We start from the raw sequence: 60,948 nt of genomic DNA, 5'->3' as shown, positions 1-60,948 counted from the left end.
AAATCTCTAAAAAAAAGTTTAAAAAAATAAAAAAAAGAAAAAGAATGTCTGGTACACAATAGGTCCTCATTAAATATTTATTAGTAGGTCCTCAATATATATTTTTTGAATGAATGGTGAAATTTGCCTTTGGCATTTATTTTTTTTTTTTTTAAGATTGTTTTATTCATTTGAGAGCAAGAGCACGAGCAGGGGCAAGGTCAGAGGGAGAGGAAGAAGCAGACTCCCCACTGTGCAGGGTACCCAGCATGGAGCTCGATCCCAGGACTCTGGGACCTGAGCCAAAGGCAGACGCTTGACCAACTGAGCTTCTCAGGTGCCCCTGCCTTTGACCTTTCTATCAATCAGGTTTTCACTGGAGAAACAGACCACCAGGAGATACATATTAAGAGATTTATTGCAGGGAATTGGTTTATACAGTTGTGGACACTGGCTAAGAAAGTCCAAAATCTGAAGGCCAGACCATCAGTAAGGACAGGTTGGAATTCTCCAGCACAGGATGAAGTTGCTGTCCACAGGTAGAATTTCTTCTGCATCAGCGAAGCCTAAATTCTGCCGTTAAGGCTTTTCAACTGATTGAATTACATCTACCCAGCTTATCTAGGACAATCTCCTTTACTTAAACTCAAGCATCGTGTACTTAAAGCACATCTACAAACACCTAGGTTGGTATTTGTTTGAATAACTAGGGACTGTAGCTTAGCCAAGTTGACACATTAGAAAACATCACACCGGGCGCCTGGGTGGCTCAGTGGGTTAAGCCTCTGCCTTCGGCTCAGGTCATGATCTCAGGGTCCTGGGATCGAGTCCCGCATCGGGCTCTCTGCTCAGCAGGGAGCCTGCTTCCCCCTCTCACTCTGCCTGCCTCTCTGCCTACTTGTGATCTCTCTCGGTCAAATAAATAAATAAAATCTTTAAAAAAAAAAAAAAAAAAAGAAAACATCACACCATTCCAGGCACCAAATGCTTCTTTCTGGGCCACAATCCCTAGCAGACTTTGAATCTAGATACTTCACCATTATGAATCAGAGAGAGTTCTCAGTTGACTTTTAACTGGAAAAAGAAGCTAGTTAATGAATTCACACTGAGATGTTAATATACTGCTGTTCTGTTCTAGTTAGGCCTAAAATAGCTGGAACAAAGAGACATCTCCCCAAGTCAGTTCAAGAAAAGCAGTACTATTTTTTTTTAAAGATTTTATTTATTTGAAAAAAAAAAGATTTTATTTATTTGAGAGAGAAAAGACAGGAGCAGGAGGGGAGGGTAGAGGGAGAAGCTGACTCCCCACTGAGCAAGGAACCCAATGCAGGACTTGATCCCAAGACCCTGGGATCATGACCTGAGCCAAAGGCAGATGCTTAACCCACCCCTTGAGCCACCCAGACAGAGGAAAAGCAGTACTATTTAAAGAATGGGCCATTAGATGGTTGGGGCTGGCAATGGTTCTGGATTTAGGGTCGCTGTGGGGACTTGAACAGCAGGAATTTGCGATCCCTCAGTCTTGTCATTAAAATGATATTTTCTTTTGATTCTTTCTGTTTCAATAGCAACTGATAAGTCCTTTTCATACTTCCAGTTCAAATTTCCAAGAGAAAGAATCTTAACTTAGCCAATAACTTTTATTTCTATGGGTAGAAATGTCCTGTATTCCAAACCAGGTTCTAGGTAGCTGGCCAGGTGCCTTTCTCTTCGAAGAGAACATCCCAGTGCTGTTTTCCTGAGCGGAGACTTTGGTCAGATAGCTGAAGCTAGAAGGAAAAGTCAGGCATGACAGGCACACTGACTGACATATTTAGAACATCACCTCAAGGTTATCTCTTATTTAACTGAGTAATGAATTAAATTTTCAGAAATAAGATTCTGTAGTTTTGGAACTTTAGGCGTAACTGAAAGGGAGATAGAAAGTTTTGGATTTTCAGCCTTGGGTAGGGAGAGTCTGATTCCTTTGATATGAGGCATCTAGGAAACATTACACCTCAAGATTGTGGGCCACTTATCCATAACAGTCCTTATTTTACCTGAGAAAAGATGGGCTTGGGGGCACCTGGGTGGCTCAGTCAGTTAAGCCGCTGCCTTTGGCTCCAGTCATGATCCCGGCATCTTGAGATGGAGCCCTGCATTGGGCTCCTTGCTCAGTAGGGAGTCTGATTCTTCCTCCCCCTGCTCTTGTGCTCTTGCTTTCTCTCTCCCTCCCTCTCAAAGAAACAAACAAACAAATAAATAAAACCTAAAAAAAAAAAAAAGATGGGTTTGATTAACTGTCAGTGGTTTTCCTATAGCACAGAACTTTAAGGCCTATTTTATAGTTTTATCCCCAAAGTTGCTTTGAGCAAGTTACAACTAGCATTTAACATTCTGCAAAATTATTGTAACTTGTTTTTTGTTCAGAAAAATTATGTATGCTTGCTACTTTGCAATATTTTTTTGAGACTCAGAAAAGCCAGCCTCCAAGTACCCATGATTAAGAAAGGAATGGGGGTGGTTGGCTGGCTCAGTCGGTAGAGCATGTGACGCTTGATCTTAGGGTCCTGAGTTCAAGCCCCATGATGGGTGTAGAACTTATTTGAAAAGAAGAAGAATGGGTTTACCTTTTAATTGGATTATATCACTGTCAATTGTCTGGGTTTTAAAAAGATCAGATCACCTTTTCTAACCTGTGAAACAGAAAACTTCACCAGAAAAGAGCAGGAAATGTATTTTAATTGATATCTGAATATAGTTAATTAATATTGAAAATGGAAAGTAAAAGGTACTTATTGAAAAACCCTTGTTAACTTACTGTCAGAATGTCCAAGTCATTATTTTATTAAAGACAAATTAGTCTTTAGAAGAAGACTAAAAGAAGGGAATCTCTCTTGATCTTTGTCAAATTTTTTCATATCTCACTATCCCATATATGCCTTTGTCCTACAAAAGTTAACTTAATACCTAGTTACCTAGAGAAATATGCATATAATACATTGTGGCCAGCAGGTCCAGCTTCTATTTTGGAAAGACAAAGGACATGTGAGGGCGCCTGGGTGGCTCAGTGGGTTAAGCCGCTGCCTTCGGCTCAGGTCATGATCTCAGGGTCCTGGGATCGAGTCCCGCATCGGGTTCTCTGCTCAGCAGGGAGCCTGCTTCCTCCTCTCTCTCTGCCTGCCTCTCTGCCTACTTGTGATCTCTGTCTGTCAAATAAATAAATAAAATCTTTAAAAAAAAAAAAAAAAAAAAAAACAAAGGACATGTGATACCTACTTTGCACATGCTTTTTATTTCATCTCCTTTTTCCTTTTTTTTTAAATAGTTTATTTTTAGAAATCTCTACACCCAACATGGGGCTCAAACTCAGCACCCTGAGATCAAGAGTCACATGCTCTTCCAACTGAGCTGACCAGGCACCCCACCTTTAATACATTCTTTGTGTGTGTATTTCTAAAAATATGTGCTCATAGCAAAGTATCAGGAAAATGCTAAAAATTATTTTATAAGTTCATAATTTCATCATTCATAAATATCTACTATTAACACTTTGGTAAATTTCCTTTGCATATATATATATTTTTTTTTTTTTAAGCTAGGGTTTTTTTTTTTTTTTTTAAGATTTTATTTATTTATTTGAGAGTGAGAGAGAGAATGAGAGGGAAGAAGGTCAGAGGGAGAAGCGGACTCCCCATGGAGCTGGGAGCCCGATGTGGGACTCAAGGATCATGACCTGAGTTGAAGGCCGCAGCTGAACCAACTGAGTCACCCAGGTGCCCTCCTTTGCATATATTTTTACAGGACAGTAATTGCCTTGTAGATACAAATTTATTTTTTTTTTCTAAATAGAGCTAACAAATGCAATGACCTTGTGATTTTTTTTGTCGACATGGATTTTTTTATATTGTTGATTATTGATGGATATTAACACTCTTCTGTAATTCCTTATTTCCCAGGCATCCCTTTTTCCTTTTATTATTTTAAAATATGCTATTTTGTACATATAAAAGAACATACATAATCTATGGTGTAGGTTATAAACCATGTAAGGAATATCTGTGGGCCCTCTGCTAATCCAAGAACTAGAGTTTACCAATAATTTGTATAATAACCTACGTTCTTCTCTTTCATCGCGTTCCTCCAACTATTGTTTAACCCAAATTGAAACAACTAAATTAAAAATTGAAAATTTTATCCCATCAAATTGATTTTTTTCATTGATGCTAATAAAAATCCCAGTTTGTTACCAAGGTTTCTACTGTTTGTGTTGTGACTATCACACAGCCAGGTGAACTGGTTCCTTTGTGACAGCTTTAACCTTAACCCTCCCTGGTTTTCCTAGGCTGCTTCCTCTACCAACTTCCCTTCTAAGTTATGTTCTTTTTCATTTCTAAAGTCCAAGGCCGGTGTGACAGTTAAGAACTATGCTTGTGTAACTGATGCATAGGAAAAAAAAAAAAAAAAAAGACAGCCATATTCCCATCTTTAAAATTCCTCATTTAAGAATGACATCTAGGATGAAGAGAGGCATTTCATCAATGTTACTGCTGACCATCCGTGGTTTTCTAAGAACCTATAAAGTTTTTTAACTCTCTAACTTTATAGGTTCTTTTGGCTTTAAAAGTGTGGCCAAGTTCCTTCTGTGTGACTTAATGACCGTGTGACCTTGCATGTGGTCCAGGTACCCCCGCCCTAGTTTTTCTCTCATTTCTTAAGCGGGATTAGCAACACCTTGTCCACGTTGCTGGGTTATTTGTGAGGTACAAGACCGTCTGTAACAGAACTCTTACCCAAACCGTAATTATTTAAAAGGAAAGAAAAATGACCTTGAATTTCAGCGCGGAGGAGGTGACTGTTACGGACTGTTTCCACAAACTACCCACCGCAACAGCTGAGGCGGACGCTAAGGAAGGCTTTTGTGTGGCGCCAGCGCACCTTCCGGTCGGTTTGGGAAAAGGGAACGGACGATCTGAGGGTTTCTTCCAGCGCGGAAACCCGTAGCGTTTCTTACAGTGACTGTTAACTGTCCCCGCGCCATCCGCTCTCCTCCAGAGCAAAGCTACTCAGTTCAAGGCATCAAGATTGCCTAGTCCTTTTCTCACATCACCAGGAAAACTGCCTCCCGGCCCAGTCCTGGCTCCTCCCCGCCCAGTCCTGGCTCCTCCCCCTCCCCCACAATGCATCCCTCCGTTCCATCTAGGTGGCGGCTCTGTCACGTGTCACCCGACGGAGCGCGCTCCCGCTTGGCGCATGCGCAGAGAGCACTCCCCAGCTATTTTTCTCCGTGGCAGCGGCGGCGAGCGGAAGTCCTTGGGAGCGCCAGTTCCGTCTGTGTGTTCGAGTGGACAAAATGGCGAAGATCGCCAAGACTCACGAAGGTAAGCCCTCTTCCCGTGGTTCGGTGTCTTCTCTGCTGCCCGGCCTGACGACACTCTATTCTCCTAGGTTTTTGCCTCGGTTTGTGGTTTCTTTGGTGGGGTGCGGCGCCCGCGCTCGGGGGTCCTGGTGGTTTCCTCGGCGCTAGCGGCGCAGGCCACTGCCCCGCGTAATGGCGTCCTACTCATACAGCGGCGGCAGGCGCTTTGTTCCGTGTTTGGGTCCTCTTCCTTCAGAGTTGCTTCTCTTTTCTGGCCGGAAGGCCTCGTTCAAACGGCTCGCCAACAAGGAGTCCAGGGAAGGGGATCGGGGAAACGGGCCTGGAAGCCAGAAGTCTCGCTCGCCTTTCGGAACTGTTGTCCGCACGGATTTTGCATAGGAGAGTCAGGAAGCACCGAACTACGGCAGCCGCTTTTCAGGCAGCCCCAGATGGAGTTTAGCCTAACCGAGACCCACGCCTCTTAATCTTGTCTAATTTGTGTGTCTTCAGGCCTCTAAAATATTTCGTTTGGGGTTTTTTTGTATGAAGGGATTTGGGAATAAAATCTAGTGGTTTTTCTTCCCTTGATCACTTGAATATTGGTCTTGTTCTTTGGAGACTGATTATTGGCGGAAGAAGGAAAAGCATGATTTTTATTCATGGCCAAAGGTTTCGAGGTAGTTGATCGTTTTATGGAATACGGAAAACACAAAATTAGGAAAATGTTGAGAATAGGCGGCGTCCTTTAGGGAGTACCAGTACCCCGCAATGGCAGGAAATAGGGTCACTTCGGAAAAGATGAGGCACGGGAATTTGGAGGTGCATTTCGTGATTTCTGAGGTGGAATCTGAAGTGTTCATCCAACACGAGGTCTCCAAGAGTCACTTCTATTTCACTCGTCGTTTCCAAGTGCCTGGTTTAGTATGAGTGTGAAGTAACGAAATAAGGCCGTCAGAAGTTTTACAGGCTAATGGGGAAACGTGTGTATACGTCTTCATTCTTTTACGAGGCAGATTAATGCTTAAATGGAAATACAACATGTTGGGATGCTGGGTAACGGAGTGATTAATGTACGTTTAGGACTGCTTCATAGAGGAGATGACGTGTCCCTGGTCGAAAAGGATCAATCCGTTTTAAATTAGGGTGGCACATTTGAGCTTGAGAGAACATCTTGTAACGAGGCAGGGAGTCGTGGAAAGTGTGTTTGAGTAGTGTGGACTGTGGCAGTGCAAGGAAGGAAAATGTAGACGAATCTGGAAAGGTTGTTTGGGACCAGAACGTGAATGACATCGAATAATTGTGTTACCCACTAGAACTGAAGTCCAGCTTTCTGCAACTTCTGAAACATGCTAATTAATTGGCAATGATTTTAATATTCTTTTTAGATTTCAGCACTGTTTTAACCCTGAAGGGTTTTTAAGCACTTTCTTCTGTCGTTAGACTAATTTAGACAAATCTTGCAGAGTTCTTAAAAGATGTAAAGATGTTGCTATTGTTTGTTCATTTGGGGTATTTTGTGGCTTTACTTGTTTATTGGTACTTTCAAGATCCTTTTGGACAGGAAAATCAAAGTTTGGATCAGTTTCCCTGCTTTTCTGAAACCCAGTTGAAAACTGGTCTATAGAAGATTGAAATTCATTGGCCAAATTTGCTATTTTACTTGGAATCCTGTCCGTGTGAATTAACTGATGCTGTAAAGAAGTGTAGGAGTATTCAGTTAACATTAGGGCACTGTGTACAAGACACTGTCCATCACTGAGTATAAGACAGGAGATGATAAATGTTTAGTGGAATTGCACTGTAATATTTACATAGTTTCTTAACTCCCTTCCTCGTGATATTTTTCTAAAGAACTGTAGTCCTTTATGGTGCTTATCTGTTTCTGCGAATAAGTCATCTCTGATAATTTGGAGAATTCTTGGTGGGTTTTTATTTTTTTTCTTTGTGGTGCTACTATAGCACTTTATTATATTAGAATAGCCTGTTGTGTTAAGGTATTCATCCACTTTGAGATTATTGTGTACAGGAACTATATCTTGCTCCCCGGTACCTAGTGCCTAATGAGTACTGCATATTAACATTTATTAAGAGATTATATTGGAAATACTAAAAGTTTCACAGGAAGAGATCATTTTAAGCTAACTTTTGAATGATTGGATAGGTTTGGATACATTGTTTGGCTGAGATAAGTGAAAGTAGGACTTGTGAATATATATTGGGAACCTCCTGAACTGAGAGGAAGAAGTGTTAGGTTAGCATCACATTAAAGGTTCTGAATACTGGACTAGATTTGGCTTGGCTTTCCAGTGACTGCAGAATAAAGTGCCTTACTCCTTCTCCCAGGCGACCAGTCACTTCTGTGTTTTAGGAAAGTCATTGTTTGCAGTGTGAAGAATGACAGACCAACAATTCTTTTAAGTTAGTGGAGTAGTTGACATAGGAGGACTGGAGTTAATTTTTAAAATGTATAGTACTTGTTTTATTTTTTAGAGTTAGCCATCATAGTCCTTTTTTTTTTTTTAAGGCTATGGTTTTTTGTTTTGTTTTCTTTTAGATTTTATTTATTTATTTGAGAGAGCAAGAGATAGAGGGAGCAGAAGCAGGGGAGGGGCAGAGAGAGAGGGAGAAGCAGACTCCCTGCTGAGCAAGGAGCATGATGAGGGGCTTGATCCCAGGATCCTGAAGTCATGACCTGAGCAGAGGGCTCAACTGACTGAACCACCCAGGCGCCCCCCCATCATGTTCCTCTTTTAAGTAAAGAAGATTATGTAATCTTTTTATCCTAAGTAATGTTACTGATAAAGACTTTTCTTTGTTGTGTTTTGTGATTTAATTTTTTAATTTTTTAAAAAGATTTTATTTATTTGTCAGAGAGAGTGAGCACAGGCAGGCAGAGTGGCAGGCAGAGGTAGAGGGAGAAGCAGTCTCCCTGCTGAGCAAGGAGCCCGATGTAGGACTCCATCCCAGAACGTTGGGATCATGACCTGAGCCGAAGGTAGCTGCCCAACCAACTGAGCCACCCAGGTGTCCCGTGATTTTATTTTTATTTTTAAAGTAATGGCTGCATCAATAATTTTTATTTCAGTTTTGTGAATAAAATAATACTGTGTTCAGACTGAACTAGGTTATTGCTGTACTATCCTATATGTTTTTTCAGATTATTAGTTCCCATTGTTGAGCCAAACTGGTAACTGTTTATTTTTCTAATGCTGACATATTCCTTTTGAATATTTCTGCTAGGATCAGCCCTTAACATCCTCTTTAAGCAGCCTGATTGTTTATTACTGTGGTGGCTTACATTGTCCAGTATTGAAATCTGAAAAAGGAGCTGGACTGGTTCACATCAATAAAATCTTTTGGACCTTTCTGCATATTAAGTTGTGTCAAGTGTATACAGTTGTTAAAATACATAATCTTGCTCTCCAGCAAGATTGTTGACTTTGACAAACGAGGAAACACACTCTCTCTCTTCTTGGAATGGGGAAAATGGATTATCCTAAAATCTCATATATTGGCTTGTTTTGCCACTGTCTCTTGAATGGATTTTGGGGGGAATCACAAAGCTGAAAAAGCTTTCCCTAAATTTTTGCTTTTAGAATGTCTGGAATAGTCGTTGTAAACTTCATTTTCTGAGATTTTTATTTTTCTGTGTTCAGAATACTTACTATTTTGGTTTTGTAGTCTTCTAGTGTGAAAGTTGCTAGTAAAAAGAAAAGCAAATTGCTTAGATTTTTCTTTACTGTGTAATTAAAAATTGATTTAAGTAGTGCTAATAAGGGATTAATAAATAAGGAATTGATACTATAGTGATCAGTTAAAAAATTTACCACCATAGTTTTCTTGTTGAGCTTTGTGTAAGGAAAAGTGTGAGAGTTGGGATATAGAATATACTTTCTATTTTCTGGATGTCATTTAAAGGTGTCATATATGAGAAATCCTTGCTCACTTGCTTTTGCCTGTTGGGAGAATAGGTAACACACACGGACCAGACTAAGGTGTCAGTAACATCTAAGGGCTGTGCCTCTGTGACATGTAATGAACAGTGATTATAACATTTTTCAATTGTTTTCACAATCAATTAAAAATGAGGAATAAAAAGATACATCAAGGAGGAGAAAATGCTGCAAGCTGGATGAACATCTGGAGCGTGGAAGAAAGAAAAGGCACAAAGTGGAAACCAGGAGAGAAACAGAATTGGTGGGGAGCAGTTAAACAGTTTTATCAGATGTGACTAGTGAGGTTTTGTCTCAAAGTTTGATATAAACTTGATATATAAAGTTTGATATAGGTTGTAGGTTAAATTATAAACAGAAGGTCAGATATTGCCCATCTTTTAAAAGACCCCCCCCCCCAGTTCCACACTGTTCTTTTAAAGTCAAACTCAACTCCCACTTAAAACACATGATGTATTTGTATCAGAAATGTTTGTAATTTTAATATTTATCACCTTTTTTTCTGATTATAAAAGTAATGTAATTTTAAAGGAAATGGAAAGTGGAAGTCATTTTTAAAAAAATATTTTTTGATTTGTCAGAGAGAGCGTGCTGTGCACAAGCAGGGGGAGTGGCAAGCAAAGGGAGAAAGAAGCAGGCTCCTTGCTGAGTAAGGAGCCTGATACAAGGGACTCATGACTTGAGCCAAAGGCATACACTTAACTAACTGAGCAACCCAGGCGTCCCGGAAATGATTTTTGAATGAGTTGAGATACCAAGCGGACTGCTCACAAATTTCAATAATTCACACTGTTAATTAATGTCTATCTTCTAGGGAAGGGTTTGTTTTCTGATACTTGGAAGCATTCCTGGGATCAGAAATCTCCTCCAAAAAGAGGGGAATTTCAATCGAATAATGACATCTATCTTCTGTAGGTAGTTGGAGCAAATTTAGTTTGGAAATGTATGTTTATATCTTAACATTTATTAAGATTTTACCTTACCAGTTAGCAAAATAAATAAAACTAGAAAAGGAAAAGAAATGAACATTGAGAAGAATTGGGACTTTTAAGATGGAAGGTATTTCATAAAAGAGCTAAAAAAAAAATCTGTTTTCATCCAGCAGAGGACTCCCATTTCAAAGAAGAGAGAGCTTTTCTTTTTCTGTTGTGTGGGGTCAGAGGCCTTGGTTTCAAGGGGCTAGAAGAAGAACAAAGAATGAGGAAAAAAAGGGCAAAACTTAAGAGAACTGTGCTTACATTCTTTAAACTTTTTTTTTTTTCAAGATTTTATTTATTTGACAGAGTGAAAGAGGGAGAGAGAGCACAAGCAGGGGGAGCAGCAGGCAGAGAGAGTGAGAAGCAGCATCTCCGCCTAGCAGAGAGTCTGATGCAGAGCTCTGAACCCAGACACTGGGAACATGACCTGAACTGAAGGCAGACGCTTAACCGACAGCCACCCAGGCTCCTGTTTTTTTGTTTTTTAACTTTCTATTGAAAACTGCAAACATACAAAAATAGAGAAGTGAAATGAACCCCCATGTTGCATCGTAGCTTCAACAGTTACAAACATGGGCCTGCTTTTGTTTATCTGTATTCTGGTCCCTTCTTCCTTCCCATTATTTTGAGGCAAATACCAGGCATCTTTTATCCATATTTTTCAGCGTGTGTCTCTAAAATGTAAAAACTTAAAAAAAAATTATTGCATCTAAAATTAATGCAACACAATATCCAGTGTTCAGTTTTATTGATTGCCATATAAAAAAATACGTTTTCCAGTTCATTTGAATCAAGTTCCAAATAAAGTCTATACATAGATTAGTCTTAAATCTTTTATGTTCCTCCTCCATCTTCTTTTTTCCTTGCAATTTATTTGTTTCAGCACCTTTGTCTTGTAGAATTTCCCATACTATGCAGGAACAGGGAAGAGAGCAGAGCAGATACCCACTGCTCTCTCCTAGACTCTCCTACCACTACTGCTGCTAAGATGTCTGAAGGCCCACAAACAAGGGAGGTGGCAAAAAAATTACTGGCTTTAGGGATGAACATGGTTCTGAAATCATACTTCAGGCATAGGTTGGACCAGTCATGGCAAGGAAATCTGATGAAGGATTTGCAAAATCAGGCGCCCCTCCCACTATAATTTTATTGGCAATGAATCTACTCTCACAGTTCTTACATAGGTGGTTATTTCTGTCTGAGATAGTTTTGCTTGAGTGCCTGTAATACTCGTACCTTAAAATAGGAATACCAACTTGAGAAAAACCTCATTCTCGGATAGTTTACCTTTAGGGCTCCTCCTTTACTGAGGCTCTTGCAGACTTTGGTAAATAAAAGGTGAATACTTTTTTAGCGCACGTATACATACGTGTGCGCATATACAAGCAGCCGGGAGAGGGAGGGAGAGAATCTTAAGCAGACTCTGTGCTGAGCATACCCCCCAAGGGGCTTGATGCCATGACCAGCTTGAGGCCACAACTCTGATGCGACCTGGGCAGAAACCAAGTCAGGGGCTTAACCTGCTGAGCCACCCAGGTGCCCCTAAAACAAGTTGAACACCTAACTAGTACTTTGATTTCTTATCTAAGGCTCTTTTTTTTTTTTTTTCTGTTAAAGTTAAACAAGTACTAGACTGCCAACTCTGGGGATTTGAAGGACAACCCATAACTTCAATTTTAAGATTTGAAATCTGCCATCACGATTCTTATTTTGTTTTCAGTGTCAGTAACTGAGAGTCTTTCTATATATGCTCCCGCTCCATAGATTGTGCTCAAGTTGTGGGGAGAGTTGGGTGGGGAACAGAAATGAAGCTTTCGATAATTTAGAAATCCACATTAGATATATCTGTCTCTTGATTACCACCCTCCCCCCGCCTTTTTAACACCATATAGCTGGTATTTTACTAATCTCACTTATCCCAGCTCGTCTTCATTTTACTTGTTTTCATTTCTTCCATTTCATCTCTCAAAATGTTTCTTTCTCTGTTACACGGAATAATTCAGCTCTTTTCTGTTCTCAGACTCATGTAATCAAGCCCACCAAAAGGACTTGTAAGTTTTTCATAAAATTAAACGTATACTGCTTTAAGACCCAGCAGACTAGATATCTATCTGTAAGACTAGATATTTACCCAAGTACTATTAAATGCCATATTTACTTAGAAACCTGTGCGTAAGTGTTCTGTAGCAACCTTATATGTAATCTTTACGAAGTGCAAGCAACCTGGATGCTGTCGTGCATTGGAATACTACTTGATGAGAAGTACTGATAGATGTGTCATGAAGACTGGAGTATTTGTGGGTCCACGTGGATTAGAGTGCCAGCTTTTATGTGTGGCCATGAGGAGATGGCCGCCGTCTCTTCTTGTCCAGTCGCTAGCAGACAGTATCCATTTTTCTTTATCTTCACATCTGAATGTCTCAACTACAGGGGGTCTGAGTTGGAAAGGGATGAGTCAGGAACAGAGGATTTATTCATGCTGGTTATAACTGAAGTAGGAAGAGAGTAGCATAAACATTTCCTCCTTTCTCTGTCTCCTCAAGTCTTTTATTTAACATTTTGGGCCTCTGGTTATTCTAGTTGGTGTGTTCCTTCTTTTTTTTCCCTATTTTTGCTAACAAATCTTACACATTTGTTGTCAGAAATGATCTTGCTCATCTTTGGTTTGTATTTCAGAAAGTACAGGAATGCCTGCATACTGGTAGCTACCATTTTGTGTGGGATAGCTTTGAAAATAAGAGATTAGAGGCAAACTTTTCCTTTCTGAGAGATGCAGAATGTTTACAAAATTTGGAAAAGTTACTTTTAATGACTCCTATAGATTGAAAGTTACTTTTAGTTACGAAATAGTGTAAGGTACAGAAAAGTACAGGAGAAAATACAATTTAATGAACCCAGTGTGATCAATTGCTCAGATTTACCGGTTCTTAGTATTTTGCCATATTTGTGCCACAGATTTAGTTTATTTTTGTAAACAAAATATCCCAGTTATTTTTTTGTATAAATATTTGAGTTTATTGAGTTTATCATATTTCATATTTTGATGCATAGTTTTTTAAATACTGAGTTTTCTAGTTTTTTTAATTCTGTCATTTGCATAACTGAGTTGTGGAAACTGTTGTCTTGGTTTGTGGATAATGTGATGTTGGTGTAAATGTGCTGCAGTTTACAGTGGATGAACAAAACCCAGGAGCTTCTTAGGCTTTTTTATCCATAGTTTGAAGCAGATACACAGCACCTGGTTTGCACGTAAAATTGAACTATACAACTTGTAGAAATTTGGTAATGAATTCCCTTCAGAATTAATTAACTATCATAAGCTGCCTAGCCCCTAGGTATTTTGTTGCTGAATTTTATTTAATAAGAATCCAGTCATGATACATAACAAATGAATTCAGTTTTTTGAGTCGTTTTGCAATTAGAAAACTCTGTTGCTAATCCTTACATAAAATCAGTAGGTAAGATTCAGTAGATGAAGGTAGTTCCTGAATAAATGTTACCCAGATGAAAGACTAGCTGCTGAAAACTTGGGATTGGGAAAACTAAAGGAAAATAAAACTATGATATGTGTGTGTGTGGGGGGGAAGAGAGTATAGTATGATGCAGTTTTTTGGAAACAAAACCCCTTTCCTATTTTTGGTGGTGGTGGTGGTGGTGGTTCTGTATGAGCTAGAAAAAAGTATAACCTGCCCTAAATGGGAAATTTTGTTAAGGACCAGCTGGGGTTGGAAGTGGAGAGTTTCCTGGGTGTTTGTTGCTAAAGTAGAAACCTGGGCTCTTCAGTTCGAGGTTCCAGCTTAATGTATCTGAAGCCTGGAGTCGGTTCTTTCAACATGGGCCCCAGGTGATTTCAGTGTAGGTTGTTAGTAGTTATACTGATGCTGTAGAGGTGGAGACCGTGAGTATTCTGCTGGCTTGATTTACCCATTGGTATGTCCTGTTTGGATCCTAATGGCAGTAGTATTTGTGGTCTGCTAGAAGAACCTATTTACTTAAGAGTGGTCCCTGCATCTAGTGTTTGTTTTTAAGCCTCAAATATTTCAGAAATGCAAATGTTCAGAAAGAAAAAAATAAAGACTTAATCTCCACGCACCCCTTAGACCGAAGTTTATTCTTCTGTATTTCAGGGCAGAAAATTCTGGGAGTAAGGGAAGAGACCACATGTGGATTTAAACTTTTAAAAAATAAACGTCAAACAGAAACAAAACTAGAATATTAAAATAAACCACCCAGCTTACCTGAGGATATTTCTATTTGTGATTGATCATGGTAGGGGCCCCTGGCTGCCTGGGCTGCTGTAACAGTTTTGAGGGAAGAAATGCCAGAAAAAGTAGTAACTGTGGAGATAGTGGTGCTGTGGATGCTTGGTAGTGATGACAAACCGGAGCCGCAAATTTCAGTGGTAAACTGTTCCGTTCCGTTGTGTTTCTGAGACTTGCTCCCACTTTTACAAGGGAAAATGTGTCCGGCTAGGCTTTGGCCTGTATACTGTTACTGCATTTTCTGCTTTAAACCACACCCATCTAGAACTCCAGCTGGTTTTCTCCCTCTTTTGAGGGCGTGGGTTGGGCATTTGAATCTTTTTCCTTTTGGTCCTTGCAAACTAGTAAATGAGCTTTTTTAAAGTGCCTAGTGTCAAAGAATTTTAATTCGGTTGAAGGTAACTAGCTGGCAAGAGTTCATTCATTCATGGAATGCTTTTAAGTACTTCATGTTCATTATCTCATTTAATCTTTTTTTTTGTTTTAAGATTTTATTTATTTGACAGAGATCACGAGTAGGCATAGAGGCAGGCAGGTAGAGAGGGGGAAGCAGGCTGAGCAGAGAGCCCGATGTGGGGCTCGATCCCAGGACCCTGAGACCATGACCTGAGCCGAAGGCAGAGGCCCAACTCACTGAACCACCCAGGTGCCCCTCATTTAATCTTTAAAAAAAAAAAAAATACATAGGAAACTGGGACACAGAGGGGAAATAACATTAATTTGAAGAGAAAGCCTTTATTTGAAGGCAGACATTTTGATTCCAGAGCTCAGACTCTTAATCATAAAATTCATGTCATGGTGTTTGTAGTCAAACTGTAGGGCTCTGAATTCTAGGCTGTAAAGAATTTAGACTTTATCCTTTATTATTTTATTTTTCAGAGTGTGGTCCTAGATGTTTAGGACAGCACCTGAGAACTTGCTAGGAATTTAGAAACTTGGGTCTGATCCAGGCCTCCTGCATTTTAACAAAATCTGTAGATAGTTTGTTGCCCATTCTAACTTGAGAACCACTCTCCATAGTGCTGTTGGTTTTGCATTTCTGGTCTTGTTGAGTTTAAATGATCTTGACTGCTGTTTTTGGTCCCTTATCAACATCGACAGTATTATTTTTTCATTTGGGGAAAGGTTTAGAATTTGACAGTAATTTAAACTTTGGTAACCTGTTCTAATTTGTAGTTGATGAAATGGTAAACATCTCTTCTGTGTACAAGTATTCTCTCTTGAGGTGGAGATGTATTAAGTGTATTAAAAATCAGTACTAGGTATAGTTCTACTAACTCCTTATGTATTATAGTTATTTTAAAGTTTATGTATTTAGAAGAGTAGTTTGATACCATATTCCTACTAGAGACATGCATTGTTTTGGGTCTCTTTGGAAAATTAAACTCTGTATTAACTTTCTTACAGATATTGAAGCACAGATTCGAGAAATTCAAGGCAAGAAGGCAGCTCTTGATGAAGCTCAAGGAGTGGGCCTTGATTCTACAGGTTATTATGACCAGGAAATTTATGGTGGAAGTGACAGCCGATTTGCTGGATATGTGACATCAATTGCTGCAACTGAACTTGAAGATGTGAGTTACTGAGCATCATGAGTCAGGCATTTCTTTGATGAACAAAAATATAAAGGAATTTTCTGTTTTAGTCATTTTATTTAATCTGGGAAGACTTGGGGGGTTGAGGCATTTTTCTTTTGGAGACTAAAACTGTTTGAAGGTGTCCTTCCTCTTTAAGGTCCAGAAACTTGTGGAAGTGATCACTTCTGATTCTTTATGTTAAAACTAATTTGTTTATCCAGCAAAGAACCTGCAAATCATTAACTGTCATAAAGTAAATCCCTTTTGTTCCCTCCTGATCTCTATCTAGAGTAGCCAGTGTGAGATGTGACTTTATTGTAGATAGCCATCTGTCCTTGCCACTTTTGACTACTGACTTGTGTTTAATGCTGTGTGTGGTTTTCCCCTTGGTATCTTTTTTTTTTCTTTAAAGATTTTATTTATTTATTTATTTGTCAGAGAGCAGAAGTAAGCACAAGCAGGGGGAACAGCAGACAGTGGGAAAAGCAGGCTTCTTACTGAACAAGGAGTGGGACTCAATCCCTGGACCTCTGGGACCTGAGCCAGAGGCAGACACCCAACCTGACTGAGCCACCCAGCCATCCCATCCCTTTGGCATTTTAATGAGAACTGAGTGCTGCTTATTACTGATGCTAATGGCCTTTTTTAGTTACTCTGGAGGATGACCACTTCTCATTTTGAAATGCATCCCTCCAAAAGTGTTTTTATATGGTCCTCATAGCTTGTTTTGTCAGACCATTCCAAATATCCACATTTGGTGAAGTGACTGTTCATTTTTTGCATAATTCAGTAACATTTTATGTATATGGATTTTATCAAACTTGTTTTTATTAAATGCAAGCCACATTTTATTTTATAGTTGGCACTTTTTTCTTTTAAGAAAAATTTTAAAGTTCTAGTGGTACAGTTTCCAGAAGCTAAGGAGGAAATTATGATTTTGTTTTTGAATAAAATAAATGAGGTGTTAAATAAAGTCTTGGGAGTTAATCTATTGTTGTACCTCTTATAGTTGTAAAGTAGCAATATAACATAGGTCTTTGAACATACTGCTAGGGAGACAAATACATTTAAAATTAATTATATTTTATTTGTGTGGTTTAATCATGTTTAAAAAACACGAGTTAAAAAAACAAGGAGGGGCATCTGGCTGCCCGAGTCAGTAGTGTATGAGACTCCTGAGGTTGAGAGTTTGAAAGCCACATTAGGTGTGGAGATTACTTAAAAATAAAATCTTTAAAACAACAACCAGGAAACTAGAGAATTCTAAATAAGCTTTTGGCAGTTTCCGAATTTGAAAAACAAAAAATTTTTTAAGTTTTTCCTTTGAAGATTTTAATTTATTTGTCAGAAAGGGAGAGTGGAAGCTGAAGCAGGAGAAGCAGCAGGCGGAGCAGGTAGAGGGAGAAGCAGGCTCCCCGCTGAGCAGGGAGCCTGATGTGGAACTTGATCCCAGAACCCTGGAATCATGACCTGAGCTAAAGGCAGATGCTCAACTGACTGTGCCACCCAGACATCCCCCCAAAACAAATTTCATTATGTTTTCTGTGAGAAAATGAAATGCTCAGGCTTTTTAGTCTATACCTACTTTATTTTAATTAGCTCCATAGAAATCATTCCTTGTTTAGCATTTTTTTTTTTTAAAGATTTTATTTATTTATTTGACAGAGAGAGAGATCACAAATAGGCAGAGAGACAGACAGAGAGAGAGTTGAGGAGAAGCAGGGTCCCTGCTGAGCAGAGAGCCCTATGCGGGACTCGATCCCAGGCCCCTGGGATCATGACCTGAGCCGAAGGTAGAGGCTTAACCCACTGAGCCACCCAGGCGCCCCTTGTTTAGCATTTTTTAAAGATAACTAAATTTAATTTCTTTAAAAGGTTTATGAATTGAAAGAAAACAAAAGGTGTTTGCAAGTTTTATGAACAAAGGTTTGGATACCACTTTGCCATTTAGTCTTTTGATATTATGTTGAATCTGTATATTCTTTGTAATTTTTTTTAAAAGATTTTACTTATTTATTTGACACACAGAGAGAGATCACAAGGAGGCAGAGAGGCAGGCAGAGAGAGAGGGGAAAGAAGGCTCCCTGCTGAGCAGAGAGCCCGATGCAGGGCTCAGTCCCAGGACCCTGAGATCATGACCTGAGCCAAAGGCAGAGGCTTAACCCTCTGAGCCACCCAGGCATCCCTATTCTTTCTAATTGTTAACTGCTGACATTTTTTTTTTTTTTAAAGATTTTATTTTTTATTTATTTATTTGACAGAGAGAGATCACAAGTAGGCAGAGAGAGAGAGGAGGAAGCAGGCTCCCTGCCGAGCAGAGAGCCCGATGTGGGACTCGATCCCAGGACCCTGAGATCATGACCCGAGCCGAAGGCAGCGGCTCAACCCACTGAGCCACCCAGGCGCCCAACTGCTGACATTTTGTTTGCAATTTTTGGTGGGGCATTTCTTTTTCTTCTTCTTTTTTTTTTTTTTTTAACAATTTTTATTAATATATAATGTATTATTGGCCCCAGGGGTACCGGTGTTTGAATCCTCAGGCTTACACATTTCACAGCACTCACCTAGCACATACCCTCCCAGTGTCCATAATCCAGCCACCCTGTCCCTACCCTCCTGCCCCCAAACAACCCTCAGTTTGTTTTGTGAGAATAAGGGCCTCTTATGATTTGTCTACCTCCCAATTCCATCTTGTTTCATTTTTTCATTCCTAGCCCCCGCCCTACCTCTCAGATTCCTTATATCAGCAAGTTATGATTGTCTTTCTCTGATTGACTTATTTCCTCAGCATAATACCCTCTAGTTCCATCCACATTGTTGCAAATGGCAAGATTTTGGGTGTTTTTTTGTTTTGTTTTGTTTTGTTTTGGATGGCTGAGTAGTGTTCCAGTGCATGTATATACCACATCTTCTTTATCCCTTCATCTGTCAGTGGACATCTGGGCTCTTTCCATAGTTTGGCTATTGTGGACATTGCTGCTATAAACATTTGGGTGCACGTGCCCCTTCAGATCACTACATTTGTATCTTTAGGGTAAATACCCAGTAGTGCAATTGGTGGGGTTGTAGGGTAGCCCTATTTTCATCTTTTTGAGGAACATCCGTGTTGTTTTCCGGAGTGGCTGCACCAGCTTGAATTCCCACCAACGGTGTAGGAGGGTTCCCCTTTTTTCTGCATCCTCGCCAACATCTGTTGTTTCCTGACTTGTTAATTTTAGCCATTCTGGTGTGAGGTAGTATCTCATTGTGTGGTTTTGATTTGTATTTCCCTGATGCCGAGGGATGTGGAGCACTTTCTCATGTGTCTGTTGGCCATCTGGATGTCTGCTTTGCAGAAATGTCTGTTCATGTTTTTTGGGGGGTATTTCATTGCAGGATGACGATGACTACTCATCATCTACAAGTTTGCTTGGTCAGAAGAAGCCGGGATATCATGCCCCTGTGGCATTGCTTAATGATATACCACAATCAACAGAACAGGTGACTTTCCTTTTGTTCTTCTCCCCTCCTGCCCCTTTTTAAAAATTAAAACCAGAGTTTATTCAGCTAAGGAAAACTGAATGTCTCAATTCCCATGGAAGCTCACATAGTTTAGAAATCAAGTTGTTGGAATGTCTTGATGAGAGTTGATTGGGAGGATTAGAAGTAATAACCTGATTTATTTTGTTAAGGTAATCATTTCATTTAAAAAAAAAGGAAATCATTTCGTGAAGAGTTGAACGATGTGGACATGCATATTGTCTCATTTCCCTCTGTCTTATTTTTTCATGTTAATATTTATTCTGAAATGATAGAAGATAATTCTTTCATTAGTAGGTGTTTATTAAACATTTTTACATGTCTTCTCATGTTCTGGTTTTTACATACTCTCTTTGGCTATTTAATAAAGTGGTTGTTAAATGAAGCCTGCCTCTTTTCAGTATGATCCATTCGCTGAGCACCGACCTCCAAAGATTGCTGACCGGGAAGATGAATACAAAAAGCACAGGAGGACCATGATAATATCCCCAGAGCGTCTTGATCCTTTTGCAGATGGTAATTCTTTCCCACTTTTCTATAAGTTTTCAGGAATTTATTTGTCTTAAGTTGTCTTTAGCCCTTTGATTTTTTTTGGCATGCTTATGAATTTGCTTTTCTTTTTTAAAATCCCCCTTATTATAGATATGTATATAGATTTGGTTGAAGTCACAGATGCCATATTCTTCATCTTTATAATGCAAGTTTTCTTTCCAGGTAGAAGGACAAGAAAATAATGAGCCAATGCCATAGAAACGCAAAGGGTTAAAGGTTTTTCTTTTACTTTTGTTTTGGGTACGCTTTCTATACTTGGAACAAATGTGTTTTTCTGCTCAAAATACTTTCAAACTATTGAAAGTTTTCATTCCAAATCCTAGACTTTTGGGCTTGTTACTTTTGAGAAACTGTTTCTCACATTAGAGCTCCCCTCATATTGCTCTAAATATAGTTTAGTAAATGCACCTACTTTGCTCTAAGCATACTTAAAGTTAAAACAAAAGTATGTATACAAAGACTTTGATATTTTTAATAGTGGAGTCTGTTTTGCTAATTTTAGTGTGCAGGTCAGCACAAGGGGCATAGTGAGCCTGATGGAAGCTTTCCTCAGGTGAGTTTCAAAAACAAAATTAGGTGCCTGTTTCTTAGAATTAGATTCTGCTGCAGGTTTACAAATTAGACTTTCAGCCTGCATGAATTAGTAGGGATATTCTTTTTTTACTTGCATAATTGTAATTGATTTAAACATGTATGTCAGAATTCACAGGCCCATACTAACTGTCCTTAATTTCTTTCCTACAGCAGTACTGCTATATGCCAGTCCTGTCTGCATTCTTAAGGGTGCAGTTCAACACATCCTCTCTAGATTATGGTGAAAAAGTATTCCAAAGGAGGTCTTATCAGAGCTAGTGTCAGAAAGAATGACACTATCAATTGGGCATGATCTTCAGCATAGGAAATGTCTTGGAATTTTATTATTTTTTCCTAAATTGTGATGCTATACTACCGGTATAGCTAATTATCACATTTCTAAAACATAGTGTGCCTCTGTGAATCTTGTTATATACTGTTTGGGCTTCTTTAAGATATTTTGAAGTTTGAAAGCAAATGCTGAAACTCGAACCAAGAGACTAACACATCTCTTTGTACACCACTTTTCTTCTGTGTGCAACATAATAACTGGTAGAAGTAATATATTTCAAGTAATATGTTTCCGATTGTAATTTATACTTTCTAAGAAAATAAAAATGTTTTTGGGTCAACGAAACTTAAAAAGAATGAAGCCCTTTTTAGTAACATGACATCAGAGTAAGATGATAGGTGTATTTTAAAAGTCAGATTTTCTAAACTGCAACTGTTTTAGAACGTTATATGGAGAACTTCTCTAGATATAGTTATTTGTAGTCAGGATTTTAACAGCTTGCAACAGGTAATGTTTTGAATATAAATATCTTTCCAAAGTGTTACTAATGGTAAAGAGATAATTTTCTAGGCTTCTATTCTGCTGCTTGAAGTCAGAACTGCTGATGGAGACAAAGGCACGAAAGTGTACGTATTCCGGATTAGCAACCCAGGAACCCATCACTTCTGAAGACTCTAAACTGTGCTGTCATTTTGTTTTTATATGCATTAAAATATTTGTTTTAAACTGCTGTAGATATGTTTGTGTTCAAACAGGTTAAATTGATCAGCAAACTCAATAAAAAGTAAGATGTATAATTATTAAAGCTTTCCATCAAAAAATAAATTAAATGATTATGCAATAACATAACATTAGAGCAGGGCAGATAAATCATTTTAACCTAATTATCTTTTATTTATTGTACTCTTGTCCTGTTGCTGTTCTTTTCTGCAGGAGGGAAGACCCCTGATCCTAAAATGAACGCTAGGACTTACATGGATGTAATGCGAGAACAGCATTTAACTAAAGAAGAGGTGTGTGAGCGTGGTTTTTCTTATTTTGGTGGTTGTGGAAGAATGTAAAAAGAAATTTCAGATTGAGAGACTTTTATGTTTTCCTTTTTATTTGTTGCACAAGTAATATTTTTAATAGTATTAATAAAAATTAAATTGAGAAAGAACCCTTACCCAAAATTCTTTCTCCTCCCAAATTAAACTTTTCATACTTCTGTGTCCTTTTCTAGTCCTTGGCCCTTTGGCTGTATGTCTGGGTGTGTACACATACATGTAAATATATGTGTAGCTATACACAGACATTTATCTTGTGGTTATATCTGGGGGGAGGATTGGTGGTGTGTGTCTGAAACAGATGGCTGAGGGAAAAGTCATATAGTTAAATCATTCCTTGAAAAGCTTCTAAAATCTTCCATAAGATTCAGTTTGGATATGGGTAGAGAATTCTGAAGGATTCTTATTGACCTGCGGTGATAGCTCCTTTTTTTTTTTTAAAGATCTTTATTTATTTGACAGACAGATCACAAGTAGGCAGAGAGGCAGGCAGAGAGAGAGGAGGAGGCAGGCTCCCTGGTGAGCAGAGAGCCCGATATGAGGCTCAATCTCAGGACCCTGGGATCATGACCTGAGCCGAAGGGCAGAGGCTTGAGCCACTGAGCCACCCAGGCACCCCTCCATTTTGTTTTAATAGTAAGCCTCCATAACATTATTACAAATATGTAATGTGTCACATGGAATAAGTGCGGTAATGGAACCTTATTAAAAATCATGGGGTAAATTAAATGTACATTTGTTACAACTACATTGTATATGATTTACGTAGTTATAATTTTTTTAAGTTTCTGCTTTTAGCCACTTTTCTATGTTACTACATAGTCTGAACTGTTACATATGTGAATTTTAAATGAAATTTCTTCAATGAAAGCGTTACTCTGTAAGATTTTACTTCACTATTTTTAAAGTAGGGTGCTCTGTGTTACAAATTCCAGAGGTGCTCATCTTCTGTTCAGAAAGACACTGTATAGAACTAGAAATACAGAAAGGAAAGGGAAATCAGGTGGGACTCCCAGTAGCATAGAAAGCAGAACAAGCCAAGACAATGACATTAAATTGAATGACTGCTGATTATATGAAAATATGTTAAAAAGGTTTTGGAGATACTCAATGCCTGTTGAAATATTTTTAGAGAGAAATTAGGCAGCAGCTAGCAGAAAAAGCTAAAGCTGGAGAACTAAAAGTTGTCAATGGAGCAGCAGCGTCTCAGCCTCCCTCAAAACGAAAACGGCGTTGGGATCAAACAGCCGATCAGACTCCTGGTGCCACTCCCAAAAAGCTGTCAAGTTGGGATCAAGCAGAGGTAATTTATTTTTATTTTTAATGACGATTGTTACTATTTTTGGATTTTCTGTCCCACATGGAGTGTGTTAGCCTACTCTTGTTGACATCAAGTTAACACAGACCAGGTGGCTCAAACAATAGACATTGATTTTTTTCACAGTTCTGGAGGCTTGAAGTCAATATCAAGGTGCCAACAAGGTTGATGTCTGGTTAGAGTACCCTTTGGCTTGTAGAAGGTTGCCTTCTTGCTGTGTCCTTACGTGGCCTTTTCTCTGTGTGTGCATGAAGAGAGTAAGCGAGGTCTCATGTCTCTCCAAAGGACACCAGTGCTGTCAGGTTATGGCCCTAACCTTAGGACCTCATTTAACCAGATTACCTCACTAAAAGCCTAATTTCTAGATAAAATGACATTGGTGGTTAAGGGCTTCAACATAAGTTTTTTGGGGGGAAGACACAGTTCAGTCCATAACCTGGAATAAAGGAACGTCCCTTCTGGAGTATTAAAATAGATACTTCAATATGTCACATTGTGGAGGTTGAGTACAGTATGGTGATCTTCATTTTCGAGATGGATAATTGAACCACCTGACCACTGGTGTCACGTGGGTAGGGCTACCGCATTACCTTAGTCAGTTCGTTTTCTTAGAGAACATGTTTGGGGATTGTTTTTACGGTTTTATTTGTTTAAACTTTTTCAAAATTGTAAAATAATAATAACATAAAATTGCCATTTTAACCATTTTACAATGTACAGTTTGGTGGCATTAATTACACTCACAAAGTTGTATAACTATCTCCACTAATTTTGAAAGTTTTTCATTACCTTGAGCAAACAGTAATCATTAAGCAGTACTTCTCTATCCCCTCTAGCCCCAGAGAAAATTTCAGAAGAAGAATATTTCCTTGAGAGCTTTTTTTTTTTAAAGATTTTATTTATTCATTTGACAGAAATCACAAGTAGGCAGAGAGGCAGGCAGAGAGAGAGAGGAGAAAGCAGGCTCCCTGCTGAGCAGAGAGCCCAATGCGGGGCTCCATCCCAGGACCCTGAGATCATGACCTGGGCCGAAGGCAGAGGCTTTAACCCACTGAGCCACCCAGGCGCCCCTCTCCTTGAGAGCTTTTTAGTTGAATTTGTTTCCTGTTTTTCCTTTCCAAAGTAGAAATAATAAAAAACCTTAAGCTGTTCCCACTATGAAACTGACCAATATGCCTATGTCTGTTCTCATTTACTCCTTTATTTCTGAGTTCTAAGTGCAGGTTGAACAACAACTTTACATACTATTTCCCATCCCCATCCCCTGTTACTACTCAGAGACTTTGTGTAACGTCAGTTTTTTCTCTGTACTCCAGGTTATTATCAGCAAACACTTTGTACCCATTTTTCTCTTTAAAGAACAAAACACTACAGGACACCATCCCTTGATCCTCACATCCCCTTCCAGGGACCACCGCATTTCTGGCTCTTCACCACAGAGTGCTTTGAATGAGTTGTCTAAAGCTGCAGTCTCTGCTTATGCCACTCCACCAAAACATCTCTTGTCAAAATCACTTGACCTCCTGGTAAATTTGGAGATCAGGTCTCAGTCCTCATCCTGTATCATAACATCATAGATTCTATCATTTATCAGTGGCATTGACCATTACTTGATTCCCTTTTCTTAGGTTCTGGACTTCAGTCTCTCCTGTCCTCCTCATACTTTCCTCACTGACTCCTATTCCTCAGTCTTGTTTGCTGGATCTTCCTCAGCTTCCTTTAACTTGGGGGTTTTCTAGTGCTCAGTCCTTGGACCTCTTTTCCATCTAAATGCATTCCATAAGATCTCATTCCTGTCTACATATACCATCTCTGTAAGATGCTCCCAAATGTACAAATCTATCCCCTACATGTCCTGAGTTCCTGGACTTGACACTTTGATTTCGATGTTTAATAGACATTTCAGAACGAGTGTTTCTTTCACTTACCCTTTCCGCCCTGTTTCCATGTCTGTTGGTGTGAGCCAGATCCTTAGAGTCATGTCGGTGTCATCCAGTAGTTACTCTCTTGTCCCAAATTCTATCCATAAATAAATTTTTTTGGCTCCACCTTTAAATATATTCGGAATCTAACCTCTTTTTATTACCTCTGTCTCCACCGCCCTAGTCTTAATCACTTACTTTTTTTTTCCCCAAAGATTTTATTTATTTGACAGACGGAGATCACAAGTAGACAGAGAAGCAGGCAGAGAGAGAGGAGGAAGCAGGCTCCCTGCTGAGCTCAATCCCAGGACCCTGGGATCATGACCCGAGCTGAAGGCAGAGGCTTTAACCCACTGAGCCACCCCCGTCAATAATTTTTTTTTAAGTTTATTTATTTACTTCAGTAATCTCTGTACCCAGTGTGGGGCTCAAAATTCATGACCCTGACATCAGAAGTTGTATGCTCTTCCACCTGAGCCAGCCAGGCACCTCCTAAGGTCACTGTTTTAGTATAAGATTACTGCAGATTTATTTACACACCATGACAGTATTTTCCCAAACCCAGAATTGGAATATAATAAACCTAATAATTTCCTCACACTTGAGTTTAAGGTAGACCTTGAGGAGTTCCCATTTGCTTGCTGATATGTGAGAAGATTTGGTTCTCTAGAATATGTTATTATTCAATTTATTATTTGTTTTAAAGATTTATTGATTCAAGAGAGCAAGAGTGCACAAGCAGGGGCAGAAGGAGAAGCAGATTTGCCTGCTAAGCAGGGAGCCTGACGTAGGGCCTCGCTCCCAGAACCCTAGGATCGTGACCAGAGCCACTCAGGCACCCCTAATTATTATTAAATTTAATTATGTAATTGACAATGCTAATTTTAAAAACTGGGAAAGAGAAACTTGTGCTGTTATTTGTATGCTCATGAAACCTAGACACGAGAATTTGTCTTATAAAACTGTAGAGTTTCAGATGCTGTTTTCTTTCATTGTGCTCGTTTAACACAGCTCCACCCTAAATCAGAACTGTGGGAGTTACAGTGGATAGTACGAAGAGTTTATTTCCTACCGGATCAGCAGGAGAAGCAGTTGCCAAATAGGAAATTTTGAGCAATTTATCTGTTTCACTCACCTAATTGAAAATTTCTCAGCTCTGAATGATACATAGAATCTTCTTAATGCAAAAAAAAAAAAAAAAAAAATTTTGAGCCTTCAATTTGTTGTGGTATTTATGCAGTTTGCAAGTATAAAGCTAAATGGAATTCTTGTGTTGGATAGAGCATCCAATTTTAAATTTAAAAAGTGTATTACAAAACCTGTGGAATACTGCAGCGTCTTAAATACAAATTTTGTTTGCCTAACACTGAAGCACCTGCTGCTTTGATACTGTATTGTCTGCACTGTGCAAGTTGTTACCACGGGCTGTCGGATGCCTTGCATCACCTACTCCTTGTCTCCATTCGAACGATAATGGGAGAGCTTTGATTACTTCACTCTACTTCTGATGGTTTTTTCCCTAGTCCTGTCAGCATCAGTTCGAGAATAGCACAGATGTGACTGTAAACCTCAGGGTTTGAAGTTATCTGACAATATCTAGTTATATGATGATTACCCAGGTGATCCAAAACATACTTAGATTAATTAAACACACAAGAAATTGAACAGAAACACTAAAATAGTATCTTAGTGAAAACTCATAGATAATATGTCTCTAAGCACAATTTGGGAAATAGTGCTGTAATTTAAAGTTGACATTTTTTTTTTTTAAAGATTTTATTTATTTATTTGACAGAGAGAGAGATCACAAATAGGCAGAGAGACAGAGAGAGAGATGAGGAGAAGCAGGCTCCCTGCTGAGCAGAGAGCCCTATGCGGGACACGATCCCAGGCCCCTGGGATCATGACCTGAGCCGAAGGTAGAGGCTTAACCCACTGAGCCACCCAGGCGCCCCTAAAGTTGACATTTTTGATCTCAGATCTAGATAGAGAAGGTTTAGTGATTTTCTCAGAGTTACGGAGCTACTAATGATATATCCAAGGCTTATACCCAAATACATTTTTTTTTAAGGTAGGGCTTTTTTACTGCTTCAGATTATTTTTACATTGTTTTTAGTCAGACATACTTGCTATGAAGAAGGTATCTCTTAAGCAGGACAATTTACTCTCATTTATACAGAATAAGACTAAAACATTTGTTTGCAATTTTTTTGGTAGAAATTTTCTAGTAATTTTTGTGTGGCTGTGTAGGTATATGAAATCAAGTGTCTTTTGCTTTGTTAAGACCCCTGGACATACCCCTTCCTTAAGATGGGATGAGACACCAGGTCGTGCAAAGGGAAGTGAGACTCCTGGAGCGACCCCTGGCTCAAAAATATGGGATCCTACACCTAGTCACACACCAGCGGGAGCTGCTACTCCGGGGCGTGGGGACACACCTGGCCATGCAACACCAGGCCATGGAGGCGCAACTTCCAGTGCTCGTAAAAACAGATGGGATGAGACCCCCAAAACAGAAAGAGGTACTTCTGTTGGAATCTTGGTGTGGTTTGTGTTTGGGTGAGATACTGACTTGAATGAGTGTATGATATGTTTATAGGAGGAAATCTGTTCACATCTCTAGTCCTGGGTTAGAAAGGCAAATAATCAGTCGCTTTGGGGATAAAGAACTAAGGAGATCATATGCCTCAATTCTTTTCCCTTCTTGAAAACATACAATGTACCATTTTAGCCATTTTAAGTGTAGCGTTCAGTGGTGTAAAGTACAGTCGTAGTGTTGTGCAGCCATCACACCACTGTTCATTTCTAGAACTTTTTCATCATCCTGAACAGAAACTCTATACCCATTAAATGATAACTCCCCATTCCCTCCTCTTCCCAGCCCCTGGGAACCTCTGTTCTATTTTCTTTTTTTTTTTTTTTTTTTTTTAAAGATTTTTTTTATTTATTTGACAGAGATCACAAGTAGGCAGAGAGGCAAGCAGAGAGAGAGAGAGGAGGAAGCAGGCTCCCAGCAGGGAGCCTGATGCGGGACTCGATCCCAGGACCCTGAGATCACGACCTGAGCCGAAGGCAGCGGCTTAACCCACTGAGCCACCCAGGCGCCCTGTTCTATTTTCTGTCTATAAAAATTTGCCCAAATCTCTTGGTGTTTTTTTGTGTAAACTGTTTTAAGCTATGTTTTATTAATTTTTCGTGAGAGTAGTTGTGAGAAGTTAAGATTTATTTATTTATTTATTTATTTATTATTATTATTTTTTAAAGATTTTATTTATTTATTTGACAGAGATCACAAGTAGGCAGAGAGGCAGGCAGAGAGAGAGAGGAGGAAGCAGGCTCCCCGCTGAGCAAAGAGCCCCACGTGGGGCTCGATCCCAGGACCCTGGGATCATGACCTGAGCTGAAGGCAGAGGCTTTAACCCACTGAGCCACCCAGGCGCCCCAGATGTTAAGACTTAATAGTACATCTGTTACACTAAAATTTTATAAAGGATTTCTAATGATATGGGAGAGGGCTTAACATAGGAAAGAAGCAGTTTAGAATTGGACATGGGGCATAATCTCAACTGTATAGAGAAATCAGAAGTAGCTCAGGATGCACAAAGTGGCTGTTTCTGGGTTGGGCCTTTGTGCCTGGTTAAAAAAAATACTGTGGTGTTTTCTACTCCTCAGTGATTACTGTGTTTTTGTAATTAGTGGGAAAGAAACAAAAAATAATGTAGAAGGATAAATATGAAATGAAAATTTAAACTTTAAATGGGTCTCAATTTTAAGGATATCCTATTTTTGAACTTGACTAGTTTTAATATGTTAGCTTTTTGAGAATAAACAGTAATTTTTTAACAGTAGTTAAAATGTATTCATTTCCTCTTTTTTGTTGTTTTAAAGATACTCCTGGACATGGTAGTGGATGGGCTGAGACCCCTCGAACAGATCGAGGTGGAGATTCAATTGGTGAAACACCAACTCCTGGAGCCAGTAAAAGAAAGTCACGTTGGGATGAAACACCAGCCAGTCAGATGGGTGGAAGCACTCCTGTTCTGACCCCTGGAAAGACACCAATTGGCACACCAGCCATGAACATGGCTACCCCTACTCCAGGTAGATAATCTCCCATTGGAAATAATTTTTTTCCCCCGGAAGTATTTTGAATTTTTTTCCTCTTAGGTATTCTGTTTGCTATTAATGCCTACTTTTAGCAAGAATAACTGGATTAAAAAGTTTTGGTTTGATTTTATAATATGAAGCAATTAAAATTATAATTGATATTAACTGTCTTATATCCCAAGGGCCTATGTAATGATAAAGACATGCACTATAGATTGTAATGGAAATTTGCTCTTTTGGTAGGTCACATAATGAGTATGACTCCTGAACAGCTTCAGGCTTGGCGGTGGGAAAGAGAAATTGATGAGAGAAATCGCCCACTTTCTGATGAGGAATTAGATGCTATGTTTCCAGAAGGATACAAGGTAATAACAAGTATCGGTTTGGTGATATTTAGGATGTGGACTTCATTTAAATGTTTTTTGAAGAAATTGATTGGTCAAGTTTGTATTGGCCTTGCCCAGATTTACTACTGCTGTTCCATTCTTTTAGCTATTTCCAAGTATATTTCAGTTCCAAAAAGTAATGAGAGATGAAAAAAATGAATGGCATGAAGCTTTTATTACTTTTGGAAGGTGAGAAATTACAAGGACTTCTAGGACTGTACTTTGCTTACTGCTGCCTTCATGTGGAATAGCTTGAGGCTTTAGTTCATCAACTGTTGGAGATTGAAGCTCACACTTGGTCACAGTCTTACTTTGTGCCTCACAAGATTTTGTGTACTTAAGTTCTGGATTGCAGATAAGCACAAAGGATATTCTCTTTACCATAGCAGCTTGAAGTTTATTTTAAATTACAAAATTTTTGAAGTACCCGGGGCTCAGGAACCATTTGCTGGTCTAAAGGTAGCCTGTGGTCGTGTAACTGGAACGTAAGACATCTAGATGGCCTTTCCAGAGCCTTATGTTGCCAGTGCCTGCTGCTTTTTAAGTTTGTATTTGTCTGTTTTTCACCTTGTTAGATTTATATTAGAGTGTTTTAAGTGTGCATGAATTTTATAGCCTTCGCATAATGCTATGGAAATAGATGTTCTACAACTTACTGTTGACTGCCTAAATGTCTTCTCAGCTGCAGTCATGATTTTCTCAGTATCAGTAGGAGAGAAAAATCTTCGTGAAACTTAGGAGAAGTTTTTGGTTTAATCAAATGGTGTATTTTATAGGGCTTTGGTAAATATTTTACTTTTGGTTTTTATGCATTTAGTTTTATACACTTAAGTCATTTTTGTTCAACTTAAATATTAATATTTTAAAAAAGTGCAGAGATTTATTCTAATGGTTTTTCATTTTATTAAAATTAACGGTCTGTTTGCACTTTGTGAACTTACTTCCATTTATGGCCTGTCGGCTCATCAGCTTGTTTATATAGGTTAATGTTTGAAAGTGATCAGAATATTGTAAGCCTGCTTTAGGTATCTCATTTTCTGACATTCCTAATATTGTTAATTTATATTTCAATTAGGTCAGAAATATGAATGGTTGTCATACAGATTTTAAACATAAGAGCCCAAAGATGGGATCAGTGTTTATTCTTGCTTCCAAGCAAGAAGTGTCTAGCTAATAAACTGTAGGATACTTAGTGTAAATATTACTTACTGTGTTCTTATGTAAAATAATGAAACTTTATAAAGTCAAGAAAATCCTAAACTGTCTTTTAACTGTACTAGGTACTTCCCCCTCCAGCTGGTTATGTTCCTATTCGAACTCCAGCTCGGAAGCTGACAGCAACTCCAACACCTTTGGGTGGCATGACTGGTTTCCACATGCAAACTGAAGATAGGACGATGAAAAGCGTTAATGACCAACCATCTGGAAATCTTCCATTTTTAAAACCCGATGATATTCAGTACTTTGATAAACTTTTGGTGAGTGGTAATAGCAGAACTAAAATACTACTTTTTACTTAGGACTTCAAATTGCAATATCTTAATCTACCTTTACATTTTCTCTGTTTACTCTTAGGTTGATGTTGATGAATCAACACTTAGTCCAGAAGAGCAAAAAGAGAGAAAAATAATGAAACTTCTTTTAAAAATTAAGAATGGAACACCTCCAATGAGAAAGGTAAATACCAGTTCACTAAGTCATCAGGTTCTCCGTAATTTTATGTTTAGAAATCTGTAATTAATCTTTTCATCTTTACCAAGGGCAAAGTGTAAGAGAAAGAAAGGTGTGTAGTATGAGGGATTTAGCTTTTTAATCAAACAATTTATGCTAATAAGGATGTTGAAAAATGAGATTCTCCTTTTTGTTCTCAGGGCCTTTAAAACATGCTGAAGACACTAAGGTAATTAGTGGAATTATGTGAGGAATTACATAATACCATGTAATCTGAAAATGGGCATTGCTTTAGTGGAAATCGAGGAGTTTTATATTATACCCTGTGGCTCCCATTATCGTACTAAATTATTACGCTTTTTTGAATTAACTGAAAACATTGAACTTCTGTCACAGGAGTTCAGAGTAATTTGATGGGAATGTACTCATACTACCCTGTGTAAGATGGCTCTGAAGTTTACACTAAAAATATTAAGTTAAAGAAAATCATGGAGTAATTTGTTGTTCAGAACGCTTCAGTATAAAGGATTACAACTTTTACTCTTCCCTTTCTTCCCCAGGCTGCATTGCGTCAGATTACTGATAAAGCTCGTGAATTTGGAGCTGGTCCTTTGTTTAATCAGATTCTTCCTCTCCTGATGTCTCCTACACTTGAGGATCAAGAGCGTCATTTACTTGTGAAAGTTATTGATCGAATATTATACAAACTTGATGACTTAGTTCGACCATATGTGCACAAGGTTTGTTCTCCTCAAGTAGTGTTTCTGCTGGTTGAATATTTTTTAATATAAAGGGAATTCGTGGATTTTTAAAATCAGCTTATTGTATTTGTGAAATTTTAAAAATTCTGAAAACATAATAATAGCCAAGGCATCCATTCATAGTATAAAGGGAAATTTCAGCCCGTTGCAAGACATTGAGTTAACCAGTATTAAATTTACATGTCCTGAGACCCTTTTCTTTGCATATGCGTACATTACACATATACAAGTATGTGTATATATATATATATATATATATATATATATATAGAAGGAACTTTTTGTCATTTTCACAATGGATTCCTGTATTCATATTTTTTCATTTGCTTTTATTGGTATAACATTAGGATGAGAAAAGATGTGTGTTGGTAGCACGCCGTTTAGCATTAAGGATCCATCTTTCTGCTAGTGGTAATAATGGCTTAGAATTGTAAAATGGAGATTGATGTATAAGTTACTATCTTCTAAAATGTTGACTGTTAATCTGTGTGATTAATAGTTCTCCCCAGTTTTTATCTTAATATTTGTCTTTGTATATCTTGAACTTGCATAGTTACAATTTTTAATTCATCCCTTGATTAATACAGTCCATAATTACATGTTTCCTAGTAAAACATGTTTTGTACACTTGTGTGTTTAAATTACATAAATGGCCTATAATACATTTTTTCTATATGTATATAATTTTGTTACAGGAGTATGGCATTAGTAATTGGTGTAAAAATGTAGCTCTTTTTCTTTTTCAGATCCTTGTGGTCATTGAACCATTGTTGATTGATGAAGATTACTATGCCAGAGTGGAAGGTCGAGAGATTATTTCTAATTTGGCAAAGGTATTTACATTGTATTTCTAGAGAAGAAAGTTTGTCTTCATTGATGGAATTATTTGATTATATAAAGAGTTAAGGGTTAAAAAAAAAAAAGTTAAGGGTTAATGTTATCAGCTTATGACTATCCTTATTTCTTGACTTTTTAGGCTGCTGGTCTGGCTACTATGATCTCTACCATGAGACCTGATATTGATAACATGGATGAGTATGTCCGTAACACAACAGCTAGAGCTTTTGCTGTTGTAGCCTCTGCCCTGGGCATTCCTTCATTGTTGCCCTTCTTAAAAGCTGTGTGTAAAAGCAAGAAGTCCTGGCAAGCGAGACACACTGGTATTAAGATTGTTCAGCAGATCGCTATTCTTATGGGCTGTGCCATCTTGCCACATCTCAGAAGTCTAGTCGAAATCATTGAGCATGGTAAGTTGTAACATAACTTTGTCTTTTATAAGACAAGTGTCCTGAATTTGGCTTACTGATTTGGAGGGATAAATGGAAGGGCTTTAACTATATCAACACAATATAATTTATAATAGGAATTGTAACATTATCTGCTTGTAGGCTGTGGTTCATCCTGGCTTTGCCTCATTTTGTCCGATGTGAACAGATTCTTCAGTCTGACACAATGGTGAGGTTGTGAAAATTAGGAAATGTCACTTAGTTACAACCTGTGTTTGGTTTTCTAGGTCTTGTGGATGAGCAACAGAAAGTTCGGACAATTAGTGCTTTGGCCATTGCTGCCTTGGCTGAAGCCGCAACTCCGTATGGTATTGAGTCTTTTGATTCTGTGTTAAAGCCTCTGTGGAAGGGTATCCGCCAACACAGAGGAAAGGTGGGTTCACCAGATAGATTTTATTTTTCATTTGATTTCTACTCATTGAGGTTAAGGGAACTTTAATTTATTAAGTATGCAAACTTTTTATTTTAAAATAGGGTCTGGCTGCTTTCTTAAAAGCTATTGGGTATCTCATTCCTCTTATGGATGCAGAATATGCCAACTACTATACCAGAGAAGTGATGCTGATCCTCATTCGAGAATTTCAGTCTCCTGATGAAGAAATGAAGAAAATTGTGCTGAAGGTAATTGTTACAAATTTTTATCCCAGATTTGTTAATCAAGTTGGATGTGTTTTATGGTTCAAAGAGAATGTTAAAGCACGTTAAAAAAAATAACTGTTGTGTGTTAAGCCAGGCCAGTTTTACTATTATTTTTTAACCTTTTAGGTAGTAAAGCAGTGTTGTGGAACAGATGGTGTAGAAGCAAACTACATCAAAACAGAGATTCTTCCGCCCTTTTTTAAACACTTCTGGCAACACAGAATGGCTTTGGATAGAAGAAATTACCGTCAGGTAAACCTTCATTGTAAAAAATATTTTCAAGGTATTCCTGGCTCTCTCAGTCCGTAGAGCCTGTGGCTCTTGATCTCAGGGTTGTGAGTTCAAGCCCCACTTTGGTTGTGGAGCCTACTTCAAAAAAGAATATTTTCAAAAATTCTTTCCGCTAATTTTTAAGTCAGTTCAAATAAATGTTACATATTATTTTTTGCCCTGGTTACCTCACAGTATGTGCTTGATTGTGAAAGGAAATGAATTTTAGTTAGCCAGTTAATTTCCATTTTGATTTTGCATGCTATGATCAATTCCCAACCAGGAATTAATGTCTTTGTCTAGTTGAACGAAATGCTGAACCTGTCTAGGTAAAAACATGACTACAGTCTTACTTAAATCACTTTGACATATACCCACAGTTGTGGTGTTTTTTTGGGTCATTTTTCTTTTTAAGGTTTTTAAAACAGGAGTTAACTGTTCTCAGCATGCTTGCTAACCTGAATATATCTAAGGGGTTCTTTTTTCCTTCCTTTCTAGTTAGTTGATACTACCGTGGAGTTGGCAAACAAAGTAGGTGCGGCAGAAATTATATCTAGGATTGTGGATGATCTGAAAGATGAAGCTGAACAGTACAGAAAAATGGTGATGGAGACAATTGAGAAGATTATGGGCAACTTGGGAGCCGCAGATATTGATCATAAACTTGAAGAACAGCTGATTGATGGCATTCTTTATGCATTCCAGGAGCAGACTACAGAGGTATTATTACAAATTATATAATGGCAGATTGCTGCATTCATGTTTGTAAAACACATTAGTTTTCAAACAAATAATTATTACTAAAAAGTAATTGAGTTTAAAATTTTTAAAATGCTCTTGGTCTCATTTCAATTTTCTACGGAATACTCTTCTACTTTAAATCTTTAGATTTCATTTTGTTAAAACAGTACTAGCATTTTTAAACTAGTCAGTCACAAATTGACTTCTAGTTCTCAGCGTAGTTCTAAAATTTAACTTCCATTTTCTTTTCTTAGGACTCAGTAATGTTGAATGGCTTTGGCACAGTGGTCAATGCTCTAGGCAAACGAGTCAAACCTTACTTGCCTCAGATCTGTGGTACAGTTTTGTGGCGTTTAAATAACAAATCGGCAAAAGTTAGGCAACAGGCAGCTGACCTGATCTCTCGAACTGCTGTTGTCATGAAGACTTGTCAAGAGGTAAACTTTTGTGTGAGAGTCTTACTTCTTCACCAGATAGTTTCATGTGAATAGTAACATTTTAATATTATTATTATTTTTTATTACAGGAAAAATTGATGGGGCACTTGGGCGTTGTTTTGTATGAATATTTGGGTGAAGAGTACCCTGAAGTATTGGGCAGCATTCTTGGAGCACTGAAGGCCATTGTAAATGTAATAGGTATGGAATTTGCTGGTCATGTAAGAATTTTTTTGTTCTGTTCCTCTAACTTCGTTTTTTTGTTTGTGTGTTTTTGTTAAAAGTAAAATACAGAATCGTATTTAGGAGTTGAATAATGGTTTCTGATATTTTGTTTTACTTCAAAATTATAGTGAAGTTGGGATGTCCCAGAAGTCTTAATTGTTTAAACTCATTTATATTGTACTTTAAAAAGAGAAAAGAGAAAAGAGGACAAGGTTAGGACCTGTAAGAGAGGTGGGAATAGTTAGAATTAGAACTTAAGAAACTTTGAAGTTGGAATAGAGATTTCCTAATAAAAATAGTATCTCACCTGAAATGTATTCAGGGAGTGAGAGGAGACAATGCTGAAGTTTGAGTTTCAGGACAAAATATTATATATTTCTTTAACCTTGAATTAGTACATGATTATGGCAGGTTTTTCTGTTTGCTGTCATGTTCCAGGAACCTAACCAGGGAGAAAAGTGAGTTTTTCAAGTTGTTGTTTCATTTTATTTATGTCTAATTCTTTATCCATTCAGTTTCCTAACCCAAAGTGAAGACACAAGTATATTACAAATGCTCTTGGGTATGGAGCGCAGAGATTTTATTATTTTAGGACGTTATGGTGAAGCAAACAAATGGTGTCTTTTGTTTAATCTTTCATTCCAGTTGACGTGACTGTTGGGAAAGTGACTTCTGTATGGTTTAGAAGAGCCAAAATAACCTAGCAGGAGGTCAGAATAGCTGACTCTGGTAGCCACTGTTTCTCTCAGTTTATTTCGTAAGGGTCTTTTATGCAATATAGGAGATCTTTGAACCATTGCATTTACATATAATCCCCAATTTACCCCTGACTTCTATACTTGAAGATAGCTGTTTGCTAAAAATCAGTTACTTGGCCACTGTGGGGCTCTGCTTTGCAGGGAGTTTTAAACCATATTGTTAATAAGGGAAACATGGGGAAAGCAATGGAGAGAGAATCAGAGCAAGCAGTTCTAGTTAGAGCAAGAGCCCCCTGCCAGCTGCCTCCTTTTTTCTCTCTTCATAGGTGTAAATACCATCCAAGTATGCCCTGCATTGCAGGGAGACTGGAGATCTGTTTGTTTTGCAGTTAAAGGGTAAGGGGGCCCTTTCTGGAAAATTTTGCTTTAATTTACATGTCTACCTCTGGCTTATAATGTTGTGTATGGCCGGAACATAAACCGTCCCCATATTTAAATGTGAGTGTACAAATACATTCCAGAACCAGATAAAAGTTTTTTTTTGTTGCCGAGTATCCATCATTCTTTAAATCACTTCACTAATTTCTCTCATTTCTATGCATAATCAGAAGTTTTAATAAAAAGTTAAAAATTCTGAGTCTGGTCAGAATCGGGAGCTTTATCTTTCCATAGGCAGCTGTAAGTTTATATTTATGCCTGGTCGTGTATATTATATTGCTGAGTAAAAGGTGAAATGAACAAAGGGTATAGTTCAGATGTTTATTGATAGTGTGTTGACTTTTGTTAAATAGGTATGCATAAGATGACCCCACCAATTAAAGATCTCCTGCCTAGACTCACCCCCATCTTAAAGAACAGGCATGAAAAAGTACAAGAGAATTGTATCGATCTTGTCGGACGTATTGCTGACAGGTAAGCAGATTATGTAAACAGTTTTATGAGCTGTATGGGTTTTCACATTTAGCCACTTTTTATTTACTGCAGATTTGCTTAATGTTGCCAATATAACTATATATGGTAAGACTATCCAGTGAAATTTTTAGTGAAATTTCAATTTGGGTGGTAATGAGAGGAGGCAATATGGTTTTAAGATTAAACCATCCTTTTTGAAGAGTAATGTTTTTATTTAATGCTTAAACTGAGTAGGTGATCGTGTTTTGAGAACTGAATTGTAAGTTTACCTTCAAAAATGTCTTGTTGCCACCAAAAAAAGTAACTTTTTTCTTAAATTAGGGGAGCTGAATATGTGTCTGCGAGAGAATGGATGAGGATTTGCTTTGAGCTTTTGGAGCTCTTAAAAGCTCACAAAAAAGCTATTCGGAGAGCCACAGTCAACACATTTGGCTACATTGCAAAGGCCATTGGGTGAGTATTACTTACCTTTATGTATGTATTTTTAACTTTGTCATAAACCCATAGTGTTAGAAAAGCTTCTGTTTCTGTAGTCATTATCTAAAGGCACGGTGTCAGTAATACAGTTGAGAAGTACATCATTTAACCACTGACCTTCAGTTTTTGAGATGTTTTCTTAAATTTCAGATTGAATTAAAATCATTTTAGGGTTTTTTTTTCTTTTTAATTAAAGATGTATTTATTTATTTGTTTTTAGAGAACAAGAGCAGGGGGAAGGGATAGAGGGAGAGTCCTAAGTGAACTCCCGCGCTGTGTGTGGAACCCACTGCAGGACTCGATCTCAGGATCCTGACATGACCTGAGCCAAAATCAAGAGTCAGATTCTTAGCTAGCTGAGCCCCCCCAGGTGCCCTTAGATGGAGAGTTAAAATTTAATCACACCTCAGATATTTTCAGAAGGAAAACAGTACCATCTTTGGAGTAATTTCAAATTTCTGTTGGTCTTTTTCAGGATATTGTTTAAAATGTTATGGCCAGTTCTTAAGAAAACAATCAGCATAATTTAAGTCTCATGTTAATGCTTGTGTGTTGTTGTTTTTTTAAAGATTTTACTTACTTTGAGAGAGAGAGAGAGAGAGAGTAAGCAAGCACAAGCCTGGGAAAGGGCAGAGCGGGGAGAAGCAGACGCCCTGCTAAGCAGGGAGCCCGCCATGGGTCTTGATACCCGGACCCTGAGACGTGTGCTGAAAGTAGACACTTACAACTGAGCCACCCAGGCACCTCAGTGCTTTGTGTTTTAAAAATAATTTTCTAGGGATGCCTGGGTGGTTCAGTCGGTTAAGCATCTGCCTTTGGCTCAGGTCATGGTCCCAGGATCCTAGGAATGAGTCCTGCATTGGGCTCCTTGCTTTGCGGGAAGCCTGCTTCTTCCTCTGCCTCTGCTTCTCCCTGCTGCTCGTTTGCTCTCTTTCTCTCAGATAAATAAATTTAAAAAATAATTTTCTAAAATGAATCCACAAACAACTGAAATTATATCTATTAGATAATCTATGGTTATTTGCTTCCACTTCATCAGAATCAAACTAGAAGAAAGTCTTTTTGGAAAATGAGATACCATATATACATGTAGCTTAGTAACAGAAAACATTTTCAGACAATAAAAGAATAAGAAGACAAAGTCTCTTCACCATCACCCTCTTTTGGTAGCAGTAATAATTTATTTCAGCAGTGACACATTCAAGATCTTTGCAATGAACAGCCTTTGTGCATTTTTTTTTTTTTAATAGCTCCCGTGTCTTTCTAAGTCTGTGGTAAAATAAATGCTTGAAGACGTATAGATGTAATAAAGTTACGTGGGAGGGAAGATGAGAAAAGGAAAGTGATCTTGTGTGTTGGGGCATGAGAGACCACGGGTTGGATACTGCCAAGCTCTAGTGGCCGTGTTTTGACCACTCTAGAATCGTTCATTCTAATCATTTAATTAAACTTCTTTATATTAGGAAGTTTACTAAAGACTAAAGATTACATTTGATAATGAATCCATTGAATTTTTTTCATTAAGAGATACATTTTTAATTCTTTTTTAAAAATATTTTATTTGTTTATTTGTCAGAGAGGGAGAGAGCACAAGCAGCGGTAGTAGCAGGCAGAACAGGCCGGAGAAGCAGGCTCCCCACTGAGCAAGGAGCCTGGTGTAGGACTCAATCCCAGGACCCCGGGATCATGACCTGAACCAAACACTTAACATACTGAGCTACCCAGGTGTCCCTTTTACTTATTTTTAAAATGTCTATCTATTTATACTTTGCAGGGGAGGCAGCAAAGCAAGGTGTATTGAGTGATAGCAAAGTGATAGTACAAAGTTCCCAAGGAGGTGTAGGGGACCTTGAGAAGGTTGCCACTTCACAGGATACTTAATGGAAATGAAGTTCTTGGGTGTTTGGGCCGCTCAGTCATTCAAGTATCTTGCCTTCAGCTGAGGTCATGATCTCAGGGTCCTGGAATCAAGCCCTGCTTTGGGCTGTCTGCTTTTCCCTCTCCCTCTGTGCTCTCCTTTCTCTCTCTCTCTCTTTTTCAAATAAATGAAATCTTAAAAAATAAGTAAAAGTTCCTAGTATTTACCATAAAGTTATATTCCTTTGCACTTTCTTCTTTTCAAAAAAAAAAAATTGATTTATAATCTGACAGTTTGTTGACGCATTGCTTTTTTTCAGCCCTCATGATGTTTTGGCTACACTTTTAAATAACCTCAAAGTTCAGGAAAGGCAGAACAGAGTTTGTACCACTGTAGCAATAGCTATCGTCGCAGAAACATGTTCACCCTTCACAGTACTACCTGCCTTAATGAATGAATACAGAGTTCCTGAGCTGAATGTTCAAAACGGAGTGTTAAAATCGCTTTCCTTCTTATTTGAATATATTGGTGAAATGGGAAAGGACTACATTTATGCTGTAACACCGTTGCTTGAAGATGCTTTAATGGATAGGTAAGTGACCTAAATTAAATGCAACAAAGTAGTTGTAATTCTTCCTTTAGAACTTACTGGAATAATTATTATATGACCTGTTTATTGGGCAATTAGCAAATTTTTATGATTAGCGGATTTTTATGAAACTGAACATGACTGTTCAGATAATATAAACGCTATATTGGTTCCCCACATGTTCTTTTCCAAGTACCCCCTCATCTTTTTAATCCCCCTTTCATATCTTCGACCAAATACATTTCGAAAAGTAGTAGTTGATATGCTTTTGTTTCAAAAATTAAAGTCAAATATAGAGGAAGTGATAAGTATGAACCTACTGATGTGACAAAGAGACCTGATCTGTTTAGCTTTATGTTACTGGATGTGAAGCAGAGATTTCCGTTAGGCTTTTGAACTTCTGAACATTGCCACGCCCCTCCCCTTTCAGGGCCCCGCTTGTGCAGAGAGCGGCCATTAATCGAGCACTGCTTGAGTTGTTGGACCGACTCCTGATGCCTCTGTCTAGACTGATGAGGGGCTTTATGTCCAAAAGTAACTGAAGAATGTAAAGGAAGGGTCAGGGTCCAGGTAGTGGGCATGACTGTCTTGGCTCTTTATTTTTCAGGAAAGATAAGCGATTCAAATTGGAGCCAGTTCAGTTACTTTTGTGTACAGATTAAAGTTACTCATTTATCCCCTTCCGAAAGGGAGACTTACTAGGACTGAACAAGTTACCACAAGGTATAAATGCAAGTCAGAGACAGAGCAAGAACCGTGCTCTGTAAAAGTCTGGACACCGTGGGCCCAGGAAACTAGAAGCACGTTGTTCATACTCCTCAGTGAGGCGTGCCTGATTGTCGTAGCGCAGGCAGCCTTTGAGGTGTGTGCCCCGAAGTTAAATATTATATTCTTTGTACTGTTAAGTTGAGGTGCAGCTCACTGAAAATTACTAAATGAGAGGAAACAGTACTTCATTTGGGGAAGTTATTAATGAGGAATATTGCTTTGCCAGGAGGTCTAATCAATGAAGCGTTATTACAGTGACGATAAGAAATAGAGTCGTCAATTCAGTGTGTTTTCTTAATACCTTTAAGGTATTGTTAATTTCCTTTGAAGTCAAAGAGCATGAACTTGTTCTTTATCCCCCCGCCACAGCCTTATTACCTGATGTTTGTACTCAGTTGGGTAATTGTAGAATAACTCAGTGATTTGTCATAAACATAAATGCAGTTAACATGGGATGTTTGAAAAAAGTTTTGGTCCTTCTCCCCAAATTGCATTTCTGAATGAAGGCAGGCAAATACTTGTAAAATTAACAGTGTGTCTTAACAAAGAGCTTTTGTCCCCCCGTCCTGTTACAGGGACCTTGTACACAGGCAGACGGCTAGTGCGGTGGTGCAGCACATGTCACTCGGGGTGTATGGATTTGGTTGTGAAGATTCACTGAATCACTTGTTGAACTATGTATGGCCCAATGTGTTTGAGACCTCTCCACATGTGATTCAGGCGGTTATGGGAGCCCTGGAGGGCCTGAGAGTTGCTATCGGACCATGTAGAATGTTGCAGTATTGTTTACAGGTAAAGTTACGATTTTAAGGGTTACTCAGTGCAGAAAATAATTTAGTGGAATTAAGTTACTGTTACTAATTATGAAGAGGGCATTTTGTACCATATGGGAGGACATTTGTGGGGGAGGAGAGATCACATTTTGTCTTTGCTTGTTGCAGCTTTGTACATTTGTCAGGTTTTTTTCCCTTTTAAAGGGAAGTATTTGGAATCCATCTTTTTGCTTAGTTTTGCTACGGTTATGTATGTTACTGAAAACTGAAATAAAATATGACTTGTAATTATTCTAGGGTCTGTTTCACCCAGCCCGGAAAGTCAGAGACGTGTACTGGAAGATTTACAACTCCATCTACATTGGTTCTCAGGACGCGCTCATAGCACATTACCCAAGAATCTACAATGATGATAAGAACACCTATATTCGTTACGAACTTGACTATATCTTATAACTTTATTGTTTATGTTGTGTTTAATGCACAGCTGTTTCACCTCTTAAACTTGCTTCGATTTGGTGATATAAACTTTTAAACATTGCAGATCAGGTAGAACTGGTCATAGAGGAAGAGCTAGAAATCAGTAGCATGATTTTTAAATAACCCGTCTTTGTTTTTGATGTTAAACAGTAAACGCCAGTAGTGACCAAGAACACAGTGATTACACACGCTATACTGGAGGGATTTCATTTTTAATTCATCTTTATGAGAATTTAGAATTCATTCCTTGTGTTTAAAGGGAATGTTTAATTGAGAAATAAACATTTGTGTACAAAATGCTAACTTGTGTGTGTTTTTTGAACATGACTTGTAAAATGCGGAACTTTGATGAAGTATTGGTTTGTGTAGAATAAGTGGCTTAATTTTATTTTCTGTTACCTGGTTTATAGAAAGTAGTTAGCAGAATATAAACTATATAAAGTGATGGCATCTTTGTCAAATTCCATTGTTCTGTTGATAATGACATCAAGAAGAGTAGCTTTGAGGGTTCACCTCAAACTAGCACAACCGTTCATCACCATAGAAAATAATAGCACCTTTGCTGACCTGTCTTGCATAATACTATTTTGCACTTACATAGCGCCTTTCATCTCTTGATTTCTCAAAATGCTTTATGAACATGTTTAAGAGAAGTGATTCAAGTCCTAACTCTTGAGTTAGTAGTTAGAAGGTGGGGAAGGTATCCTTACTTCAAAACTGCCTTCTACCTAAGTATTGCTAATAGAATAAGACAATCTTTGGGCTCTTTCCCGTGTCATAAGCCACTACTCAACAATGTATTCAGAAAATACTTGTTGAATACCTATTGTATACCAGTCACTGTGCTTAGTGTAGGGGATGCAAAGGTGCTTTTGACCTGCCCCTTGCCCTTAAGAAATGCGGAATAGTGGAAAAGAGGAGACACATCTAGTTGCCTATTACGTACTGTGGCTAAAATGTCTGGGTTTGCTTAAATTGATCTGTAGGTGTCAAGCATAAATCAAAATCGTTTAATTCTAGAGGAACCAAGCATTAAAGCAGTACTTACTATGTTTTGGCAATGACTTTAAATACATTTTCAGCTTTTCCTAATTTTCTGACCAAAATTTTCTTCATAGTCCTTTTACTGCCCACAGTAGTGTTGTCTCCTTTGGTTAGTACTTCGGTGAAGTGTAATGAGAAACGAGATTGTGCAGCAGGGTCACCCTGGGATGACTCTGCTGCTGTGAGGAAAACTGGTCCACTGGGACGAGGAGGTTGGTTCTTCCAACTGTGAACACTTAGGGCCTCCTGTTTTGGAGGCTCACACGACGCTTTGCAATTGGCTGACTCTTAAAAATGAATACTGAGCATTAGCTGACACTCCAGGCGGAATTTTTAACTCCTTACTGTTCCTTGTGTAACATAACTGTGGCAACATGTCAGTGTGTGCTAAAACAAATTGGCCAAATCATCTTTTTATTCTTGAAATTTTTGTAATAGTAGCCCCCGTGTAACTTTGTATGTTGCTCTTCCCCGTAGTTAATGTCAAATGACTCTTAGTAATTTCTAATAGTGAGAATTGAGGAAAATGATTAGGCTTCAAAGCCAAAATTTGTTTTAAACCAGTCTTGGATAAATTTAGTTCTATTTTCACTTCAAGTACTTGGGTAACTTCAGTTTGCTTGGGCCCTGGCTCCTTATGGAAAATAAATCCGCTTTGTAGTGGCGATGTGGAACAAAGGAGACTGCCTGATCTGACTTTTTTATTGATGCAAATAATTTGAAGACAGGCAAGGGGAATATGGCAGTGACCTTAAAGGATGGGACCAAATAAAGGCTCATAGACGTTTGGATAATTTTGTACGCTTACTATTGAATAAGGAAAGCATTTTGTGACATACCCTTGTGAAAGACGCTATGTAAAGTTTTAACTTTGAGAAGACTTTTTCTTTCGCACTTTCTTTTGGTGTTTCTTAAAGCCAAACTTAAGCAGGAAGAAAATGTTCTTAAGGGGAGACAGTGGGTGGGTTTTTCTGTGGGCTTCTGTTGGTTCTTCTGGGGCCCTCCGATGGAATTGATCTCTTTGGCTGTTCAATTTTTTCATAATTGTATTTTTAAAATTTGTTGTACGGTGCCCTGTGAGCATCAAGTACCACCAGATGAATAAAACTTATTATATCTAAAGTCTTAAGACCAGTTTTTAATCTTAGTTGACTGTATTGTTACTGCACTACACTGTTGTGGTTGTGCCATTTAAATAATACTGAGCTCTCTGGGTTTTCCAGACAAGGGAACTTAATACTTGAAAAACCAAAAAATTTCATCAAATAAGAAAGCAGCTAGAAAAGGCAGTTGCATCTGTATAGGTTTAATTGATTCTTTGGCTTCTAGTGCCCCTTAAATCTCCTAGGTTAAAAGAAATAGAAACTACAGCTATGAGAGGGGTTTTCAGCCATGGCATCATTGATATTTTGGGTTAGAGGACCTTTTTGTAGTGGGGATGCTGTCCTGGGCATTGTAAGGTGGTTGAGCAGCATCCCTGACCTCAACCACTCACCCACCCTAGTTATAACAACTAAAAATGCCTCTAGGTTGATAACCATTGAGATTTGTTTGGACAGGACTCATGTCTGCTAAAATCGTGGTGTATAAAGCATTTCATTTTAGGCAGCATTTGCCTAGGAAGTAACTAGATAAACTATTTCACAAATACTTAAACATCTATGTTGGATAAATGCCACGTAAGTCTTGGGGAAGGCAAACTAAAAGCATTTAAGATGCTGACTGACCTCTCTGATCCTCAGAGAATCTCTTGGCCCAGTTGGAGGCCACTGTGAAGTGCAGGGACAGGAGGGCCAGTGGCTCAGTGTGCACTTGGAGTGCAGTGTTTCAAGGCCCTAGTTGTCACCTGTGGGAGGTGGGGTGTGTGATAAGGCAGGAGGAAGAGGGCAGGCAGTGCACAGAGTCCTCCCCCACTCCTTTTTTTAAAAATGTGGATAGGAAAACAATTTAAGGTGATCTGACACAGAATTTAGATTTGCCAGGAAGTCAAGGTTTATAGTAGGAAGGAGTAAGTAAACTAGAGAGTGTAAGTGATATTTCTAGCATTGGTGCTAGAAAACTAGGTTTCAAAAATTTATTTAATAATCTAAAAAGAATATGAAAGGAAGTGCTTGTATATCATATTGGACGCAGACTTTTTAAAAATGGCATAACTTTTTTTGGAAGATTAGTAGCAAGTTAGTGAATGAGAGGTTCTGGAGGAGATTTAAGACTGAAGTCATATTCTGGAATATGTCCTGGGAAGAAACTTGCAAATAGGAAAAACTGTTAATTATTCCTACATCTAACTGCACCCTAAATTTTAAAATTTTTTCAAATAATGAAAAAAGTTGGAAGAATAGTAAAACGAACACCTATGTATCCTTCACCTAAATTTAGCAATTAAAATTTTGCTAAATTGTTCTCCATGTTTTTTGTTTTTAAGGATTTTATGTATTTATTTGACAGAGACACAAGAGAGAGAGGGAACAGAAGCAGGGGGAGTGGGAGAGGGAGAAGCAGGCTCCCTACAGAGCAGGGAGCCCGACGTGGGGCTCAATCTCAGGACCCTGGGATCATGACCTAAGCCAAAAGCAGCCGCCTAAAGACTGAGCCACCCAGGCGCCCCCTCCATATTTTTTTAAGTAGTGTATTTTTTTTTAAAGACTTAATTTATTTGTCAGAGAGTACAGGCAGGCAGAGGCAGAGGGAGAAGCAGGCTCCCCACTGAGCAAGGAGCCCGATGTGGGACTTGATCCCAGGACGATGGGATCATGACCCAAGCCAAGGGCAGCCGCTCAAATGACTGAGCCACTCAGGTGTCCCTTAAGTGGTGTATTTTTTTTTTTTCTCAACATTTAAAAAATTATTTATAAACACATAATGTATTATTAGCCCCAGGGGTACAGGTCTGTGAATCTCCAGGTTTACACACTTCACAACACTCACTATAGCCCATACCCTCCCCAATGTCCATAATCCCAACACCCTCTCCCTCCCCACTCCCCCTGGCAACCCTTAGTTTGTTTTGTGAGATTTAGAGTCTCTTATGGTTTGTCTCCCTCACTTCCTACCCCCAAAACCCCCCACGTTGCATTTCCACTTTGTCATATCGGGGAGATCATATTATAGTTGTCTTTCTCCAACTGACTTTTTTTGCTAAGCATAATGCCCTCTAGTTCCATCCACGTCTTTGCAAATGGCAAGATTTCATTTCTTTTGATGGCTGCATAGTATTCCATTGTATACATATACCACATCTTCTTATCCATTCTTCTCTTGATGGACATCTAGGTTCTTTCCATAGTTTGGCTATTGTGGACATTGCTGCTATAAACATTCGGGTGCACGTGCCCCTTCAGATCACTACGTTTGTATCTTTAGGGTAAATACCCAGTAGTGCAATTGCTGGGTCATAGGGTAGCTCTATTTTCAACTTTTTGAGGAACCTCCATGCTGTTTTCCAGAGTAGTTGCACCAGCTTGCATTCCCACCAAGACTGTAGGAGGGTTCCCCTTTCTCCACATCCTCGCCAGCATCTGTCATTTCCTGACTTGTTAATTTTAGCCATTCTGACTGGTGTGAGGTATCTCATTGTGGTTTTGATTTGTATTTCCCTGATGCCGAGTGATGTGGAGCACTTTTTCATGTGTCCGTTGGCCATCTGGATGTCTGCTTTGCAGAAATGTCCGTTCATGTCCTCTTCCCATTTCTTGATTGGGTTATTTGTTCTTTGGGTGTTGAGTTTGCTAAACTCTTTATACATTTTGGATACTAGCCCTTTATCTGATATGTTGTTTGCAAATAACTTCTCCCATTCTGTCAGTTGTCTTTTGGTTTTGTTAAGTTTTCCTTTGCTGTGCAAAAGCTTTTGATCTTGATGAAGTCCCAATAGTTCATTTTTGCCCTTGCTTCCCTTGTCTTTTGTGATGTTCCTAGGAAGAAGTTGCTGCGGCTGAGGTCGAAGAGGTTGCTGCCCGTGTTCTCCTCAAGGATTTTGATGGATTCCTTTCTCACATTGAGGTCCTTCATCCATTTTGAGTCTATTTTTGTGTGTGGTGTAAGGAAATGGTCCAATTTCATTTTTCTGCATGTGGCTGTCCAATTTTCCCAACACCATTTGTTGAAGAGGCTGTCTTTTTTCCATTGGACATTCTTTCCTGCTTTGTGGAAGATTAGTTGACCATAGAATTGAGGGTCTATTTCTGGGCTCCCTATTCTGTTCCATTGATCATGTGTCTGTTTTTGTGCCAGTACAATATGATGATGACAGCTTTGTAATAGAGCTTCAAATCCTGAACTGTGATGCCACCAACTTTAGCTTTCTTTTTCAATATTCCTTTGGCTATTCGAGGTCTTTTCTGGTTCCATATAAATTTTAGGATTATTTGTTACATTTCTTTGAAAAACATGGATGGGATTTTGATAGGGAATGCATTAAATGTGTAGACTGCTTTTAGGTAGCATAGACATTTTCACAATATTTGTTCTTCCAATCCATGAGCATGGAACATTTTTCCATTTCTTTGTGTCTTTCTCAATTTCTTTCATGAGTACTTTATAGTTTTCTCAGTATAGATTCTTTGCCTCTTTGGTTAGGTTTATTCCAGGGTATCTTATGGTTTGGGGTGCAGTTGTAAATGGGATTGACTCCTTAATTTCTCTTCTGTCTTGTTGTTGGTGTAAAGAAATGCAACTGATTTCTGCGCATTGATTTTATATCCTGACACTTTACAAAAATATGGAACACTTCACGAATTTGTGTGTCATCCTTGCGCAGGGGCCATGCTAATCTCTGTATCGTTCCAATTTTAGGATATGTGCTGCTGAAGTGAGGACTTAAGTGGTGTATTTTTATGAAAGTTTTCTATCATTATTACTGCAGAGAAATTTGAGACTATAAAACAGAAAGAGGCTGATGAGCAAGAAAAAGCTAACTGCCTGAATGAGTTTCTTGTGAGGTGGGAAGAGGTGGGAGTCAGGACACAGATGGATTTTCTCAGACAGGAAGAGAAACCTTTCCCTGAATCCTTAGGAAGCCAGTGTGGTGGCATGTAGGCATGAAAAGTTGCCCATAGTATGTGAGTGAGTAGCAAAACAGAAAAACAGTTTTACTGCTATTTCAGAAACAAGTAGATGTAAGTGAGAAAAATCAAACTTATGCAAAAAATTAAAGTTTAAAACATGGAAGCTTAATAACTGGTGTCCATAGCGTGTAGCATGTAGAGTGGGTAACAGGCAACTGCATATCCACGTGGTTTTAATCTCCAGAGTAGAACGTAATTGACTGATTTGGGAAGAAAATCACTTAGCATTCACAGGATCACCAAGGAAGAACCGATAGTTCATGTGCCAAATATCCCAAGGGCATTTGCTACTCAGAAGTGGGGGCTGGAGGTCAGTAGCGTGGGTGTCACTTGGGAGTTTTTAGAAGTACGGACTCCCAGGATTCACCCCAGACCTACTGCATAAGCATCTGCATTTTATTAAGATCCTCCGGGGATTCATGTGTGCATTAAAGTTTGAGAAGTGATCTGCTGGGGCACCACTCCATTCCCAGTGCGGTGTGGTGACATCTGTGCTTAGTAGGAGGGATGGAAGTGCCTGTGGAGTTGGGGACGTAAGTGGGCCTAATGGCGACAAGAGGTGGTCAGAATGGCCCCCGGTGGCACTTTACTGAAACCTACGTGAAAATCAAAAGGGATGGAATGAAAGGAGACATGTTTTTGTATAAAATCAATTGCTTTTTCCAGTAAGGCTGTGCTATGGACTGAATGCTTGTGTCCCTCAAAACTCGTGTGTTGAGACGAATCCCTAATGTGATAGTATTAGGAGATGGAGTCTTTGGGAAGTGATTAGGTCCTCAGGATGGAGACCTTGTGAGTGGGATTGTATAAGGGGTAAGTGCCCTTATAAAAAGAGAGATGAGAGCTGACCCTTTCTATTCTCTGCCTTGCCAGGAGAAGATGGCTACCTGCAAACCAGGAAGCAGTGGGGCCACCCTCGCCAGACATTGGATCTTGCTGGCACCTTGATCTTGGACTTCTCCACCTCCAAAACTGTGAGGAATAAATGTCGTTTTAGTCACCCAGTCTGTGGCATCTGTTATATTCTGCTCTGACAACCTTAGCTGAGGCTGGTTAGGTCAATGCAGTTAATAAAACTCATAGATGTAGACCTCCACTGCCTCTCCTCCTACAGACTAGTTGACACTGGCTGCAGGAAAACTGGACTGAACAGAGACAGGCATGTTCTCTAGAGGCCAGCGTGAGCTAGCCTGGGGCCAGAGCCACACAGGCTATTAAAAAATCCTCTCCCAGCCTTTACCATGTCCCAAGAGAGGAGAAGAACAGGGAGTCAACCTAGTGTAGGCTTACCAGTACCAGTTGGCTCTAGAGTTTGTCATATCCGGTTATAAATCCAAGTCCTAGATTCAGGACCCAGATATTACACTTACGGACTGTGAGATCTTGGGCAAGTTATTTGACCTCTGTGTGCTTCGGTTTCCCAATTTGTAGAATGGGGATAATAGTATCTACGTCAGTAAGTGGTGTTCCTTGTGAAGATGAACTGAGATAATGCCCCCGAGGTAAAATGCCTAAGTAAGCATAGCGCTTGGCAAATGCTGTTGATATATTTTATTATTGTTATTATCATGAGGAGAGCTCTGTTGTCCTTGCTGGAATTGGAGGGGATGGAGATTGGTAGGTAGCTTGAGAAGAAGTAGTTTGGAAATAACTCTTGAGGGAATAAGAGAAGGAACTCATCAGGGACATTTAAGATGTCCCAAGGGAGGGGCAACTTGGTGGCTCCGTCGGTTAAGTATCTGTCTGTGGCCCAGGTCATGATGCCAGGGTCCGGGGACTGGCCCATGTTAGGCTCCTGGCTCGGGTGGGGGGAGTCTGCTTCTCCCTCTTCCTTTGTCTTTCTCCGCAGCTCATTCTCTCTTTCTCAAATAAAATATTTTTGTCCCACAGGATTGCAGGATATTCTCATATTGTTCAGCAGCCCAGGTAGATGGAGAATATGTTCAGTTGGATCGATCTGCATGTATAACCGAAGAAGTGAGACGATTAGGGGATTGACGTGAGTTCAGTTGAAGTCTTGAAACTATGGATTCATTTTAGAAAGAACTGGTGTCACTCAGCGATTCCAAGCACACTCTTCCAATTTTATTTCTCTGGAGATAGTACATGATTCTGCTTCAGATACTTTAATGAGAGATGCAGTCCAACACATTTTTTTTTCTTATGGGCATTTTTACATTTTCATTGCCTTGAGTAATCTTGAACAAATGACCTATTTGACTTTTGAGTTGATGAAATCATACCTTTAAGGGAATTTGAGAAATGTATTGTCAAGTGTGTAAACAGTTCTGCAACTTAAGTCGCAAGGACTTCATTAGTTCATTTGTTTATTTGACATGTATTTATTTACTAAGTGCTGACTCTCACTAGTCCGGCTGCTGTACATACAGGTGAAAAGGTCCTTCCCTGAAAGACAGAGGAGACCAGACTGAAGTAACAGTGATAGAGAAGATCATTCGAAAACAAAGCTGCAGGTGGAGTTCGCGGTGAGTTCAGAGGACGGTGCATCCTTCCCACCAGAGAAGGAGGAGAGAGAGTGTGGTTAGGAGGGAGCTCGCAGCAGAAGGCACACTCAAACTTAATTTTTGAGGGAAAAGTTTGAATTGCCCACAGGTGCTGCAAGGGAAGGATAAAGAACCTTGACAAAGTAGCAGAAGCTTAGATTATGTTTAAGAGAGTGTGGGCAGGTGGGCAGCCCTAGTGCTAATGAAGAGTGGAAGATCAGATATAGCCCCAAGAAGTTAGGTCCAAGTATGTGGTATATCTGTTCACGTCTGAATCTCCACCACCAAGAAAAGTTCCTTCCTTATTAGGTACCCAGTACATCTTCACTGAACGAGGGAATGAATGAGATATATATTGGCTTCCGTTTACGGAAATCTTCCAAGGCCACTTTTAAAACTTTATAGGCAATGAATAACCACTAACGATTCACCACTCATTTATTCAAAGATACGTATTGAAGGTTTTAAAGGGAAATGGCATGCACTGAATTGTGTTACAGGGAGGTTAGTATCCCTAGGTTCATTTCCTTGATCCAAAGCAGAGATTATTATATAAAGAGTTTATCCAGCAAGTGTTCTCAGAGCAGAATTAGTTCCACGAAGACACTCAGACTGATTCGGTCACGGCGCCCACCCAACACCCTTCTTTCCCCTCCTTTACTGGGACCCTGTGGCCCCTTTGCTGGATTTTCCTCAACAGGAGCTCGCCACCGTGGGATAAAGGCCAGTTGTGGAAGGAACTGGCAACAAGCCGGTTTTGTGTCCTTCAGATTACTTGCCTGTTTGCTTCTTTCCCTGAAAGTCTAATATTTGGGGGGGGGGGGGGTGGTTTCCAGAGGGTATTAGAAAAAGGATTTTTTAAAATATCACCAAGGAATCTGGAATAATCTGTCATTTTCAGGGGGGAAATGGTTTAAATAATGAACCTTTCAGAGATCATGGCTAATTTGACTTGCAGACTGAGGGGCTCCCTGGACGTTTGCCGGATGAAAAATTGGGATGGATGAGCTGTCAGTGCGGCTTGTGGAGCGCGGCCCCGCGGCACTCTGGCCGGGCCCCCCAAGAGATCACATGGGCGTGTTGTGACAAGGTAAGGAAACAGAAGCAGTTCATGCTCTGCAAATTTTAATGACATTTCTCTGTTTCCCCTGGAAATTCTATATGGATCCTACTTTTAGTATTTCTCTTAGAGGAAAAGAAATCCTCTTTTTGCTCTAATAAGAAAAAGAAGTTTGTAATTAGATGCTAATGTTGTCAATCATCTCTGTCCAAGAAAGGCTGTTAAAGGGGGTCAAGTTGTCTAGCCGCTTGGATGCAGTTCCTGAGTTCAGTCCCTGGAGGGTTACCATAGCATACCTGGGGTCAATCTCTCCCTTTAAGGTTTCAAGTGATTTGGGCTTCTAGAGGGAAAAAAAAGTGGCCTGAAGAGGGATGGATGCTAGCTGAGTATTATTTGACTTTATCTTGGGTAAACAATGAAGGGGGATGAAAAAAAAAAAAAAACCCTCTTTGAATGCAATGCTGTTCTCTTGTGTGCAGAAATTTTTGTCTTGCTAGTTTTATCAAGAGTCACTTAATTAACAGGAGCCTAGCAGAGAAAAGAGAATCACTCCTTTTTTTTTTTTTTTACAAGATCCTAGAACAGTGAGGTATGGGCAAAGAAAAATGTCATGATTTGAACAATGGTGCTCAAAAGGAAATATTATGAAATCTACATCCCTCCACTGGGCAATTGAACAGCATGCCTTACGTTTGATTAGTGCTTTATAATTTCCAAAACACTTACTTATTTGCTTGTTTGTTCCTTAAAACAAATGTATGAGGTAGACATTTATTATGCCCATTGTACACTGGAGATAATCGAGGCTCCAAGAGGTTAAGGGGCAGTGCCATCATCTGAACCATGGCTGGTGTGCCCCCAAGCCAATGGACACGCCTTCCACTGACGCATCTATTCAGTGTTATTTTTAAGTATTTTAACTATCAAAATCAGCTTTGATCCTGTTGTTGTGGACTAATGAGGAATATGTCTTTTTATTTATTTGACAGAGAGAGAGAGAGAGAGATCACAAGTAGGCAGAGAGGCAGGCAGAGAGAGAGAGGGGAAGCAGGCTCCCCGCTGAGCAGAGAGCCCGAATCGGGGCTCTATCCCAGGACCCCAGGATCATGATCTGAGCTGAAGGCAGAGGCTTAACCCACTGAGCCACCCAGGCGCCTCTGTCTTTTGGTTTTGTTTTGTTTTGAGGGGTGTTATGTTCTTACAAATTCCTGTAGGACTGATAACACCAAAGAAGTTACCAAGAGGCCAGGAGAATGGAAAACCTTATTATAGGGTATAGAAATAAATGCTTATTTGATGTTTGAGAGTGAACTAAAAGGAAAGAAGAAAATAGAAAACTTTTGCCGAAAGGCTCTTCGAAGGGAAAGATGAAGCACCACACGGAAATGAGATCAATCATGAAAACCTAGAAATGATGAATGCCTGCCTGCGTGCGAATCTGACAAAGACAAAACGGCTTCCATGAGGTGCAGCAGCATCCCAGCGCGGAGGGAAACCAGGGCGAAGGAGCCCTAACTACAGTTTAAGCATGTCTCATAGGCCGAGGGTCAGATACCACGGGTGGTCCCTGGGGTTCTCCTCTCTTGGTGTCTTTCTCTGTCTTGCGCACCGTCGATGAGGTCAGGCAGATCTGTGCTGACGATCTGACGGTTCCCTTAGCTGGCGAACTGTTTTCCTGTTGGGCTGGAAACGCAAACCTCGCACCCCGCACGGCCACGGCCAGCAGCTGCTCCGGGGCCGCCTCCGGAATCCTCTCGCGCCCCTTGGCCCTGACCCCGGGCTCGGAGACGCCCCCGGGCAGCGAGCGGAGCGGACCCGCAGGCCAGCGCCGCGGGCGGGCACAGGAGGGCCGCCGGGCCGGGCAGCGAGCTCACCCCAGGATGCAGCTCCCCGCTTGCCTGGCCACGGGCTTCTGGGCCTCTCGGCCCGGCCCCGACGGCCGCGGCTCTTCCCTGGTTCTCCTGCTCTTCTCGCTTCGCCGGGACCGGCCGGTCGGGGAGCTGCCCCGGCCGCGCTCTCCCGGCCCCCGGCCCGCACCCGTCCGTCCTCTCCCGCTGCCCAGGCTGCCCGTTTGCTCGGGCGTCTCCGCCCGCGGTCGGGGAAGGGCGGGAGCCCACGGGGGGGTGGGGGTGGGGGTGGGGGTGGGGGACCGTCCCCGTCCGCTGCCCCGCGGCGCGCCGGTCGGGGGGCTCAGCGGTGACCGCCCCTCTCCAGGGATGCCCGCCGCCGGGTAAGCGCTCCGGGCAGGGCGAGGGCAGGCGCGGGCCTAAGCAAATACGTCTGGGTATGAATGGACGAGATGTGAAAATGTCCCATGTCATCGTGGGCTGCGGAAATCACACAAACCGCTGTTCTATGAAAAGCTTTGTTCAAAAAATCCCGTGTCCTGCCCCCAGCTCCGCACAGGGGGCAGCAGAGTCCGCGAGAAGGAAAGTGGGCGGCTCGCAGCGGGTGGTTTGCGAAACTGGGGCGTCAAACCGTCCCGGATTGTCAGCAGAAACCAGCCCTTGATATCACACAAAGCTCGTGCGGGGTACGGACTTGAAGGTAGAGACCAGCTTTTGTGAACGCAATATTCTTCGAAGGCACTACAAACGGTTTGCTGTTTGTTCGTTTTAAGGAAAAACAGTTTATCATTTTTTTTAAAAGATTTTATTTATTTATTAGACAGAGATCACAAGTAGGCAGAGAGGCAGGCAGAGAGAATGAGAGGGAAGCAGGCTCCCTGCCGAGCAGAGAGCCGGATGCGGGACTCGATCTCAGGACCTTGAGATCATGACCTGAGCAGAGGCTTAAACCACTGAGCCAGCCAGGTGCCCCAGTTTATCATTTTTTTAATGCAAATAGCCATCTCCCTCACTTTATTACTGGGTAGGAAAAACTCAGTCTTCCTTTGTGTTTCTCCTTTACTACTCACACACAACACTTCACTCTGGACACATCTGATCACAAAATGTGTGTAGGTTTTTCCCCCACCAAGCAATTCTCTGTGAGACCAGCTTGTGTCCTATAATTCACTGAAAGTGTCTACCAGGAGTTAGCATAGACCCCATAGGTTAAGGATTCAGTCCCCCAAAAATACTCCCCCCCCCACCACACACATGTCAGATGCCAGATTCAAGTCCCAGATTGTTACCATATTTCTGACCTACTGGCTATAAATCAACATCCCCACAAACCCCTTCTTGAGATCAATAATTTGCTAGAACGGCTTGAAGAACTCAGGGAAATCCTTACTTACATTATTGGTTTGTGATAAAAGGATGTGAGAAAGGACACAGATGAACATCCAGATAGAAGAGATACATGGGGCAAGACATGTGGGAAGGGGCATCTAGTTATGACTTGGTCTTTCTGATGACCAGCCCCCCTCTAGGAGCCCAACAAACATTGCCTCATTAGAAGAAAAGAGGATCCCATCACCTAGGAAGTGCCAAGGGATATAGGAACTCTCTGTTAGAAACTGGGCTCAAAGACCAAATATTATAGCAAAAGGTGTTCCCTGGGGCTCCTGGGTGGCTCAGTGGGTTAAGCCTCTGCCTTTGGCTCAGGTCATGATCTCAGGGTCCTGGGATCGAGCCCTGCGTTGGGCTTTCTGCTCAGCGGGAAGCCTGCTTCCCCCTTCTCTCTGCCTAGTTGTGATCTCTCTCTGTGAAATAAATACATAAAAATACATAAATACATAAAATCATCTTTAAAAAGGTGATCCTAGTACTCTTATCACTTATGAAATTATTAAGTTTTAGGAGTTCTGTGTCAGGAATAAGGGGCAGAGGCCAATATATATATATTTACATACATATATACATACATATATAAATTATTTTACATTTTCATACATATGTAAATAAATAAATATATACATATATATATTTACAAGGTCTTAGGAAAGTACAGTGCCTGTTTTTTGCCAGGGACTTATAAAATGGTGCTAAGCCATGAGATATTTCTAGTTGGTATTAGGGAGAATGTCAACATTGGTAAATTATTACCAGATGCTGTGGCTAATCCTCCCTCACTCCTCACTTTTTTCCTCGGGGAAAAAAAAGACATAGCGTAAATAAGAAAAAACATAATGATAGCAATTGCGATAACTACAGCCAATAGCCAGTGCCTCAGTTGTCCCTCCCCTGCCCATTCTGAACCGAGTCCTTTGGTGTCGGTCCCATGCCGCTTGCAACTTTCTGTGCAGTGACCAGTGTGTGGCCTGGCATGTGCCAGGGAGGTGCTCAGCAAACTTGTGTGGTTGAACAGACACTCTGGCCTGATCATCTGTAACTTCTCCAGGGGATATCTGAGTTGTGTATCACATCTGGTTGTCCCATAAATACACGCGGGTGAGGACTTTGCTCTCAGAAACGTGACCACTGTGGGCGTTTACTCTCCCAGGGCTAACTTTAGGGCCTCTGTCAGTGTGTCTGTTGGCCTCCCGCCCTGCCTTTCATCCTTCATCAATTTCAAGTAATCTCTGTGCCCAACATGGGGCTCAAACTCACAGCCCTGAGATCAAGAGTCACATACTCTACTGACCGAGCCCGCGGGGTGCCCCGATGTGTCATTCTTTAAAAGGATGCAAAGATGAGCAGGGGATAGAAAATGGGTACGATTCCATGCGATTGTCCGGTAGGTTTGCGCAGGTAAGAGACAGGCAGGTGAGTTGGGTCTAGTTGGCAGAACCTTGTCCCACAGCCACACGGTCATCCTGAAATCAGGAATACAGAGGAAGATGGCAAGGTGGCCTAACGTCCTCTGGTGTCCTCCTCCCCCTTAGTCTAGAAATCAGCTCCAATTTTCAACTCTCCCTCTTTCCAGAGTACTGCAGTGTCTTCGATCCATGGGGCTTTCCCTCTTCTTACTACGTCGATGATTAGACCTTTGTCCTCCGTCCCTGTCTGTTAAGTTCTCTTCAGAATTTTCAGAGGCAGATTTCAAAACTGGGCTCTTGCTAATTTAAAGAGCCTGGCCATTTCTTTTCATAATCACTCAGGGCCTCTTATACTGACTTCACCTTTTTTTTTTTTTTTTCCATTTGTTTAACAGCTTCATATGATTCATCCTGTTTGCAGAGACAGTGATTCTCTTAAGGGACAGGACAGGTATGAGAAGTCTCTCCTAGTGGGTGAGTTAGATGAGACTCGGAGAGGGGATGTTCGGGGCCTGTTGGTCACCGAGATCGTTAACGGTAGAACGGGGATGAGGATGCCCTTATCCGGACTGCTCTGGAGCGGCTCGTGGTGCTCCCTCATCAGTGGGGCCTGGGTTAGCAGCAGCGGGGGGGGGGGGGGGGGGGGGCCGGGGGGGGGGGGGGGGGGTGGAGATTCCGGCATAGGGGATGGAGGGAAGGTGTGCGTGTTTGAGCTTAGCACGGTGCCTGGCTTAGTGCTGTCTTGGAGACGTGGCGGACTGGCATGGGGTGTGCCGGCCGTGGGATGAGTAGAGAGCAAGAAGGGTATTCACAGAAAGGGATATGGGCAGAGACATATGCAAGAAGGTGGAGATCAGGGGAATAGTCTTCCAGAGGCCCAGAGAAGTTCGGGGTTATCTTTTATTGGGCCAGGATTTATGTGATTTTTAAAAAAACGATATTCCTTATTTATTTGCTAGAGAGCACAAGCAGGGGGAGCAGCAGGCAGAGGGAGAGGGAGAAGCAGGCTTCCTGCCAAGCAGGAAGCCCGATGCGGGGCTCGATCTCAGGACCGGGATCGTGACCTGAGCCGAAGGCAGATGCTTAATGGACTGAGCCGCCCAGGCGCCCCAATTTATGTGCTTTATGTTATTCAGTTGCCACCACAGCCTTGGAAGTAGGCATCACTACTCCCATTTCTGAGATGGGACTTCTGGGTCACGGGACAATCAAGTAATTCCCCGACTAGCTGCACCGAAGACCTCTTAGGACAGCATCCATGTGAAGCCCCGGGTGAATGAAGCCCCCTGGGATGACGCAGTGTCACACGGCTATGAAGAGGCCGAGTCCAGAGTCACACCGGGGCTGTTGGGCCCGCAGTCCCGGTGCTCAGCACCCCGCCCTACCGCATTTCCCAAGACAACATTTCCAGAACCGAACGTTGCCCAGTCGGGCCCTGTGCGTGTGTGTCTTCAGTCCAACAAGAAGGACTGTGGCACGGTGTGTGGTGGCAGGGAGAAAACTGAGCAGGGACTCAGAGCCCGGGGCTGAGGTTCGAGACCTGGGTCTGCCCCTGACATGTGCGACCTTGGCCCGTCATCGCACCTCTTCACGGGGCCATTTGCTTCTGTGACGTGAGGAGAAGGGTGTCCCTTCTCTCAGGCTTGGGGGCGGGCTCTGTGAGACGGCTGAGTGGGAAAGTGCTCGGAACAACGTGCCGGGTAGTAGGAGCCCAGGGAACAAAGGCCGCCAGCGGGCGGCTCTTTCTCATTTGGCTGATCCGTATGCAGAGTCTTGACTTTTTATGCCTCATTGGCTTCTGTGAAAAATGTCCCAGTGACATGTCTTGAGTCTGTGCATGGAGGATGAGGCCCTTGTGTGTGCCGTGGGGCTGCAGGGGCTGCGGGAGGAGGCCAGGAAACGGAGACCATGTGGCTCGGAGCTGGGCCGGGAAGCGTTACACTGGCCCACGCGGAAGGAGGAAATGGGCCGCATGTCTTTGGGGGAGGAGGATGCGAAATAGGAACCAAGCCTTCTTGTGCTTCTCTTGAGCAAATGTTCCTGTTCTTCAGGCAACTTAATAGCAAAATCACATTTCATTTGTTGAAATGTGACAAAGTTGGGCAGAATCAGAGGCTCAGGATGCTGTAGTAAAAATGAGCTATACAATTTAACCAACTGAGCCACCCAGGTGTCCCAATGAGCTATAAAATTTAAATAAGTCTTAAGTGAATTAGCCTCAGGCATTTGCTAGATTGAAAAGAAGGATTGCAGGGGCGCCTGGGTGGCTCAGTGGGTTAAGCCTCTGCCTTCCGCTCAGGTCATGATCTCAGGGTCCTGGGATCGAGCCCCCATTGGACTCTCTGCCTCTTATGCCTCTCTCTCTCTCTCTGCCTGCCTCTCTGCCTGCTTATGATGTTTGTCTGTCAAATAAATAAATAAATTCTTAAAAAAAAAAAGAAGAAGAAGAAGAATTGCAGGTACTAGGATCATGTTTTCCTTCCTGTCTTCTACTGTGCTGACCACGACCAAATGCGAAAGTGCTCACACTTACATGTGTAATCTTTAAAGTTCTTCTTTAACTTTTCCTTTCCTCGTTAACCCACCACTGCAGGAAGGATCTAGCTAAGGTGTCTAGAAAGGTACACTCAAGGATTTCCGTCCAGGGACACCTGGGTGGCTCATTCAGTTAAGGGTCTGCCTTTGGCTCAGGTCATGATCCAGGGTCCTGGAATCGAGTTCCGAATCAGCTCCTTGCTCGGGGGGAGCCTGTTTCTCCCTCTGCCTGCTCCTCCCTCTGCTTGTGCTCTCTCTCTCTGACAAATAAATTTAAAAAGATAATGATAAGAAAAGAAAAGAAAAGAAATAAAATAATGTTCCATTCATACGGATTTGCTGTTTAAGCATTGTAAGGTAACGGCATTTATCAGGGAGTGTGAATGACAGAAACAGGACGGACACTTGTGAATCAGGTGGAGCAGCGAGGCAGGAGGGAAACCACAAGATTATTGACCTCTATTCGAAAAACAGAATTAGCTAGAAGTACCCTAACAAATGTATGGGTGTATATGAGAAGTGGGGGGTAGGGAGGAATTTAATAACACATAGGTGCTTTGGTCAAATATGAACAATAAACATTTCTTACACCAAAAGTATTGAAGCAGAGCAGAGATGTATTGATATCTGTCATGTGAAGCTTTCTACACAGATCAAAGCCTCGGATCCGAGTTGGAGAGGCAGCTTCTCAAACATCTCCTTTAACAGAGAGCTTTCCCCTAAGCGACTAAGATTAGCCACAAATCCCTCATAAAACCAAATTAATGAGATGATCCCTGGTTATGGAGAAAAGGAACTGGGGAAAAAAAGGGAAAGTGATTTTTCTCCTAAAAATGGTCAGTAGTTTTACATTTGAATTTTGGAGACAATTCATTGACTCTTATGAGCTGGAATAACTTCAAAGATTCTTTCATCCAACCCCCCTCAGATGAGTAAACTGAGACCCAGAGACATTCAAAGTCTTGCCCAAGGCCCTGGATGGGAAGGGGGCAGAGCCAGCTTTGAGCTCCGCTGTCCTCTGTCTGCGCCCTGCATGAAAAGATCAGTGAGGTTCCCTCCTGAGCCGGGGACTTAGGATGCTGGGCAGTTGCTCTGGGATAAAAAGGAAGCTCTTTTAATATCCCCTCATTTAAAAAGTTTGCATTTAACATCTGTTACAGAGGGAGGAAAATAAATTCCAACTGGCCTCCTTTTTCATCTTATTTCTCATTTAAGAGTGGGGGTGGAAAGAAAGGCTGGAAGTTGAAAAACAGTAACATGAGCCATGAAGACACTGTGTGATCCACAATTAGAAAGTGAAATGCTTTACAGATGCTACAAGAAAGAAAGAGAGAGAGAGAGAGGAAAAAAAAGAGAGAGAGAGAGAAAGAGAAAGAAAGAAAGAAAAAGAAAAAGAAAGAAAGAGAGGAAAGAAAGAAAATGAAAGAGAAAAAGAAAAAATGGAGGGAAAGGCAGTCTTGAATCAGGGTACACCTTTCTACCTTCCGTATCAACCAGGTAAAATAAATCAGATGCTAATAAATAATATGTCCACTGGGATCCTTGAGTTTTTCTTCACTTGGCACAAGTGACAGTAGAGTACACATGCCATATGCTTTGTGTTCAGAGGACTTCTGCACTTTTCATCCTAGCTCTGAGCTAATCAAAGTGGATGTTCTTGTCCTGCAGGTTCTTTCTTCACAAATCTGACATCAGACTCAGAATCCCA

At 40.3% G+C, this 60,948-nt stretch overlaps 1 protein-coding gene and 1 non-coding gene across 4 annotated transcripts; one reads left to right on the top strand and one right to left on the bottom strand.

The window, feature by feature from the left end:
• The first annotated feature begins 5,169 nt into the window (after nt 1-5,169).
• Nucleotides 5,170-42,689, top strand: SF3B1 (splicing factor 3b subunit 1). Of its 3 annotated transcripts, XM_059393121.1 has the most exons (25): nt 5,170-5,339; nt 15,917-16,083; nt 19,462-19,566; nt 20,007-20,121; nt 21,956-22,035; nt 23,201-23,371; nt 27,593-27,830; nt 29,197-29,409; nt 29,659-29,780; nt 31,082-31,279; nt 31,377-31,478; nt 32,033-32,212; nt 32,980-33,066; nt 33,210-33,480; nt 33,747-33,892; nt 33,994-34,140; nt 34,285-34,410; nt 34,927-35,148; nt 35,424-35,606; nt 35,696-35,807; nt 37,321-37,441; nt 37,763-37,894; nt 40,096-40,368; nt 41,709-41,925; nt 42,204-42,689. In XM_059393121.1, the coding sequence occupies exons 1-25, from the start codon at nt 5,312-5,314 to the stop codon at nt 42,360-42,362; spliced, it is 3,915 nt and encodes a 1,304-aa protein (XP_059249104.1). In that variant the 5' UTR covers nt 5,170-5,311; the 3' UTR covers nt 42,363-42,689. The 3 variants fall into 3 exon arrangements, with proteins under 3 accessions (XP_059249104.1, XP_059249105.1, XP_059249106.1); XM_059393122.1 differs by lacking the exons at nt 37,763-37,894; nt 40,096-40,368; nt 41,709-41,925; nt 42,204-42,689 and adding an exon at nt 36,856-36,925 and having other exon boundaries at nt 37,321-37,414; XM_059393123.1 differs by lacking the exons at nt 23,201-23,371; nt 27,593-27,830; nt 29,197-29,409; ... (15 more) ...; nt 41,709-41,925; nt 42,204-42,689 and having other exon boundaries at nt 21,593-22,035.
• A 5,455-nt stretch (nt 42,690-48,144) lies between these two features.
• LOC132014702 (U6 spliceosomal RNA) lies at nt 48,145-48,248 on the bottom strand. Its single transcript, XR_009403357.1, has one exon. It is a non-coding gene; the product is annotated as a U6 spliceosomal RNA (small nuclear RNA).
• Between the last annotated feature and the right edge of the window lie 12,700 nt (nt 48,249-60,948).

This window comes from Mustela nigripes, chromosome 3 (genome assembly GCF_022355385.1).
Source record: "Mustela nigripes isolate SB6536 chromosome 3, MUSNIG.SB6536, whole genome shotgun sequence".
NCBI lineage: Eukaryota > Metazoa > Chordata > Mammalia > Carnivora > Mustelidae > Mustela > Mustela nigripes.
This window is presented reverse-complemented; position numbering and strand designations above follow the sequence as displayed.

Bases quoted from the DNA above. Each gene is read 5' to 3' on its own strand.
- SF3B1 (XM_059393121.1), top strand. From the start codon at position 5,312: ATGGCGAAGATCGCCAAGACTCACGAAG. The intron at 32,213-32,979 runs GTTTGTTCTCCT...TTTCTTTTTCAG, and splicing joins TTCGACCATATGTGCACAAG to ATCCTTGTGGTCATTGAACC. The intron at 33,067-33,209 runs GTATTTACATTG...TTGACTTTTTAG, and splicing joins TTATTTCTAATTTGGCAAAG to GCTGCTGGTCTGGCTACTAT.